This window comes from Muscardinus avellanarius (genome assembly GCF_963383645.1).
Source record: "Muscardinus avellanarius genome assembly, chromosome: 3".
Taxonomy (NCBI): domain Eukaryota; kingdom Metazoa; phylum Chordata; class Mammalia; order Rodentia; family Gliridae; genus Muscardinus; species Muscardinus avellanarius.
In genome coordinates this window covers 33475638-33540550 of record NC_137788.1, presented here as the reverse complement: position 1 = coordinate 33540550, position 64913 = coordinate 33475638, and the positions used below count along the sequence as shown (strand labels likewise).

General features: G+C 44.3%; 2 protein-coding genes across 2 annotated transcripts; one reads left to right on the top strand and one right to left on the bottom strand.

Moving 5' to 3' along the window:
• Nucleotides 1-10454: 10454 nt before the first annotated feature.
• PPT1 (palmitoyl-protein thioesterase 1) lies at nt 10455-36750 on the top strand (the record flags this gene model as incomplete). Its single annotated transcript, XM_080692825.1, has 9 exons — nt 10455-10578; nt 17536-17645; nt 17849-17976; nt 18727-18797; nt 20186-20288; nt 27229-27319; nt 31366-31464; nt 34347-34418; nt 36628-36750. 9 exons carry the CDS (start codon nt 10455-10457, stop codon nt 36748-36750), a joined length of 921 nt encoding a protein of 306 aa, XP_080548951.1.
• Nucleotides 36751-39230: 2480 nt separating this feature from the next.
• Nucleotides 39231-54719, bottom strand: CAP1 (cyclase associated actin cytoskeleton regulatory protein 1; the record flags this gene model as incomplete). Its single annotated transcript, XM_080692297.1, has 12 exons — nt 39231-39314; nt 40006-40149; nt 40437-40519; nt 40631-40754; nt 40921-41102; nt 43012-43189; nt 44720-44825; nt 47925-48010; nt 48108-48251; nt 51327-51404; nt 53283-53383; nt 54608-54719. The coding sequence occupies 12 exons, from the start codon at nt 54717-54719 to the stop codon at nt 39231-39233; spliced, it is 1422 nt and encodes a 473-aa protein (XP_080548423.1).
• Between the last annotated feature and the right edge of the window lie 10194 nt (nt 54720-64913).

The window sequence follows — 64913 nt, the reverse complement described above, 5'->3', positions numbered from 1 at the left end:
GGGTTCAATCTCCAGTAACACACACACACACACACACACACACACACACACACACACACACGGGAGCCCAGCATGATGGTCTACATCTATAATCCTAGTACTTAGGAGGCTGAGACAGAAGAATCGCAGGTTTTTAGCCAACTTCAGCAACTTAGCAAGGCCCTCCACAACTTAGTGAGACCCTGTTTCAAAATAAATACTAAAATAGGGCTGGGAGCCAGGCATGGTGGCACACACCTGCAACCCTAGTACTTGGGAGGCTGAGGCAGGAGGATCACAGGTTTGAGGACAGCCTCAGCAAGTAGTGAGACTCTCAACAACCTAGTAAGACCCTCTTTTCAAAACAAAAAATAAAATAGAACTGGGTGTGTAGCTGGGAAGTAGAATGCTCCTTCGCTTAATGCCAATAACACAAAATTAATAATAGGTAAATAAAACATTCCTGCTTGAACTTTCTAGAAGGGTTTCTGTTTTCCTGATTTATTTCCATCTGACACAATGACAAATATATTGGAAGTAGGGATGATAAACCTATTTTGAGACAAAATGCCTCTGAGTTCAAAATCTAGTATAAGAAAAAAAAGGAAGCAAAGAAGGAAGGAAATCTGCCTTTCAGATTTTACCCACTTGTAGATGACTTTTCGCTCTTTCGCCAGCACAGAGGACCCCATCAGAAGCTTTACCTTGTCAGACATGGTGCTGCACACCTCTCATCCCAGCACTTGGGAGGCCGAGACAGGAGGATCGCAGGTTCAAGATCGGCCTCAGCAACATAGTGAGACTCTCAGTAACCTAGTGAGATCCTGTTTCTAAAACAAAAATGTCAAAAAGGACAGTGGTAGAGTGCTGGCCTAGCATGTACAAGGCCTTGGGTTCAATCTCCAGTACCATATAACAAAGCAAAAATTTTTCCTTAGGGAACATCCCCGAGGTTCAGTTCTCAGGTGGATGGAGCCTGACTGTGGCTCGGCCAGTAAAGAGGAGACGGCCAAGCTCGCCCTCAGTACTGTGGGACTCAGGCACCAGAAGCTTAGGAGTTGTAGAGCAGACCAGTCATCCATTCTGCTGGTCCACACATACAATCCCAGCTTCTCAGGAAGCTGAGGCAGCAGGATTGCAAAGTTGCAGCTGGCCTGTGCAGTTTATCAAGAACATGTCTCAAGCCGGGCATGGTGGTGCACGCTTTGTAATCCCCGCACTTGGGAGGCGGAGACAGGAGGGTCATGCAGGTTCGAAGCCAGCTGTGCTGGCTTAAGATATCCTGTTTCCAAATAAAAAAGTATAAAAATAGGTCTGGGAGTGTAGCCCAGAGGTAGAAGGGCTTCCAGGAACCCCAGTACCACCAAAAAAAAAAAAAAAAGAACATGTGTCAAAAAATAAAAAGAGCTGCGGGTATGGCTTAGCAGTAGAACACTTGCCTAGCATGTGTGAAGTCCTGAAATCAATTCCTAGCATGACAAACAAAAGAAGAAAGAAGGAAGGAAAGAAAAAGGGAAAGAAGAAAGGAAGAAAAAAAGAAAGGAAGGAAGGGAGAAAGGAGAGAGAGAGAGAGAGAGAGAGAGAGAGAGAGAGAGTGTGTGTGTGTGTGTTACTAGGGATGGAATCCAGGGCCTTCTACCTCTGGGCTATACTCCTAAACCTATTTTATTTTTTATTTGAAACAGAGTCTCACTAGGCTGATGAAGATCTCATTAAATTGCTGAAGCTGGCTTCAAACCTGCAATTCTCCTGTCTCAGCCTCTCAAATACTGAGATTACAGGTGTGAGTCACCATGCCCGGCTAAGTGTCTAGATCTTGATAATCAAGAAATATGTTTTTAATAGCAAGCAATGCTAAAATTTTAACCTATAAGAAGTTTCACTTTTAATACTTTTATTGGTGTATTATAGTCTTATAGTCTAACATTATCATGCAGTAATACTGATAGTGATATACATGCACACAGCAATTGGTGAGTTTTTTCCTCTGGATCCCTTCCCACTCACTCCCCAAAAGTTTTTGGTTTTTTGTGTGTGCAAAAAAGAAATCTGAGCTGTGCATCATGGCGCATGCTTGTAATCCCAGCATTTGGGAGGCTGAGACAGGAGGATCACAGGTTCGCGCCCAGCCTCAGTTACTCAGTGAAGCCCTCTGCAACTCAGTGAGACCCTGTTTCAAAATAAAGAATAAAAAATAGGGTTGGGGGCATAGCACGGAGGTAGAATGCCTCTAGGTTCAATCCTCAGTACTGAAAAGAAAAAAAGAAAGAGCCAGGTGTGGTGGCGCACACTTGTAATCCCCACGCTTGGGAGGCTGAGACAGGAGGATCACACAGGTTCAAAGCCAGCCTCAGCAACTTAGTGAGACCTTGTTTCCAAATATAAAATATAAAATATAAAATATAAAATAGGATTGGGAGTATAGCCCAGAGGTAGAAAGCCTCTGGGTTCCATCCCAAGTACTACAAAAAAAAAAAAAAAAAAAAAGAAAGAAAGAAAGGAAGGAAGGAAGGAAGGAAGGAAGGAAGGAACCTGAGAGTTGGGTGTGGTGGCGCACGCTTGTAATCCCAGCATTTGGGAGGCTGAGACAGGAGGATCATGGTTTGTGGACAGCCTCAGCTACTTAGGCCCTTTGCAACTCAGTGAGACCCTGTTTCAAAATAAAGAATAAAAAATAGGGTTGGGAGTGTAGCTCAAAGGTAGAATGCCTCTAGGTTCCATCCCCAGCACCACACACACACACACACACACACACACACACAAAGAAAGAAATCTGAAACTTGTGTGTACATTAAGATACTTCTCTATTATCCCCATTGTTCCTTGAATTACATAATCTATTAAGGGAACTGATAGGCACCTTATTCACTTTCAGTACAGGTTTTGTAAATTCTTACTTCCTGAACTATTTTAACAAGTGTCGGAGGTACTTAACAATAACAACCAGGTATTGACTTAAATTGAGAGATTTTTGCTTGACTCTCACTGAATGGTTCCTCTTTAAACCAAATCCAGAAGAAGTAAGAACTTACTTCTCTACATGAACACATTTTTTTCTACATGGATTTTTTGGGGGATGGGTGGGTACTCAGGAAGTAGGAAGATAATAGGCAGATAGAATCAGAGTGGCCCAAAGTGAGAAGACCTAATTTCCTTAGAGGAGACAGGTGCTAACTAAATTCACATTTCTTGAGAGGACCAACCCTCCTGAGTGTCAAATGCTAAGGCAATCCCAACATCCTGAGAGTCAACAGGACCCAACTGTCGGGGCCCACTCGGCTAGACCGGGATGGGGCGGTGGCTCAAGATGGCGCCTAGGCATGTTGCCAAGTCACGAGGCTCACGAGGCTGGCGGTGCCCTGAGCCTGCGCAGTGAGCCCTATCAGGCGCCCTACGGATGATCAGTGACGCAGCGAAATGTATGGACAAAGAAATTGACACATGTACCTCATCAAAATAATAACTATATCTATGTGAAAGCCCATATTAAAAAATGAAAAACAAACTACAGAATGTAGAAAATATTTGCAAACTACATATGTAATAAATGACTAGTACTTAGACTATCTAAATAACTGTTCAAATTCAATAGGACATAGCAATCAGTTCAATTAGAAAATGGGTAAATAATCAGGTTTCAAAGTGCATGCATATAATCTCAGCTACTCAGGAAGCTGAGGCAGGAGGATTGCAAGTTAGGGACGTGACACCCAACCCCCTGAGTGCTAACAAGATTACTGAGCTCCTGAGAGTGACCAGATGCTTACAGGACTCCACTTGTTCTTTGTTCCTGGAGACAAGCAGATGCTATCTAAGTCTCAAGAAACAACATCTGAGACCCCAACAGAGAGAAAGCGAGAAAGAGGGAGAGACTCTCTCTCTCTTAAAAGACACTATCTACATCCCAGGAGACAGCCTCTGGAGCACCAATCAAGAAAGGAAACTCAAAGAAGCATATAAACTCATAGAGCAGCCACCCTAAAGGGTTATCCCCTGGGAACCTGTCCCTCTGGGAGCTTCTTTACCACTTTAATTGATGATTTGGCCCAGTCTACTCCTGAGTAGCAATCAGAAGACACCCAAAGGACATCAAGGTTTCTGAAACCTCAGGGTGACCTGCATCTCTCTTTGGTAGATCAAGTGATTTGGGGAGAAGCCAGAGGACGCTTGGCTTGGTCTACCCCCAAGTAGCATTTAGAAGGCAGCTGCTGGACACCAGAGTCCTTACTGCCCGCAAGGATTATCTGCCTCTTTTACCCTTCTGTTCTCTCTCTCTCTCTCTCTCTCTCTCTCTCTCTCTCTCTCTCTCTCTCTCTCTCTCTCTCGTACCAAGGATGGAACCCAGGAGCATTCTACCTCCGAGCTACACCCCCAGCCCTATTTCTAATCTCTTTTATATTTTTTGAAATAAAAAAACAGGGTCTGACTGAATTGTGAAGAGTTTCGCTAAGTAGCTGATGCTGTCCGCAAACCACAATCCTACTGTTTCCACCTCCTGAATGCTGGGATTACAAGCGTGAGCCACCATGCCCAGATTCCTTTCTGTTCTCCTGACAATAAACTCCCTGCTCACCTTTTTGGCCTTTCTCTTGTCTGCAAGTTTTATTTTTCATCCTTTGCAAACACAAACCCAATAAGGAAAACATTCATTTCAGTATTGAAGTTTGAACCTAGGTGAAAGGATGAAAATAGAGTTAGGGAGTTTAGGAGGGAGGTAAAAACACCGACCGGGTTATCGGAGACCACTGCTTTATTCTGGCATCCTCCAGGGAGTCAGCCAGCCATGGGGGAAGGGACCGATGGGCCGCGTGTCTGGAGAGTTGCGCATAGTCCTGATCGGCCAGCTGAGCCACGTGGAGGATAAGAGGCACCAGTGTTTTATAGGCATGCCGATTCTCATGCGACATCTATAGTTTTGCGATCTCAAGTATGTCTCACAGCACCTGAAGTCATGCGATATCTCTGCTTCTGGCTTCCAGGATTCTTCCTCCTGTTCGTACTATGAGATCACGTGGGGGAAGGGAGGAACCCGACTTATCATCCCAGCCTTTTGGTGATAATGAGTGGAGACCGAGTCTTAAGCTACTTCCTGCTGTCAGGGTGTGTCATAGGGGGCCCCCTTGGCCAGAAGAGGTTGGGTCCTCCGGAAGTGGGCAGGTGGGAGTATGGCTGCAGTGGGAGTCGGAGGTTACCCTGGACGGCTTGATAATATGCATTCGAGGAGACTTTTACAGACGAGGAGCTATTAAAAGAAAAGGCAAATAGTGAGAGTGGGTCCTGAGAAAGGCAGGAGCCCATCAGCTGCTGGCCCTTGCCTGGAAGGGAAGGAGACCAGCAGTTGCTGGCCCTTGGAGCCCTCGAGATATGAGGTAGATTGTCACTGGATTTACTAATATATAGTAGCATTTTCCTGAGAAAGACACATGCCACTCTTTTCAACAGTGAGTGGGTATGGGTCAGTCTGGTCAAATGGAAAACATGCTATTGGGTCAGGAGCATCAGTAATTGATTTTAGGGAATTTAATACTTATGATTTTCTGGCATTCGGAGAGGGAGAGTACCGTACTATGTAAACAAGTAGACCTGCTAAAATAAAAGCAATAGAGCTGGGCGTGGTGGCGCACGCTTGTAATCCCAGCATTCGGGAGGCTGAGACCTGGAGGATCACGGTTCGCAGACAGCCTCAGCTACTTAGTGAGGCCCTCTGCAACTCAGTGAGACCCGGTTTCAAAATAAAGAATAAAAAATAGGGCAGGGGGTGTAGCTCAGAGGTCAAATGCCCCTGGTTTCCATCCCCAGACCCACAAAAAAATAAAAAATAAAAAATAAATAAAATAAAATAAAAGCAATAGAGAATTATGCCAAGAAAATCAAAACTTAGTGGGCCCCAACACCGTACAAGAGAATTTGTCATGAGGCTGTTGTAGCGGAGCGCTTTGTAGATTCTGCCTGAGCTTCAGGCAGAGCAATTTTGTCCTGTAAAAGAGGGCCTGTAGTTTGTGAGCAGGAGAGCTTGCTGTCAATCCACTGTACTGAGATCAGAAAAGGAAAACTAGGACCTGAAAGGATGAAAAGACTGAGCAGGCAACCAAAAAGAAGATTGGCTTACCCGCTGCCTGGAGAGTTACCCTGGGCTGGCAAGGAGGATGGAGGTTGAAGGATCCAGGAGCCGTCACTCTTCGGCCAGGCCGAGTAGGGCCAGCAGTGGGGCCTAGTCTGGCAAGTTGAGGCACCTGGGGTTCACCGCTTTTCCAAGGGCACTGTTCCAGTGGCCCTCCTGGCCACACGCCGGGCATGGTCTGATTGGTGGGCTTGGCCTTGCTGCACTTGAGGCAGGTTCTAGGAGGTAGTTGTCGTTGCAGTCCTCCACCCGTAGGTGGTGGTCCATAGGGCTGAGCCGCCACGGCCAGCCGCAGGCCAGCTACCAGGGATCTGCCTTTTGGTGAAGTTGGAGCATACACTCCATCTCCGCCTGTTCCTCTCTGGAATTAAAAATTTTAAATGCCATGTTCACTAAATTTCAGATAGGGGTTTGAAGACCATCCTCAGCCTTTTTTTATTTTTTCAAAAAGCCTCCTGAGTCGGTTCCTTAAGGGAGGAAGGCAGGGGAAACAAAGCAGGTTAGAGTGGGAGGCTGTCCTGGGATAGGATGGTGGCTGAGGTGGTGAGGAGATCCCCAGAAAGTGGTGCCTGTAACCCAGCCGGGTCAGATGCTGGCACCCACGTGTCGCCACGAAATGGCGACTGTGCCTGTGCCTCAGCAAAACTGCAGGCTGGCGCAGGCCAAGATGGTGACTGCATAACGTCACAAGGTCGTGACTGTGCGATGTAACAATACGGCGACCAAGATGGCGACTGTGACATCACCAGGTAGCGACTAGTGCCATCACAAAATGGCAGCTGACAGGAAAATGGCAGCTGATAGGAGAGGGCATTTGGAGGGACGGGAATACAGGGGGAAAAAAAAGCCTAGACATAAAGACTTCCGACCATTTACCAGACTGCTTACAAAAGTTGTTAACCATTCTTGGGCCACCACAACCCATTACCCAACTCGTATCAAGGCCAGACAGGTGCTCAGGGCATAAGTCCTCCACTAGTTTGGAGGTTCGACTCCCCATAATTGGTTTGCGGATGAAAGTGAAGAACAGGAAACAGGCATCCCCATTTTCCTGATCGATCGTTCGGAAATGGGGTTTAAGAGATTGGGAAAGACGTCTCAATCCCTTCTCAAAACTGGAGGATGACCTGGTCATTTGGAGGGTGGTACCACTGGACCAGGGGACAGTGGGTCACCAAGCACTTGGATTTTGGTGTCCCAATGGACTGAAAGACCCAAGTCCGGAACCCACTAAACAAGGGAAGGGGAGGGAGCTTACCGGAGTGAAGTGTTACTGACCAGTGCCGGCTGCAGCAGAAGGGCTGAGAAGCTGCTGGGGGTGCGGTGGAGCCAGGGTGCATGGTGCCTGTGCCTGGTGTGGTCGGCACTGGTGGCTGGCATGGGTGGAATAAAATGGTGGCGCAAGGGCGGCGTGGTTTGCTGGGCTGTGGCATGGAGACAAAATGGCTGCCAGGCGCATGGCAGACACTGAGGCCAGGCCATGGGATGCACCAACAATTCCTGGATACAGAGTATTTTATAACCAGTCTTCTGACCCAACTAGATTAACCCTTTCTCCGAGGCAGGGGGGCAGGTCTTTTGATAGACCAGCTCTGTCTCTGGCACAGATCCCCACGCCTTCTGTTACACTCCAAAATGTGTTAAGTTGCTTATTGGGAATCTGGGATTCCCCCCCCCCCACCCATACTTGAGGAAGTTTGCTTCTCTTAGAAATGTAAAAAGACCCTAGGATTTGGGGCTTCTTCTTTGGAAATCTGCAGCCCTTTCCTTGAAGCTCCTGGCTTTTTACTACCAAAGATATATTTTAAAAATTGGAAATATTTCCCAATACTGGTACATTAATGCATTTTGACACTTCTTCCCAATACTGGTACACATTTCTTAAGTAAAACCTATTTGTCTCCAAAAAAATTTTTTTTTAATTTTATGTGTGTGTGTGTGTGTGTGTGTGTGTGTGTGTTTTGTTGGGGATTGAACCCAGGGGCATTCTACCTCCAAGTTAAACCCCGAGCCCTATTTTATTTTTTATTTGGAAACAAGATCTTGCTAAGTTGCTGAAGCTGACTTTGAACTGCAATCTGCCTAAGTCCTGTTGTGTAGTCAAAACACCCTAATTTACTTAACAATTAACCTATTTTTTATTTTTTCTGAAACAAACAAACAAAAATGAACAGGGAACTGAGACGATGAAAGTCGACTGGCAAAAGGGAGAGAGAGAAAGAGAGAGAGGAATTTGTCAATAGAACCTACAATGGATTAAAGAGGGGAAAGGGGAAAATGAGCACCTCTTGCAATATTCCCGCTCTAATCTCAGACCAGGAAGTGGTAGTGGATTTCCCCATCAGTCTTCAACAGTCAACACATGCTCTTGTTAGTCTGGTAGCCCTGATATTTCTAGGGAAAAAACCCGCCTACTCCTCCTTGAGTGACCTAGGACTTATGCCAGTCCTTCAGAATTTCATCTTTGCCTGTTGAAATCCTAGCTCTCCTTCAAGATCCAGAACAAATACCATTGCCTGCCATGATGTCCTTGGTTGGAAATTATTTCTCCCTCTCTTTCTTTCTTTCTTTCTTTCTTCCTTTCTTTCTTTGTCATATGGGGATTGACCCCAGGGATGTTCTACCTCTGAGCCATGCCCCCAGGTCTATTTTATTTTTTAATTTGAAACACAGTTTCCCAGGCCTGGTGGCACACATTTAGAATTCCAGTACTCGAGAGACTGAGACAAGAGGACTTCAGGTTTGAGGCCAGCCTCAGCAAAGAAGTGAGGCCCTCCACAACTCTATTTCAAAGTAAAAGTCTAAAAGTAGACCTGGGAGCTGGGCGCAGTGGTGCACGCTTGTAATCCCAGCATTTGGTAGGCTGAGACTGGAGGATAGCAGTTTGCGGACAGCCTCAGTTATTCAGTGAGGCCCTTTGCAACTCATTGAGACCCTGTTTAAAAATAAAAAATAGGGCTGGCGGTGTAGCTCGGTGGTAGAATGCCCCTGGGTTCCATACCTAGTGCCTAAAAAAAAAAAAAAAAAAAAAAGTAAAAAGTAGACCCAGGGGTGTAGCTCAGAGGTAGAATGCTTCTGGGTTCAATCTCCAGTACCACAAAAGAAAAACAAAAATAAAGAACAAAGAAAGAAGAAGAAAAAGGAAAAGAAAAAGAAAAGATAGAGGGTCTAGTTGCCGAGGGCCTCTTGCTAGGTTGCTGAGGCTGGCCTCAAACCTGTGATCTTCCTGTCTCAACTTTCCAAATGATACTGAATTTCTTACCAGGTCCTCCTAGTCTTGAGAGTGCAAGAATGAAGTCCACAGACACCTAGGGAAGTGAAAGTAGGACGTTTATTATGAAGGAGCAAGCAATCAGAGAGGCAGATCCCGGCCTTGGCCGGCTCCAGAGTCCAGCAGGGCCTTCGGTACTGCACAGCCATGCCTGTCACCCCACCCCCAAAGTGCACTGAATCCATCAGAGAGGGTAGCAGGGGAAGGGTCCTGAGAGGATCGCTGATATTGATACTGAGCTCAGGGCTTCATATATATTTGAAGGCCCTCTGTATAGACATTAACCCGCTTTTCATCTTGTTTTTCTTGACTTAGTTCCTGTCATCTACGGCCATTAATTCCCCAAAGCCATGAGGCTGTTTGTTCTGCCTAGTTGTTTCCTGGTCTGTAGGTAGCCACAGTCCACGAGTCTAAGGTTGGTGTACATAGATCCTTGGTTCCTGACGCCTTGGCTCTATTTCTCTACATTTAGTTGTTCGTGTTCAGGTCCAATCAACATGAACCACTTTCCATCTGGGGGGTGGATGTCTGGATTTGGGTTTTATGTCCTGGGAGTCCCGTTCTTTCACTCCCTACCCACTACCCTAACTCCTTTCAAGTACTGGAATTATAGGTGGTTTGCCACCATGCCGGGCTGCCCTTTTCATTTTAACACAAGGCTGAATCCTTGTGCAGTTTTTTTTTTTTTTTTTCTTTCCAAAGAGGCGCAGTGGTGAAGATCAACCATTTTGGACCCACGAATTTGCTCTGCGAACTTGGCATCTTAGCCAACTTCTCAGGGCCTCAGAGTCCTTATCTGAAAAATGGGGAGAAATGGACGCCTTGTTCCGAGCATGAAATCAGGTAAAGGATGTGAGAACCTCGGCATAGTGTCTGGGACGCCCAAAGCGCGGCGCAGCGTCTGGGCTCCTTGGGCTGCAGGACCTGCTCCGGCGCCCGCGGGACCACCTGCCGGCGGGGGCGTGGCCGCGGCCGGGGGCGTGGCCTCCCGGCTCCTCGGGCCGACGCCCCCGCGCGCAGCCCCGCCCCCGCGCCCCAGTGCGGTTCCCCCGCCGCGCGCCGCGGTCATGTGACCCAGCCAAGATGGCGGCGCCCGGCTGGCTGTGGCTCCTGGCTGTCGCTCTGCTGCCCGGGTCCTGCGCTGCCCGGGCGCTGGGACATCGCGACCCGCCGGCGCCGCTGCCTCTGGTGATCTGGCATGGGATGGGTGAGTGAGTGAGCGAGACGGTCAGTGGGTCTGGCGACTCTCTCTGCCAGCTCGGGTTCGGGTCTGCAGAATGAGGGTGTGAAGCGGACCGTGATGCCAGGGTACCCGCCTGGCCCGAGGTTCCAGGATTTGGGGAGCTGCTCTGCTTTGGGAGGGGGGAAGGCGCTGTCTTGCGGTGAGCGCTCCTACCCGTGCACTGCGTCGGCGTTTTACGCTGTCCTCTCTGAATCCTCCGCGCAGCGTCTGTGCCTGCGAGGCGCATCCATCCTTTTATTCATTCGCTCATTGAACGGAGATTGGTTAGGCACCTACATCTCGCTTATACATTTAACGCATAGTGAGAACCTACTAGGAGTAGAGGATGCGGCAGTGAACGAAATGGACTTTTGGAACTTAACTTTTCAACGGGAGAGACAGACTAGGAAAAAGGAAACAGAAATAAGAGATGTCAAATGGTGTTGAGTGTAATGGAGAAAAAAGAAAGTGAGGAGAGGGATAGAGATCGAGGGTGGGACTGATGCTTTTATAAGAGCAAGGTCAGAAAATGATACACGGAAAAAGTGACATCTAAGCAAAGATCAGAAGTAGATGAGAAGCCGGGCGTGGTGGCGGACGCTTGTAATACTAGTATTTGGGAGGCTGAGACAGGCAGATCGCGCAGGTTCAAAGCCAGCCTTAGCTAAGGCCGGGCGTGGTGGAGCACGCTTTGTTAATCCCCCGCGCTTGGGAGGCGGAGACAGGAGGATCGCGCAGGTTTGAAGCCAGCCGCGCTGGCTTAAGATACCCTGTTTCCAAATTTTAAAAAAGTATAAAAATAGGTCTGGGAGCGTAGCCCGGAGGTAGAAGGGCTTCCAGGAACCCCAGTAACACACACACAAAAAAAAAAAAAAAAAAAAAAAAGCCATCCTTAGCTATTTAGTGAGGCTCTCAGCAACTTATTCAGACCCTCTTTCCAAATAAAATATAAAATGGGGCTGGAAGTGTGGTTTGGGAATGTAGCCTGAGGTAGAAAGGCCCTGGGTTCCATGCCCAGTAAAACACACACACACACACACACACACACAGCAAATGCCATTTGGATATCTGATAGAAGGAACAGGAAGTGCAAGGGCCTGGAGGCAGAGGTATGCCCTGTACTTTCAAAGAACAGCATTTAGACATTTAGATGAGTGTGGCTGGAACTGAGTGAGCAAGGAAGGTTTAAATTAGAGGTGTGGGTACAGGTGTTGTTGGGCCTACTGAGACTAATGTAGGAGCCCAGTGGGATGGCACACACCTGTCATTTCAGCACTTGAGGGGCTGAGACAAGATCACAGGTTCAGGGACAGCCTCAGCAAATAGTGAGACCGTATCAATCTAGCAAGACCCTGTTTCTAAATTTAAAAAAATAAAAAATAAGCCAGGCGTAGTAGTGTACACTTGTAATCCCAGCATTTGGGAGGCTGAGACAGGAGGATCATGGTTCTCAAACAGCCGAAGGTACTTAGTGAGGCCCTTTGGAACTCAGTGAGACCCTGTTTCAAAATGAAGAATAAAAATTATGGCTGGGGGTGTAGCTTGGATGTAGAATGCCATTGGGTTCCATCCCCAGTACACACACACACACACACACACACACACACACACACACACACACACACGGCTGGAGGAGTAGCTTGAAGGTAGAATGTCCCTGGTTCCATCCCCAGTATGGGGGAAAAAATAGGACTGGGGGTGTAGCTCAAAGGTAGAATGCCCCTGGGCTCAATCCCCAGTACTGTAAAAATAATAAAATAGGGCTGGGGTGTAGCTCAGAGGTAAAATGTCCCTGGATTCAATCCCCAGTATCACAAAGGGGGAGGGGGAATGAGGGATATGGCTGGGAGGTAGAATGCCCCTGGGTTCAGCCTCCAGTACAGAAAAGAAAAGAAAAACTAATGTAGAAACTGACTAGAGTGAAATAGAAACATTTTGGGTACATGGGTGACATGGTCAACTTACATTTTAAAAGGATAACTCGAGTTCTATTCAGATATGTTGTAGGGGTCACAGATACTTGCAAGGAGACAAGTTAGAAAACTACTGAAATAACTTAAGAGATGATGAGTCGGTTGTGCTGGTGGTGGTGCATGCCTGTGATCCTGGTACTTGGGAGGCTGAGACAGGAGGATCACAGGTTTAAGGACAGCCTCAGCTAAGTAGCGAGACTCAGAACCTAGCCAGACCTTGTTTCATTTATTTATTTTTTGTGGTACTGGAGATTGAACCCAGGGGCCTTTTACCTTCCACTCCCAGACCTATTTTTATATTTTATTCTGAAACAGGGTATCACTAAGTTGCTGAGAGCCTCACTAAGTAGCTGAAGCTGGCTTCCGACCTGCTTGATCTTCCTATCTCAGCCTTCCAAGTACTGGGATTACAAGCATGCACCACCATGCCTGGCTCGAGACCTTATTTCAGAAGCAAAAAAAAAAAAAAAAAAAAAAAAAATAGGGCTGGTGGTATAGCTCAAAGGAAGAATAGCCAGCCAGGCATGGTGGTGCACACTTGTAATCTCAGCACTTGAGAGGCTGAGACAGGAGGATTGCAGTTTGTGGACAGCCTCAGTTCCTACTTAGGCCCTTTCCAACTCAGTGAGATGCTGTTTTAAAATAAGGAATAGAAAAAAGGGCTAAGGTTGTAGTTCAGAGGTTGACTGTCCCTGGGTTCCATCCCCAGTACCGAAAAAAAAAAAAAAAGATAGTTGTCCCCAATACCACAATAAGTAAATAAATGAATGAATAAATTAAATAAGTAAGGGATGCTGGGGGCATAGCTTTGAGGTAGAAAGCACTTGGGTTCAATTCTCAGTAACACACACATACCCACCCATGTGCACACATCGATAGCTTGGAGCTATATAGTAATTATAGAGGTATTGGGAAGAGGTCAAAGTTTGGGTCTGTTTTGAAGGTAGAACTTACAGGAGTTAGATGTGGCATGAGGGAGAAAGGCGTCAGAGATGATGCCACAGATTTTCGCCTGGACAAATGGAAGGGTGAAATTGTCATTTTTACCTGAGTGAGTGAGCAAACTGAGGGTGAAGGAACAATCATGAATTTGGTTTTGGACTTATTTAAAGGTGCAATCCTGGCTCAGCGTGGTGGAGCATGCTTGTAATCCCAGTACTTGGGAGGCCGAGACAGGAAAATCGCAGGTTCGTGACCAGCCTCAGCTACTTAGTGAGGCCTTCTGCAACTTAGTGAATCCCTGTCTCAAAATAAAGAATAAAAAACATGGCTGGAGGTGTAGAACGCCCCTGGGTTCAATCCTCAGCACCTTAAAAAAAAAAAAAAAGTACAATCCTTGCTGTACAGCCAAGAGATGTTACAGGGGCATTTGAGTGTTGACTTAAGACAGATACAGGCTGCAGACTTAAGTTGAGAGCAGTCAGCATCTAACAGCATTTAAAGCCTTGAGACTGAGCAAGACCAACCAGGAGGTGAATGCACACCGGCCGCTGCACCCGTAGACGCTTGAGCATTTGGAGGTGGAGATGTGGACGACCGGGCTTGTTAACTTGCGGGGTGGAGGGAAGTCAGCACAGTGCAGTGTCCCAGAAGCCAAGTGAGGAAAATGTTTCCAAGAAGGGAATGATGGGCTGTATCACATGATTAGTCAAGGGAGAACAGGGCTCAGAACTGATTGTTAGATTTAGCCCACTGAAGATGGTTGATTTGTTCATGATCTTTCTTCATTTCTAATGGTACTGGGGGTTGGACCCAGGGGCATTCTGCCTCCGAGCCACCCCCCCCCCAGTCCCTTTTGTTTTACCTTGAAACAGGGTCTCACTAGGTTTATGAGAGTCTACTTGCTGAGGCTGTCCTCAAACCTGTGATCCTCCTGTCTCGGCCTCCCTAGTACTGGGATTAAAAGCGTGCGCCACCACGCCTGGCTACTTTTCCTTCCTTAAACTGGTTTTTAAGCTTCCTTTCAGGTGGAAAATGGGATGACTAAATACAAAATGGGAAATGATTTCAGTTTCCTTCTCCATTCTGTAGCCAGTCAGCTTGCTTCTGGTTCTTAGTTCTGGCTCCTTGACAGCAAAAGAAAGAAGTCTGGGACTCAGATTAGCCAAGAAGACACTTTTCAGGTTTGCCCTACTTCAGGGTCAGCACTTGCACAAACTAGCAAATCGTGTGCTGTGGGCGCTTTATGCTTCCGGCTAGTCCTGCTCTGCAGCGTGCTCGTTGAGCCTCTTACCCCTTATGTCCCTGCGGTGAGGGAGGCAGCGGAATGCGCACCTCTGCTCCTTTATCTTCATTGTACATTGGTGTCTCCATCATATCAAGTTTTGAAACTTGTAACGGGAGCTAAACAAAAAGCGTTCTTTTTATTTATTTATTTTTTTGTACTAGGGATTGAACCAGGGACATTCTTCTTCTGAGTTGCACCCCCCAGCCCTGTTTAATTTTGAAACGGGGTTTCTCTGGGTTGATGAGAGTCTCACTACTTGTTGAGTCTGTCTTTGAATCTGTGATCCTCCTGTCTCAGCCTCCCAAATACTGGGAATACAGGCTTGCACCACCACTCCTGGCTACTGTGTGTGTGTGTGTGTGTGTGTGTGTTACTGGGGATTGGACTCAGGGGCATTCTACCTACCTCTGAGCTACACCTCCTGCCCTATTTTTTATTCTTTATTTTGAAATAGGGTCTCACTAACTTGTGGAGGCTATTACTAAGTAGCTGAGACTGGCCACGAATCTGTGGTCCTCCTGTCTCAGCCTCCTAAGTACTGAGATTACAAGTGTGTGACACCAAGTCCAGCTTCTGGCTACTCTTTCTATCTCTTCTATTGAGGTGAAATTCATACAACATGAAGTCAGCCATTTTACAGTGTGCAGTTCTGTGGCACTGAATGTACTCACAATGTTTTGCAATCTCTACATCTCCCTAGATTCAAAACTTTGACACCCTAGCTGTTAAATCATTTTATTTTCCCTTCTTCCACTCTCCCTGGTAACTTCCAGCCTGCCTTCTGCATATTCTGGACGTATTATGTAAAAAGAATCATACAGGCTGTGCGTGGTGATGCATGCCTCTAATCCTAGTACTTGGGAGGCTGAAGCAGGAGGGTCACAGGTAGAGGTTAGCCTCAGCAATCCCCAGTATCATTAACTAACTAACTAAATAAATAAATGGGATCATATAATATGTGACCTTTTGTAGGCTTATTTTACTTAACATAATGGTTTTGAAGTTCATTCAAGTTGGTGTTATTCATAGTACTTTATTCCTTTTGTGTGTGTGTGCTACTGGAGATGGAACCTGGGGGCCTTCTACCTCCAGGCTATACCTCCAGACCTAATTTATATTTGATTTGGAAACAGGGTCTCACCATGTTGATGAGAGCCTCACTAAACTGCTGAGGCTGGCTTCGAACCTACAATCCTCCTGTCTCAGCCTCCCAAGTACTGGGATTATAAGTATGCGCCACTACACCTGGCAATTTTATTACTTTTTATGGTTGAATAATACTCCATTGAGTGAATATACCACAGTTTATTCATTCATTGATGGATATTTGGCTTGTTTTCTCCTCTTAACTATTACTAATAGTACAACTGTGAACATTTGTATACAAATTTATATATCTGTGTTTTCATTTTTCTTGGGCATATACATGGGAGTGGAATTGCTGGGTTATCTGGCAATTGTATGTTTAATATTTTGAGGAGTTGCCAGCCTCTTTCACAGTGGCTCCATTATTACATTTCCACCAGCAGTGTATAAGTGGTCCTATCTCTCTCTGTTCTTGCCAACATTTATTTTCAGTTTGTTTAAAAAAGGTATTACTAAGAAAATTTAAGTGAATATGAAGTGATATTTCATTGTTGTTTTGATTAGCATTTCCTTAATGGCCAGCAATGCTTGTTACTGCCCATTTTAGTATCTTATTTGGAGAATGTCTGATTTTTTTTCTTCTTTCTGCTGTATTGGAGATTAAAACCGGGGGTGCTCTACCACTGAGCTACATACCCAGCTCTCTTTTATTTTATTTTAATTTATTTTTATTTTTTATCTTTTCGTGGCACTGGGGTTCTTTTCCCTTCTACCTCTGGGCTACACTCCCAGACCTATTTTATATTTTATTTGGAAACAGGGTCTCTTAAGCCAGCACGGCTGGCTTTGAACCTGCGCGATCCTCCTGTCTCCGCCTCCCAAGCGCAGGGATTACAAGCGTGCGCCACCACGCCCAGTGCTTTAATTTTGAGACAAAGTTTTGCCAAGTTGCTGAGGCTGGCCTTCAACTTATGATCATCTTGTCTCAGCCTCCTTGAGTCACTTGGATTATAGGTGTGCACCAACACACCTCGCTGTTCTGTGTGTTATGGTACTGGGAAACCAGGGACATTCTACCTGTGAGTTTAACCTCTGAGCTATACCCCCAGCCCTATTTTATTATCTTATTTTGAAACAGGGTCTCACTAAGTTGCAGAGGCTGACCTCGAATCTGTATTCCTTCTGAGTCCTGGGATTACAAATGGGATTACCATACCTGGCGCCTTTTTCTACTTTTAAAATTACATTATTTGCCTCGTTGAGTTGTAAGAATTCTTCATATATTCTGGACATTAAACTCAAATGTATGTTCTGCAAATATTTCTCTTCTATATGTTGCCTTTTATATTCTTGATAATGCCCTTGAGACATAGAAGTTTTAAAAAGTAAGTCCTAGCCGGGCGTGGTGGTGCAAGTTTGTAATCCCAGCTCTTGGAAGGCTGAGACAGGAGGATCGCACAGGTTCGAAGCCAGCCTCAGCTACTTAGTGAGGCTTTCAGCAACTTAGTGAGACCCTGTTTCCAAATAAAATAGAAAATAGGTCTGGGAGTGTAGCCCGAAGGTAAAAAGCCTCTGGGTTCCATTCCCAGCACCACACACACAAAAAAGTAAGTCCTTGTTTGATTCATGAATTTTTTTATTGCTTTTGTTCGCTAGGAGATAGCTGTTGTAATCCCATGAGCATGGGCGCTATTAAAAAAATGGTTGAGAAGAAAATACCTGGAATTAACGTCTTGTCTCTAGAAATTGGGAAGAACATGTTGGAGGTAAGGCCCTTTGCAGCTCTGTCCCCCTGAAGGTTCTGTGGCTGTTTTCATAGAATGTCATGTTGGAGTGCTTCCCCTTGCATTCTTAGCAGCAAATCATACACTCATACCTTCACTCTCAAGTGGCTCGTGTGAGGGTGTTGACCTAAGTGAGTCATACTATTGGCTGTTTTCAGTCCCATCCCTTTATCTTCACTTTTTAGGATGTGGAGAACAGCTTCTTCCTGAATGTCAACTGCCAAGTAAGGATGGTGTGTCAGATCCTTGCCGAGGATCCTAAATTGCAGAAGGGCTACAATGCTATGGGATTCTCCCAGGGAGGACAGTTTCTGTAAGTTCCTTTCTTTTATATATTGCTGTTTGCATGGAATTGAGGTTTTTATTTTTTATTTTTTTGGTGGTACTGGTGTTGGAACCCAGGGGCATTCTACCTCTGAGCTATACCCCCAGCCCTATTTTTTTTATTGTTTATTTTGAAACAGGGTCTCACTGAGTTGCAAAGGGCCTCATTAAGTAGCTGAGTGGAATTGAGGGTGGTTTAGTTTGTTTGTTTTCTTTTACTCAGATACATCACCTCCTCTAATTCTTTAGGGCTCCACTTCTGTTTTGGAAAGGAAATTATTCTAAAATGTCCCCATGTAAGAAACTTTATTGAACTTTCTTATTTATTTATTTATTTACTTATTTATTTATTTTTTGGTGGTACTGGGGGTGGAACCCAGAGGCTTTCTACCTCCGGGCTATACTCCCAGACCATTTTTATATTTTATTTGGAAACAGGGTCTCACTAAGTTGCTGAGAGCCTCACTAGGTAGCTGAGGCTGGCTTCAAACCCGTGCAATCCTCCTGTCTCAGCCTCCCAAGCGCGGGGATTACAAGCGTGCGCCACCATGCCCGGCTTGAACTTTCTTTATTTACCATGAAAAAAGAAGATCTATGTAGGCCGTAGTAGGGGACAGTCTTGGAACTCTGTGTCTTTGGTGAACTTCAGGGTATTAAGTAGCTTCATCATTAAAGCTGACTGTTTATGATATATTTTATATGATAAGCTGATAACCCTTGCCCCTTTTTTTACCCCTAGGAGGGCAGTGGCTCAGAGATGCCCATCACCTCCCATGTACAATCTGATCTCTGTTGGGGGACAACACCAAGGTAACTTTGACCTTTGCCACTTTCTTGCTCTGTTCTTACCCACAGGACCACTTGATTTTAAAATATCAAGTGGCTATTTTATTTTTTGTTTGAAACGGGGACTCTAGGTGGCTTAGAGTTTCATTAGATTGCTGAGACTAGTCTTGAACCTGAGATCCTCCTGCCCCAGCCTCCCAGGTACTGGGATTATAGGAATGTACCGGTACTGGGATTAGGAATGTACCGCCATGCTTGGCTGGGAAAATACTTTTTAAAGTAGAAGAATTAAGCTGGGCATGGTGGCGCACACTTGTAATCATAGTACTTGGGAGGCAGAGACAGGAGGATCATGTTTGCAGACAGCCTTAGCTACTTAGTGAGGCCGTCTGCAAATTAGTTGAGACCTTGTTTCAAAAATAAAGAATAAAAAATAGGGCTGGACGTTTGGCTCAAAAGTAAAATGTCCCCGGGTTCCATCTCCAGTACCAATAAATAAATAAATAAATGAATAAATAAATAAATAAATAAAAATAAAATAGGGCTGGAGTATAGCTCGGAGGTAGGATGCCCGTGGGTTCAGTCCCAGTAAAACACACACAAAAAACAATGTTTATGAGCATGCAAGTATAACTGGGAGAGGGGAAAGGAGCGGGGACACTTGAGATAGTGTGGCCATCTGCGACTTCCTACGCTGAGAAGCAGGTGGGCCACCCAGGTGCTATGGTGTAGAAGCAGCTGCCCTGCAGGGAGCAGCAGACGCAGAGGGCCTCAGGCGGCGGGTGTGGGGGCACCAGGAAGAAGCCGGTTAGACTGCAGCTCTCCACACTACACTCTGTGTTTTTTGAGGTTCTGGGAATTGAACCCAGGGACATTCTACCTCTCAGCTACACTCTCAGCCCTATTTTTTTATTCTCTATTTTTGAAATAAAGTCTCACTAAGTTGTAGATAGCCTGACTAAGTAGCTGAGGTTGGCTGTGAACCTGCAATCCTCCTGTCTCAGCCTCTGAAGTATCTGAATTACAAGTGTGCGCTACCACACCCAGCTCATGCTGCTATTTGTGTGTGTGTGTGTGTGTGTGTGTGTGTGTGTGTGTGTGTGTGGTGCTGAGGATGGAACCCAGGGACTTTCTACCTCTGGGCTTCACCCCCAGCCCTATTTATAATTTGGAAACAGGGTCTCACTAAGTTGCTGAGAGCCTCACTAAGTAGCTGAGGCTGGCTTCAAACCTGTGCAACCCTCCTGTCTCAGCCTCCCGAGTGCCGGGATTACAAGGTGTGCCACCACGCCCGGCTGCATGCTGCACTTTTTTGAGGCTTGTGTCTGTTTTGTTTCTCATGGTGCCGTGGACATTTCAGGCATCTGGTACATGCTTATTGAAGGACTGGTTGTTTTTCTTTGCCATTGTAGGTGTTTTTGGACTCCCCCGATGCCCCGGAGAGAGTTCTCACATCTGTGACTTGATCAGAAAAACACTGAACGCTGGGGCTTACTCCAAAGCTGTTCAAGAGCGGTACGTACCGCTAGCGTCAAAGGTACAGGCCTGTCACTATGTGAAGACAGCATGCTGACTTCACACTAACAGGGATTCCAGGAGTAGTTGCTAGTGATATTCAAATGAAAGTTTGGTTTTTTTGTTTTGTTTTTTGTTTTTTTTCCCCTTGCTGGTAATATAGCCCAGGGAACTGCTTGTTTGTTTATATTTTTGATATTAGGGATTGAGCTCTGGCATTCTTCCTCTGAGCCTTTCTCCATCCCATGTATGTATGTATTTATGTATGTATGTATGTATGTATGTATAAGTGCTGAGGATTAAACTAGGGCTATTCTACCTCTAAGCTCTACCCCAGCCCTATTTTTTATTTTTTAATTTTTGGTGGTACTGGGGTTCCTGGAAGCCCTTCTACTCCGGGCTACACTTCCAGACCTATTTTATATTTTTATTTGGAAACAGGGTCTCTTAAGCCAGCGAGACTGGCTTTGAACCTGTGTGATCCTCTTGTCTCTGCCTCCCAAGTGCAGGGATTATAAGCGTGCACCACCACACTCAGCTATTTTTTATTCTTTTTTTGAAACGGGTTCACTAAGTTGTGGAGGGCCTCACTAAGTAGCTGAGGTTGGCGTTGAACCTGTGATCTTCCTGTCTCAGCCTCCCAGGTATTGGGATTACAAATTTATGCCACCATGCCCAGCTTATTATTATTATTATTATTATTATTATTATTATTATTATTATTATTATTATTTGTGTGTGTGTGTGTGTGTGGTACTGGGATGTGGGATGGAACCTGTAGGCATTCTATTTCCCAGCGACACCCTCAGCCCTATTTTTTACTTTTTCTTTTTTTCTTTTTCTTTTTCCAGGTCTGGAAATGAATCCTAGAGGCATTTGACCTCTGAGCTATACCCCCTGCCTAATTTTTTATTCTTTATTTTGAAACAAGGTCTCACTGAGTTGCAGAGAGTCTCACTAAGTAGCTGAGGCTATCTGCGAACCACGATCCTCTGGTCTCAGCCTCCCAAATGCTGGTATTACAAGCATGCGTCACCACGCCCAGCTTCTTTCTCTCTTTTTTTATACAGGGTCTCACTGAGTTGTAAAGGGCCTCACTAAGTAGCTGAGGCTGGCTTCGAACCTGCGTGATGTTCCTGTCTCATCCTCCCAAATGCTGGGATTACAAGTGTGTACCACCATGCCCGGCTTATTTATTATTCTGAAACAGGATCTCCCTAGTTTGCTGAGAGCCTTGCTCAGTTGCTGAGGCACAACCTGGGTTTCAGACCTTGGGTCTTCTTATGTCAGCCTCTCAGGGTACTAGGACTATAGGCACGTGCTACTTTGCCCAGCTTGAACATATTAATCAGGTACTTTACCACTGAACTCAGAGGAATGAGATTTTTTTTTTATAGCTGTCTTTGTGCTATCTGCTCAATTTTATTGTAAAATAAAACCCAATCAAATAATAGTTAATTTTTAAATAAAATGGCATTTTTCTATGTAGAAAGAATATAATTATAACAATCTATATTTTAAAAAAAATTTAGAGAATAGTAAGCCTGGCCATGTGTGGTGGTGCACACCAGTAATCCCAGTGCTTGGGAGGGTGAGACTGGAGGATCACTGGTTGGATGCCAGCTTAGTTTAGTGAGGCTCTCTGCAACTTAGCCAGACACTGTTTCAAAACAAAAAAGATAGCTAGGCGTTGGTGGTGCACATTTATAATCCCAGTACTTGGGAGGCTGAGACAAGAGGATCGCAGGTTCCTGGCCAGCCTCAGTTTAGTGAGGCCCTCTGCAACTTAGTAAGACCCTATTTCAAAATAAAGAATAAAAAATAGGGCTTGGGGTGTTGCTCAAAGGTAGAATGCCCTGGGTTCAATTCTCTGTCTGTCTGTCTGTCTGTCTGTCTGTCTGTCTCTCTCTCTCTCTCTCTCTCTCTCTCTCTCACACACACACACACACACACACACACACACACACACACACACACGAAGATAAAAAGGGCTAGGGGTGTAGATAGATACTTTTGAGTTTAATCCCCAGTATCTGCACACACACAAAACACACACACTTTTCCTTCTTTATTTTTTTTCTTAGCTTATTTATTTTTTCTTTTTTGTCTTTTTGGAACTGGAGATTGAACTCCTAGTGCTGCACCTGCAAGGCAGGTGCTTTGACACTGAGCTACATTCCCGCCCCCCAAACACATTTTCTCATACACAGAATTGCTGAGCATGGTGCATGTGGGTAATCCCAGTACTTGGGAGGCTGAGACAGGAGGGTTGCAGATTCAAGTCCAGTGTGCAGTAACTTAGTGACACCTTGTTTCAGGATGGTAGTATGTAGGTGTAGGTCAGAGGTAGGATGACCCTGGATTGACTCCTCAGTACATAACAAACCAAAAAAACCCCACATAGAATCACTTTTGGAGAATAATCTTATTCTATAGCTCCAAACTTAATTATACATTCAAATCATTGGGCAATTCACTAAATGCAGACTCCAGGGCGCTCATCCCTAGAAATTCTGATTGCGGAGGTCTGGAGAATTCTGGTGGTAGCTGGGTTTTGGGATCAGCTGATGCAGTTAGTATGTTTCTCCTATGAGTGCACTGTTCTTGTCAAATAACTCTTCAGTGCAGCACATCCGGGGAGCCGTGTCCCAGGGTAGAGCGTGTGAGTGGCTCACAGAAACGCCTGCAGCTTCCTTTTCCTTCCTACCTGGCGGCTGCATGCCAGACACAAAGCTGTCTTGGGCCAATAGTTCCACCTCATGGTCAGTGCAGGAAACTGCAGCTCCACCTTTTTTTTTTCTTCTCCTTTTGGTCACTTAAACTGCCCTTAGCTTTTACCTGCTACCTGGTTTGACTAGTCAGAGTGTGGTTGTTTATGTTCTCATGGATACATATGGCCTCTTTATTCTTTTTTTTTTTTTTTTTTTTTTTTTTTTTTTTTGCGGTACTGGAGATGGAACCCAGGGGTATTTTACCTCCTAGATACACCCCCAGCCCTATTTTTTATTCTTTATTTTTATTTTTTTTTATTTATTTTTTTTTTTGCGGGTCTGGGGATGGAACCCAGGGGCATTCGACCTCCGAGCTCCACCCCCTGCCCTATATTTTATTCTTTATTTTGAAACCGGGTCTCACTGAGTTGCGGAGGGCCTCACTAAGTAGCTGAGGCTGTCCGCGAACCGCGATCCTCCGGGTCTCAGCCTCCCGAATGCTGGGATTACAAGCGTGCGCCACCATGCCCGGCTTTATTCTTTATTTATTTATTTATTTATTTTTGGTGGTACTGGGGTTCCTGGAAGCCCTTCTACCTCCGGGCTACACTCCCAGACCTCTTTTTACATTTTATATTTGGAAACAGGGTCTCCTAAGCCAGCGCGCGCGGCTGGCTTCGAACCTGCACGATCCTCCTGTCTCTGCCTCCCAAGCGCGGGGATTACAAGCGTGCGCCACCACGCCCGGCTTTATTCTTTATTTTTAAACAGGGTCTCACTGAGTTGTGAAGGGCCTCACTAAGTAGCTGAGGCTGTCCGTGAACCGCAGTCCTGTCTCAGCCTCCCAAATGCTGGGGTTACAAGTGTGCACCACCTATGCCTGGCTTCATCTTCACTCTTTCTTTTTGTGCATGTGGTACTGAGGATGGAACCCAGGGGCATTCCACCTCTGAGCTACACCCCCCACCCTATTTTTATTTTTTATTTGGAAACAGGGTCTCACTCAATTGCTGAGGCTGTACCCACGCTCCTCCCATCTCAGTCTCCCAGGTGCTGGGTCGCAGGTGTGCGCTCCTGCGCTCTCTTTTACTCTTCCTTCCTCTTAACTCTTGCCCCATGCTTCAGAAGAAACCACCTATTCTTTGTATTTTTTTTCTTTTTTTTATTTTTTTTTGCAGTACTGGGGGGTTGAATCTAGGTGCATTTTCCTTCTGAGCTACAACTCTAGCTCTATTTTTTTTATTTTTTAACTTTGAAACAGGGCCTCACTAAGTTGCAAAGGCTTCACAAGCCTGTGCCACCACGCCTGGCTCATTCTTTGTCTTCCTTTGTTTTGTGAACTAAAACATAACCCTCAGCAACCAAAATTATGTTAGTGATAATCAGCGGTGGGTGAGAAGTGACGCCGAGTAAAAGTGTTAGACCGATGCTCTGTCTTCCCTTCTCCCTAACCTTTAGTAAAGTAGTAGCAACAGAATAAAAGATGAACCCAGCGTGGTACCGTGGTGCACTCAGAATCCCAGTACTTGGGAGGCTGGGACAAAAAGATCACAGGTCGGTGCCCAGCCTCAGCTACTTAGTGAGACCTTCAGCAACTAGTGAGACCCTGTTTCAAAATAAAAAATAAAGGACTGGAGGTGTAGCTCAGAGGTAGAATGCCCCTGGGTTCAATCCCCCATACTACAAAAGAAAGAGAAAGAAGAAAGAAGAAAAGGAGGAAAAGAAAGAAAGAAAGAAAGAAAGAAAGAAAGAAAGAAAGAAAGGAAGGAAGGAAATTGAAAAAGAACTTTATTTGAATTTTAACATTTATTTGTCAGATTCCATCAAAAATCTTAAGGAGGCTGGAGGTACAGTTCAGTGGTGGAGCACTTGCTTGGCATGCCCTGGGTTCCATTCCAAGAACCACAAGTTTAAAGAAAACAAAATGACCTTAGGATTTCAGTTGGAATTCCTCAGAGCATGGATGTCATTTCTGCACAACCTCCTCTGAGCTTTTGCTCTTCAACTGGCCCCTGAGCAGCCAGGTCAACCGTCTCCACCCATAGGTGGGCTCCGCCTGCGGGAGAGGAGGAGCAGTAGCATGACGGCGGATGACACTGCTCTTGTCTTGAGTGTGTCTCAGTGGACACAGCACTGGAGCTTTACGTAGCTTGTTTAATTTTTCTAGCCTCAGGGAAGTAAAATACCTGTAATTCCACTGCGGGGCTGAGGGATGCGCGCTCCTGCCATCTCCGTCTCACATATGACAGGGACAGTGCAGCCTGGAGGTGAAGCGCAGGGCTGCGGAGACTGCTGGCTCCCAGTTCCGGCTCTGTGTTTATGAGCAGTAAGAGCCTGGGTCTATAATTGCTCTGAGTGTTGTTGCCCCTCATTTGTAAGCCTGATAGAATCTGCCTAGTGGAATTCTTAGGAGAATTAAATAGGTTCGTGCTGGTAAAGTGCCTGGAGTAGGCGTGGTTTATGGGAAGTGCTGTGTAAGCGTTCTGTTGTCTCAGAGGTGGTTCTGTTGCCTCAGAGGTGGAATCTTCTCCCCCGCAGTGGCCTTCCAGGCAGTCCCGCCTGGGCAGCGGTCCTTTCCCCACATCAGCTGGTACCTTGGCGAGTGTGGACTCAGTGGCCCTTGCTCTTAACTCTCACTGCAACTACACAGCTTATTACTGAGCCCCCCTGAATGTCTCTTCAGTGGCACAAACCTGTGCTGCTTCTCTCTCTGCCTGCCCAGCACCTCCAGTTCCAGCTCATCCTCAGGCCCTCCCCTTGCTGTGTTACAAAGCAAAATGTCCTTCATTTCTTCCTGTTGCTCCTTCTTAGCTTTCTGTTTTCATTTCATGCCAAAAGGTGACCTTTTTGTTTCATCTGCAGCGATTAGGCCTCCCTACTGTAATTCTGGGTCATCAGGAGCCTGGCTTGACAAGGTCCAAAGTCGTCTTTTTTGGTGCTGAGAATTGGACTCAGGGGCATCCTATCTCTGAGCTGCACCCCCCAGCCTTTTTTATTTGAAAAAGGTTCTAGTTAAATTGCTGGGGTTGACCTTGAACCTGCAAACCTCCCCATCTCAACTTCCCAAGTACTGAGATTACAGGTGTGAGTGATCACACCCACCTCCCAAAGACCTTTGTATTCATTGGCTTACATTGTTGGAGTAAGCTTCATTAGCCATATCTGTGAAAGGTGTAGGTGCTCAGAGTACCTGGCTTCACATCTGGCACGGCCTACCCACTCTCAGAGCTGCCTCTCTCCTTGATTTTCTAACTTTGCTGGCCTCCTTCCTTCCACCCCTAAACCCTACCCTTCCTCCAGTGCCAGCTTCGTTCAGAGCTTGTCTAACGTCCCCACGTCAGTCTGTTTCATCTAATAAGGCCTTCCTCCTGAGCATCTGCTGGATGCCAAGGAGCGTACAGTCCTGCAGCAGAGAGGCAGGAACCCCCAGCCGCCTGTGGCCGCGATACGAAAGCAGCGTGACAGTACTAACCCAAATTACTAATAGCAGTACTTTATAAGTGGCCAGAGTTCCTTGAGTTGTTGTATTTTTGTGGTACTGGGGATGGAACCCAGGGGCATTCTACCTCCAAGCTACACCCCCAGCCCTATTGTTTTTTCTTTTTCTTTTTGAAACAGGGTCTCACAAAGTTGCGGAGGGCCTCACTAAGCAGCTGAAGCTGGCTGGGATTACGAGCGTGCGCCACCACGCCCGGCTTCATTGAGTTTTTAAAGTGAAGCTAAGCATGTAAAAGATTTGAGATACATTTGTAGAGAGATTATAGAATCCCATTCGGAGTCTCCCTGGGACAGGTGAGACCTCTGTCTCAGTCTGAGCAAGGTGCAGTGGGTGATGGGTAGAGAGGAGGAGGCAGAGGTGATGGTGTTTGAGCTGCAGCAAAGGAGCGGGACGGAGGTGGAGTTGGGGGAAGGGACAGCATGTGCCACCGAACCCGGAAGGCTCACGTGGTAAAGCTCAATGTCACAGAGGAACCCAATACCGAGGAATCCTTTTCCTAAATCTTTTGGACTTGCTGCGCTGTGCTGAACAGCCCTTCCTTGTCTCGGCAAGCTGTCTTGTTGATGAACTGTCTCACAGGTCTTGTCTCCCCTCTTAGAGGGTGAGTCCTGGGACCTGGGGGCTTTGGCCTTTTGTCCTTCTGCACTCTCCGTGGCCTCTACATGGGGCCTGTCCCAGGCATGCTGACTGACGGGCAGCTTGCCATCTTCATTCCTGTTTCTCCCTGCAGCCTGGTGCAAGCAGAGTATTGGCATGACCCCATAAAGGAGGACATGTACCGCAACCACAGCATCTTCTTGGCAGATATAAATCAGGAGAGGGTAAGCGTCCAGCTGGGCCCCACAGTTACATGCGTTTTCCTCTGCAGCGTGTCAGAGACAATGAGCACTGTTTACTCACACCAGCCTGGGCAGAACCCGGGAACCAGAAGTTCTTTTCTGAGGGGAGGCAGTGCCTAGGAGATTGCGTTCCTTGGGGAGGCTGGAACTCACTTTCCCTTCCCTAGGGTGGAAGCAGAGGAGGTGGGTAGATCACTGGCTGGGCTAACCCTGCTGCCTCCATGAGGGACAACTTCCTGGAGGCAGAAGTAATTAATTTTTGGAGGTGGTACTGGGGATTGAACTCAGGGGCATTCTACCTCCAAGCCACAATCCCAGCCTTTTTTTGTGTGTGTGGGTCTGGAGATGGAACCCAGGGGCATTCGACCTCCAAGCTACACCCCTTGCCCTATTTTTTATTTTTATTTTGAAACAGGGTCTCACTAAGTTGCGGAGGGCCTCACTAAGTAGCTGAGGCTGTCCAAGAACTGCGATCCTCCAGTCTCAGCCTCCTAAATGCTGGGATTACAAGCGTGCGCCATCACACCCAGTTTCAATCTCAGCCTTTTGAATTTTTTTCTTATTTTGAATCAAGGTCTCACTAAGTTGCTGAGGCTGGTCTTGAACCTGCCGTCCTCCTTTCTCAGCCTCCCAAGTACTGGGGTTACAGGTGTGCACCATGATGCCTGGTCCTGGTGGCAGATTTTCTCAGAGATTTACCTAGAAAAATACTGCAGAAGCACTGAGTGTGTCCCAACACATGAGCATGGTTTGGGAGGTTGATATATACTGGATGATTCTGTTATATTAGAACTTGCTGGAGGGTTTTTGTTTTTTTAACCTTTGTTTTTTGGTTTTACTTAATAATAATCAGACACAATAAAATTAACATAAAACACAAGAAGTTGTTCTGATGAGATACAGAATCTTTGCTATCCAGGAAGATTACACAGAAGGTAAAGAATGTTCTCTCATACTGCATGCGAAGACATTGGTCATTAAACCAAGGCTGTTGGCCCTTGAAAACTGAGAGGACTTTTCCAAAATATTAACATATGTCATGCTTTCTTCAGATTCAGGTCTGTTTATTTATTTATTTATGGTGCTGGGGATTGAACCCAGGAGCTTTCTGTCTCTGAGCTATACCCCAGCTCTATTTTATTTTTATTTATTTATTTTTTGCAGTACCAGGGATTAAAACCAGGGGCATTCTACCTCTGAGCTTCACCCCCAGCTGTTTTTCATTCTTTATTTTGAAATAGGGTCTCACTAAGTTGCAGTGGGCCTCACTAAGTAGTTGAAGCGGGCTACGAACCAGTGATCCTCCTGTCTCAGCCTCCCAGGTACTGGGATTACAAGTGTGTTTAGCCGGGCGTGGTGGCGCACGCTTGTAATCCCAGCATTTGGGAGGCTGAGACCAGAGGATCGTGGTTCGCGGACAGCCTCAGCTACTTAGTGAGGCCCTCTGCAACTCAGTGAGACCTGGTTTCAAAATAAAGAATAAAAAATAGGGCAGGGGTGTAGCTCAGAGGTCGAATACTCCTGGGTTCCATCCCCGTACCCGCAAAAAAAAAAAAAAAAAAAAAACAAGTGTGTGCCACCATGCCCAGCCCCAGCTGTATTTTTAATTAATTAAATAAATGTTTTTCAGGTACATACACAGGCATTTAAATTTTTTTTTTTTTTTTTTGTGGTAGTAGGGGTGGAACCCAGAGGCTTTCTACTTCCGGGCTATACTCTCAGACCCATTTTATATTTTAAGTTGCTGAGAGCCTCACTAAGTAGCTAAGGCTGGCTTCGAACCCGTGCGATCCTCCTGTCTCAGCCTCCCAAGCGCGGGGATTACAAACGTGCGCCACCACGCCCGGCTCATACACAGGCATTTAAAATCAGATATTGATTGGCAAGTGACCTAAAGCAGTCAATCAGATTTTCTCTAAAGCCAGTGGGGTCCCTGTACTCTGTACTTTCAAGTTCTTTGAATCATTCCTGTAGTCCAACAGAATACCCAAGACTGGGTAATTTTATTTTATATGCTACAACTATCTTTATTTTATTTTATATACTTTTCTTGGTGCATTATAGTCTCACATCACAATGTAAACCACAGTGATAGTGACATACATGCACACAGCACTTGGTGGGCTTTCCCCAGCCCCTCCCATCCCCCCCCAATTGGCATTGAGATTGACGTTGGTATTCTCACATTTGTACATAATGTCAACGGAAGTAATTCCTTTATTTTTTGTTTAATTAATTTTTTGTTTTTTGCGGGTCTGGGGATGGAGCCCAGGGTTGTTCAACCTCTGAGCGACACCCCCTGCCCTATTTTTGATTCTTTATTTGAAACCGGGTCTCACTGGGTTGCAGAGGGCCTCACTAAGTAGCTGAGGCTGTCCGCAAACCGCGACCCTTCAGTCTCAGCCTCCCAAATGCTGGGATTACAAGCGTGTGCCACCACGCCTGGCTAATTTATTTATTTATTTATTTTTGCAGTACTGGGGATAGAACCCAGAGGCATTCTACCCACAAGCTATATCCCTAGTCCTATTTTTTATTCTTTATTTTGAAAAAGGGTCTCACTGGTTGCAGAGGGCCTCACTAGCTGAGGCTGGCTGCGAACTGCGATCCTCCTGTCTCAGCCTCCCAAATGCTGGGACTGGAAGTGTGCACCACCACGCTCGGCTAGTAATTCCTTTATTGATCCTCCCTCTTCTCCCTCCCCTTCCCTGAGACCTTCCTGGCTCCAGTGAAGTTTCTCTCCCATCATCTGGAGTCCTCTGGTATCCCAATTACTTCCTAGCTTCCACATATTAGAGAAAACATATGACCTTTGCTCTCTGCGACTGGCTAATCTCAATATAATGTTCTCCAGGTCCCTCCATTTTTCTGCAAATGACATTATTTTGTTCTTTTTTATTGCTGAGTTGAATTCCATTGTGTGAATGCAATCCATTCATCTGTTGATGGACACCTAGGTTGGTTTTATAATTTGGCCTGGAGGTAGAAGGACTTCCAGGAACCCCAGTACCACCATAAATAAATAAATAAATAAATAAATAAATAAATAAATAAATAAATAAATAAATAAATAAATAAAATAAAAACAAAAAACAGAATTTGAAGGGGAAAACAAACAAACACCAGAAAACAACATAGGATAGTATAACAACCCAGCGTAACAACCCAGAATTTTCTGTTTATTTTGCCTTGCTGTGTCTGGCTTTGCCTTGCTGTCTCTGGCTAGAAGCCTTATGTTACTGATGCCTGTAGAATGTGGACAGATTCATGGTAACATGGCTGGTGCCCATGTCAGTCAGTTGGGATGGTAAGTATAGGGTGTACTAGTTGGGTGTGGTAGGACTCACCTCTCATCTAGCACTGTGGTGGCTGAGACAGGAGGATCACAAGTTTGAGACCAGCCTCAGCTACTTAGTGAGGCCCTGTTTCAAAATAAAAAATAAAGCTGGGCATGGTGTCACAGGCTTGTGATTCCAGTACTTGGGAGGCTGAGACAGGAGGATTGTAGGTTCATGAGCAGCCTCAGCTACTTAGGCCCTCTGCAGCTTAGTGAGAACTTGTTTCAAAATAAGCCGGACGTGGTGGCGCATGCTTGTAATCCCCGCGCTTGGGAGGCGGAGACAGGAGGATTGTGCAGGTTCGAAGCCAGCCGCGCTGGCTTAAGAGACCCTGTTTCCAAATAAAAAGTATAAAAATAGGTCTGGGAGTATAACTCGGAGGTAGAAGGGTTTCCAGGAACCCCAGTACCACCCTCCCCCCCAAAAAAATGAAAAATAGGGTTGGGGGTATAGCTCAGAGGTAGAATGCCCCTGGGTTCAGTCCCCAGTATAAAAGAGAGATAGGGAGAAGAGGAGAGAAGAGAGAAATGGAAAGAAAAAGGAAAAGGTTACACAGAGTACGTTCTGGTCAGGAGCTGGAAAAGCATCCATGCTCATGGGAAGAAACTTGGTTGCCCAGGGTCAGGGAGACCAGAGCACTGAGAGCTTTCATCCCCTGCTGGAACCTAATGGGAATGGCCTTTCTTCTAGAGCATCAACGAGTCCTACAAGAAAAATCTGATGGCCTTGAAGAAGTTCGTGATGGTGAAATTCCTCAACGACTCCATCGTGGACCCTGTGGACTCCGAGGTAAGGCGCTGCTCCAGCCCCAGCCTGGGGAGCTTCAGGAGCTGGCGGCACTGAGGCCCTCCGCCACCTGGCCAAACCCCGTCCTCTCCTCCTGCCCTCGAGCGCAGGTTCTGAGACCATAAATGGGACATGGAATTGGTGGTAATCCCCCAGTTCTACCCCAAAATGTAAGAGTATGTGATGCCCTTGGGGAAAGTGTCTAAAATTTTAATCAAATTTTTAAAGATATGTGACCCCAAAAAAGTTGATAATCATTATGCTAAAGGCCGTAAGTTCCGAAGCTTGGCATTCCAGGATCCCAGGTCTGTCTTACGGCTTTGATCTTTTTTTATTTTTGGTACTAGGAGTTGAACCCAGGGGCATTCTTCCTCTGAGCTGCACCCTCAGCCCTGTTTTTTTATTTGGAAATAGGGTCTCATAAGTTGCTGAGCTGGCTTCAGACCTTCAATCCTCCCGTCTCGGCCTCTAGGCACTGGGATCGCGGGTGTGCCCACCATGGCCCGCTGCGATCTATCTCACCAGCTTCATCTCCCTTCACTACCACTGTTTTGCAGTACTGGGGATTGAACCCAGGCATTCTACCTTCCAAAATATACTTCCAGTCCTATTTTTTATTCTTTATTTTGAAACAGGGCCTCCCTATGTTGCAAAGGGCCTCACTAAGTAGCTGAGGCTGGCCGCAAACCTGCAGTCCTCCTGTCTCAGCCTCCCAAGTACTGGGATCACAAGTGTGCGCCACCACACCTGGCTTCACTACCACTTTTGATCGAGCCATTTTATTTATTTAGTTAGTTAGTTAGTTACTGGGGACTGAACCCAGGGTCATTCTACCCCTGAGCTATGCCCTCAGTCTTACTTTATTTAACTATTTTGAAGCAGGGTCTCAGTTGCTGGGGCTGACCTTAAACCTGGAATCCTCCCGTCTTGGCCTCTCAAGTGCTGGAATCACAGGCATACACCACTTTTGATCCAAGCCATATATATATTTTTTTTTTTTTTTTGGTGGTACTGGGGGTGGAACCCAGAGGCTTTCTACCTCCGGGCTATACTCCCAGACCCATTTTATATTTTATTTGGAAACAGGGTCTCACTAAATTGCTGAGAGCCTCACTAAGTAGCTCAGGCTGGCTTCGAACCTGCGCGATCCTCCTGTCTCAGCCTCCCAAGCGCGGGGATTACAAGCGTGTGCCACCACGCCCGGCTCAAGCCATATTTTAATACTTGAAATGCCCCAAACTCGACATGTGCTTTCTTTCTTACAAGCCTTTTTTAATGCCTTTTCATCACTAGAATGCCTTCCCCTGGCTTCTACCTGACAGACTCCTCTTCATCTGTAAAGGCTGAACACAAATGATTCTTCCTCTAGGAAGCTATTCCTATTCCAAATAATGTTTAAGATGTTGGGAGAGCCAGGCGAGGTGGCGCACACCTGTAATCCCAGTACTTGGGAAGGTTCGAGGCCAGCCTCAGCAATTTAGTGAGACCCTATTTCCAAATAAAAAATAAGAAGTAAGATTCAGGGTATTAGCTCTGAATCAGAGGTAGAATGCCCCTGGATTCAGCCTCAGGTACAAAAAAACAATAACAACAACAACAACAAAAAAGATTGGGAGGGAAAAAAAGAACATTTTATATGAAAATCACAACACATTTTCATGTCCATATATAGAGTTTCATCAGAACGCAATTGTGCTCATTTTCTGTGTAGTGAGTGTCTGGCCGAAGCCAGGTGACGAGGCACACGCCTGTAATCCCAGCACTGGAGAGGCCGAGACAGAAGGATCACGGATTTGAGGCCAGAGTAATAATTTAGCAAGACCCTGCTTCAAAATAAAAACATCTGGGGATATAGCTCAGAGATATACCTCTCCTCCCCCTCGTTCAATCACCAGTAAAACACACACACACACACACACACACACACACACAGCAGTGAGTAGTTCTAACCATGTGGCTCTTAAATCCTAAAACATATTATATCTGGTCTTTGTAGAAAAATTTGCTGACCCTGTGCTAACCAATGATTTGTATCTGTTCCTCACTAGACAGAGCTTCCTGGAAAAAAAAGGCTCATATATTCACCCTTGAATGGCTAGAGTTTAGCACACGGATTTTTTTTGTGTGTGTGTGTGTGGTACTGGGGGTGGAACCCAGGGGCCCTCTACCTCCAGGCTATACTCCCAGACCTATTTTTATATTTTATTTGGAAACAGGGTCTAAGTTGCTGAGAGCCTCACTAAATAGCTGAGGCTGGCTTCGAACCTGTGCGATCCTCCTGTCTTCAGCCTCCCATGCGCTGGGATTACAAGCGTGCACCACCACGCCTGGCCAGTACAGTGATTTTTATGGTTAGTACACAATAAAGGAAGGAAGCAGAAATCCCAGGGAAATCTTTGGAAAGATTTAACTCATCCCTCAAGATAGATTTTATTTTATTTTTTTGTACTGGGGATTGAACCCAGGGGCATTTTATGTATGAGCTACACACCCAGCCCTTTTTTCATTTTGAAACAGGGTCTCATTAAGTTTCTGAGAGCCTCACTAAGTTGCCAAGACTGGCTTCAAACCTGTGATCCTCCTGTCTCGGCCTCCCAAGAACTGGTTATAGGTGTGCGCCATCACACTTGGCAGGACTGACCTTTAAAATGAAGTGACTCAAGACATACTCTTACCCACTTTTCCTTCTTGCTTGCAATGTATAGCTTTATGACAGTTTGTTAGTAGTCTTACTCTACATAATCAGAAAAACTTCTTTAGTAAGAAGCTATAGAAATGATCCCTGAAAGTGTAGGCTGTGTTGGTAGTCTTAGATACTAGACAGTGTTAATGAGTCTGGCGGTGTGCACTGGGTGTCTGATTTGACCTTGTTTTTCCTTGTGCAGTGGTTTGGATTTTACAGAAGTGGCCAAGCCAAAGAGACCATTCCCCTGCAGGAGACTACTCTGTACACAGAGGTAAGGAAGAGGAAGGTGTCTTAGAGGTTGGTGTCTCTTTCAGCTTCTGGGTTCTCTGGTGCTAGAGCCCTTTCTTGCCTTGCCCACCTGAGTACGGGGTACTAATGAGCCATCTGCCTCCTGTCTGGTGTGGGCAAAGCTTGGTAGGCTTGGTTGTTGAATTAGATTGTCAGGTGCTAGTTTATAGAAAGCCATTAAATCCTAAGGTAAGATCTGTGTCTCATGATTTTCTTTTTTCCTTTTTTCCAATACTGAGGATGGAACCCAGAGGCATTCTACCTCTGAGCTACATCCCTAGCCCTATGTTTTTATTCTTTACTTTGAAACAGGGCCTTAGTAGTAGCTGAGGCTGGCCGTGAACCGTGATCCTCCTATCTCAGCCTCCCAAATACTGGGATTACAAGTGAGCACCACCATGCCCAGCTTCTCTTGTGGTTTTCAAGCAAAAAACAGAAGCATTGTTAAGGCTTCCTTTTCAGAGGTACGGTTTGCTAAAAATCCAAGAAGCCTCCATGCAAATAAATACATAGAAGATTATTACTTTACAGCAGTCTTAGATCGAGAACATCTGTTTTTAAATTAGGCATTGGTGGGCTGGGCATGGGTCACTGGTAGCGCATGTTAGCTTAGCATTTGCAAGGCCCTAGGTTTGATCTCCAGCACCAGAAAGACATCAATAAATTTGGCACTGACCACGGGAGCTCCTCCTGTATTGAAGGGTCTAGAGTGTGATTATTTAGCAGTTCACCACATCATGGCCTGCCCCACACTGAGGGATATGTTCCTATTGGAGGGAGACTGACAAATGCACAAGTGCTGCGTCAGAACCAGCCACCGTCTACAGGCTATGACCTGAGGCCGCTCCTCTAGGCTTTTCTCTTGCACATGGCGCCCTAGCTCTGGCGAGGTAAGAAGCAAGTGAGGCCCTGACAGTAAAACCCAGGCTGATGGGAGGCACAGCAGAAGCACCGCTTCGGCCCTGCCGCAGATGTTTCTTCCTAACCAGAGGTGGCTATGAGGGATGACATTTGCAACTGTAGGTTATCAAAGTGTCCCAGGCTTATTATCTAAAGATTTGCTATTCAACCTGAGAACTTTTTTTGTGGTGCTGAAGAATTGAACCCAGGGCCTCGAGAACCTAAAGCCTCTCCTATGCTTCTGAGCTACACCCCTAGCCCAGTTTTATTTTTATTTTAAATCAGGGCCAGTCTCCCTAGGTTGATGAGAGTTTCTCTACTTTCTGAGGCTACTCTTGAACCTGTAGTCCTGTCTCAGCTGCCCAAGTACTAGGATTACAGGCAAGCACCCCCACGCCTGGCTACCTGAGAACTGTGCCTGGTAATTTTCTCCTATAACTGGCCCAGTCTCACTTCATCTAACATTTCAAGGCGGTCTTGTCCACCTGTAGGTGGGCAACCCATGAACAGAAATTTTCTGAAAAGCTGAATATAGTGGGTAAGGGTGTAGCTCAGAAGCATAGGACACGCCTTGGGTTCTCTAGCACCACAGGGGCGAGGGACGAGATGTAACATTTGTAATGCTTAGGAACTGGAAGGTTCTTGTGTGTGTGTGTGTGTGTGTGTGTGTGTGCGTGCGCGCGCTACGTGCTACTGGGGATTGAATCCAGGGGCAGTCTACCTCTGAACTATACCCCCAGCCCTATTTTATTTTTTATTTGGAAATAGGGTCTCGCTAAGTTGCCGAGGCTGACTTCAAACCTATGATCCTCCCGTCTCAGCCTCCCAAGTACTTGGGTCACAAGGGCCCACCAACGCGGATCAGAGGTTATTATTTTTGTGGTACTGGGGATGGATCCCAGGGGCAGTCTACCTCCAAGCTACACCTACAACCCTACTTTTTATTCTTTATTTACTTTTTTCCGTACTAGGAATTGAATACAGGGACATTCTACCTCCTAACTACATTCCTACCCCTATTTTTTATCCTTTATTTTGAAACACAGTCTCATTAAGTTATGGAGGGCCTCACTGTCTCAGACTCCTCTCAGCCTCCCAAGTGCTGGGATTACAAGTGTGCACCACCGTGCCCAACAGAGGTTATCTTTTCTGGTTATTTTTCAACAGTAGACTTATCTTGATGCTAAGGAGGAAGTTGCATTTTGAGACTGTATCTTAAGTTTCTGTTACTGTTTCGTTCTAAAACTTTTTTTTATTAAACATCTAGATTAATTGGGCCTTTCTCTTTGTAGGACCGCTTGGGACTAAAGGAAATGGACAAAGCTGGACAGCTGGTGTTCCTGGCTGCAGAAGGGGACCATCTTCAACTATCTCAAGAATGGTTTTATGCCCACATCATACCCTTCCTTGAATGAAACCCTTGCAGTTTACCAGAGTTCAGGGAGCTCCAGCTCCTCTAGCTCTCCCATGTGCAGAGGAGTTTTCTTCATGCCCAACCCCCGTTTAGATTCAGCTTGCAACTAATCCTCTCCTGTTATCACCTAACATGCCCTACTTGGAAAGATCTACGATCAGAATCCTATCCTTTGCCGCCTCCTATCACCATATGGTGTTGCATTCAAGTTTAATTAGTTAATAACCATGGAGATTGTTTTACAACTTTGTAGTGTGGTCAAGCGGTCTTAGGAAAGGGAGTCGCTACCGATCTACCAGAATCGTGGCCAGGCCCAGAGAAAGCTGAACTAAAGCACCGGGATGGATTCCAAAGGCAACATCTAGCCACAGTTCAAGCAAATAGAAGGCCGTTGTTATCCAGACCCAAGGTGCTCACATAACTGTTTTCTCAGTGTTGCTGGTGGAGATTTAACTAGTGTTTGGAAAAGTATCGCTTAGACTTCTGCGATAATTTCTTAAGGCTGCTTTCCTGTGAGTCTGTGGTATTTAGCAATCACTAGGCAGATCCCACGGCCTTCTATCTTGCTTCTGCAGAGCCATTTGTCTCCTCAGGAAGCAGTGAGTTAGCTGCTCTGTCACAAAAGGAGGGAAGTAGCACCCAACTGGTTGCTTAAGAGAGGAAATGTCCATCTTGTAAGACCGTGAGGGAGGGGTGTTCATGAAGAAACCGTGAGTGTGGAAGTGAAAATGCGGCAGCGAGGTCCTCCCGCTCCATCCCTGACTGACTCGTCCTTTCTCAGTATGACTAGCGGCCTGGATGCCATTCTGTTGCTGAATTCAGAAGAGAACGGAGGGACAAAGATCGAGCTTTCTAACCTCTATCCCCCAAATCATATTTACCAGCACACTCCAAACTTCTGCTATGTTTTGTGAGAAAAGGATTATTTTTGCCCCAAAAGCCTGAATATTGCATACTCCCTTTCTCCTCTTGGAGATCAACCCACATTAGACTAAGGGCTGAGGGTTCCTAATGAACGGTGAAGAAAACAACCATTAGTCTACAATTCCCTACACTTTGTGAGCACAGAAGTCCTAGCCCTCACTCTGAAAACCTAGCAACACTTTGCCACTTCTCGAGTGCCAGGTTGGAGAAATGATCAGCTGTGTTTTCAGTAAAGCACCTCCTTATTCTGCAGTTTGCCCTTTATGATTTTCCCCTTTTACCCTTTTCCTCTCTCAAGCCTCATCTGTAGCTATGAGGATTGAGGCAAAAAGTGAGGGGGGATGGGGAATGTGGGAATTTTTTTTTTTGAGGTTGTCTATAATAAAGAGTAGTTTCTTATCCTTGGTGTCGTTTTTCTTTTTGGTATTTTTGTATCTGTGCAACAAACATGCAAATAAGCAATTTTGGTATTAACTTTATTCTATTTTCTGTATAATTTTAAGTACATAAAGGTCTATTTCCACAGGCCTCAGGAAATGGGTAGAAGTCACAGGACAATCTCTCCTCCCACCAAAAATAGTTGCATATTTTGGTAAGTGTGTCCTAGAGTGAAAACTGAAATGTACACTAGCAACGCTGTGCAAGATTCTTCTGTAAATCAAGACCTAAAACCAGCCCGCAGTGGAGGTTTTAGTCCTCTGTTCAGGTGCCTGGACAGGAGCCCTAAGCTGTTGAGCAGGACAGGCAAACGGAGGCGGTGATGATGGAGGACAGGCACCTCGTGGGCGGAGGAGCCGTGCCCGGTTCCTTGGAATGACGTGTTGTTTTTCCTTTTTTTTTTTTCTTTTAAAGTCATCTCTGTAGGAAGGTGCTGGGCAGGGATCCCAGAGAAAGAGAGGATCCAAGACTCCTTTAACTGGCCTGGACAAAGGGCACTGCTACTGCAGCTGGACTGGACTATTATCTCACGGTGAGGCAGACCCAGATGGAATGCAAAATATAGGAATGCTTACAGGAAATAAGTTTGCTTAGGATGCTAGATGGCCCAGCCTCAGCCTGTGGTCCAGGGCAACCCTTGCCTCGCTCGTCAACAGTGAAACATTAGTTTGGTTAGAAGAACCGTCTAGAATCATACCAGCTTCTGCTACCTTCATGGCCACCATCAGAAAAAGACTACTGTGCAACATTATGATCTGTTGATTAATTCCTGGGACTGTTTCATTCTTCCCAAAGGACTGTATGCTGATAAAAATAACCCCCAAAAGCTGAAAGCTAAAACACACTGGTCCCGGGCTGCAGTTCCTTAAGAACAGCTGGGCACCACGGCTGCACTGATGTGAAAAAGCTGCACCTTCCTACAGAAGGTCACCTGACCTGTGGTCCCGCCCCAAATCTCAGCCTGAGGTATATTTCAGTGAAGGCAGGTAGCTGGGCTTCTCAGAGCAGAGAAGCAGTTTAAGAGCAGAAAGGTAGAGGAAATCTAGAAAAGAATCGTCTTGATAACAGATTTATCCCGTGGTGTGAAGGGAGAGGGCAGAGAACCCACTGGCACTTTGCTTATCCAGCGATTTCTGTCACTGTGGTGACCAACTTCTGCCCATTCCATAGGGTCTTGAACTGCTCGGGGACTGGGAACTCATTCTGTAGATAAAGAGATAAGTAGGTTGAAATCTGGGCTACAGAATGAGCTGGAACTAAATCTCACATTACTCCCAATGCTTCCTCCACTTTACCCTGAGAGCAGGGTAGGGTGGAGGGAGAAACTGAAGCCACTGATGCCCACTGTTTGTGATCTGCGACCTTGGACAGCCTGCTAAAAGAGAATACGCATGGCTTCACATCACCTCACAAGGTGCTGGGACTCTCATTCATTTTTGCTATACTGAGCTCAACTTAAAAGCAAAGCTGGGCGTGGTGTAATCACTTGTGTAAGCACTTGTAATCCCAGTGCTTGGGAGGCTGAGACAGGAGGATTGCACAAGTTCGAAGCCAGCCTCAGCTACTTAGTGAGACCTTGTTTCCAAATAAACTATAAAATAGGTCTGGGAGTAAAGCCCGGAGGTAGAAAAGCCCCTGGGTTCCACCCCAGTAACACACACACATACACACACACAAAAAAAGGCAAGCAAAAACTACCCTCCTTTGAAGCCCTACTACCTGGACTACCTTGAAGCCCTACTACCTGGACTACCTTGCTTCTGTGTAATCCTGCTTTTGGTGTACATTGTGGGGTTTTTACCTACTCAGTGCTAAATTACCATCAAATAGCTCTCTCTAATGCAGAAGTCCCTTCTGTTTTTAGTACCATACATTAAGAAATCAAGAAACTCACAAAGTCGCCGCTTTCTGTAGGAATGAGAACGTTCATCTCAGAAGATTTGGCACTGACTATCTCACAATCCAGGGAATTCTTGCTCAGGTAAGCATGGCAGCCATCTGTTTTGTTAATGGAAATGGTTGGCACTTTACCCATTACCTGCAAAGAAAACCAAGAAAACTGAACGTGCAGAAGACGTTCACTGTTGGTGATTCAGCAAAAACATGAAAAGCTCCCAGGCACACAACAGATACTAGATACTGAGAGTGGGTTGGGATGGGTGCTAGAAAAGACTCCCTCTACCAGCCAACTCTTCTTCTGCCGCATCCAAGGCAGCTCAGCTTACAGACTTTGTAGAATCAGATTCCTACCAAAGCAACATCTGTGGGTCTGTTGTGTCTCAATTAATTCCTCATGGACCAAAAGAAGCCAAGATATCAAGTTACCTGAACTTTGACATCCCTGCTGTTGATTATCTCCACAATGCCCACCACGTCATCAAATACCAGACCGAGTTTCTTACAGTTATCTAGTAGAAGGAAGCAGGCCAACAGTGTTAATGTAAAAAGAAAGTATTAGGAGGAGGGGGAGTAAAATGGTTCTGTCCATCTCGGGCTGTGTGGCAGCGACAAGAACTCACCTACTGTAATGGAGTTAATTTTGCCCTTGATTTGCAAAGTTGTATTGACACACTTGTATATGTAAGCCACCTGTTTCAGTTCTGTGTCTTCAATCACCAGATTGGAAACATTCTCCTGATTTTCCTGTTAAAGAGATGCTCCAAGATTCTTATCATGAAGCAAACACCAAACAAAAAATAACATTGTCCCAAACTTTGGTTCTTGCACTGTAAGCCAGAACCCAGCGCCTCACTGGGCTGAGCTGTTTACCCCCTGCCCTCCTTCTCCCAGACTAGGTGTTTTAACTCACCACTCTCCATTTCTTGCCCTCGAGTTCAAGCAGAGCTGGCTCCTTTGTGGCTGGTTTAGGGGATGAGTTGGTTTGGGGTTTAGGTGCAGAGAATGGTTTTGGGCCGCTGCGAACTGGACCACTCTGAGCCTTCAGGGCAGGGTTCTTGTGAGTCTTCATATCATCAGATACGTGTTTCAGGGCTGTAAGAACAACAGTTGCCTTGTTCCTGTATTTCCTACCAGAGCTTTGAGCTGAAGCAATAGCCAACTTCTGCTATCTTATGTTAAACTGATCCTTAGCAGAAAATTCAAAGCAGAAATAAGCTCTTGTGATGTTCTTTTGCAAGCAGTTTTGGAGAAGTACCTTTATAATTTCTCTTCCCCCTCTAGATTAAATTACATCGTTTCATATAATTTCTCTTCTCCCCTTGGGAGACTGAGACAGGAGGATCACAGGTTTGAGGACAGCCTCAGCAAGTAATGAGACAATCAGCTACCTAGTGAGATCTGTTTCAAAAATAAAAAATGGGAGTGTAGCTCAGAAGTAGAAACCACTGGGTTCAATCTCTAGTAATAAAAAAAATATGGATTAAGGGAGGAAAGAATATATGTATAAACGCATAGAAAAAGATTTAGAAAGATATGCATCAAATATATGAGCACAAAATATAGTTTTAAAGCAAAAAAAGCATATATATACACACACACATCTATATATATATCTATCTATCCATCGATCTATCTATATATATAGTTTTTAAGGGAAAAAATCCCATAGTCTCCTTTAGTGTACTGACCCACACCTGACTCCTGAACATGGCAGTCTATGCTGACATATACCAATGTATACCAGTTACTGAATGAATTTTTTTAGCTCTACTAATGCTTGGGCTTATAGTTTTTTTTGTTGTTATTTTTTGCATGGAGGGGCACGTTAGGGAGGGGCTTATAGTTGGTGGGAAGGACACTAAGATCCAACTTCTTCAGCTGGGCTGGATCTACCCAGCCTCATAGTTGCTAAAAGTCATTATAATTTAAATACTAGATTTCTCCCTATAAATATTATATCTCTTTGTAGAAAAAGTGTAATGGCTGCATAATATCATTTCAAAAGGATATAGCAGCCCGGTACAGTGGTGGATGCCTATAATCTCAGTACTTGGGAGGTTGAGGTAGGATCATAGGTTCAAGGACAGCCTCAGCAATGTAGAAGAGACGCTCAGCAACCTCGCAGACTTTCAAAACAAAAATAAAATGGGGGTTGGAGGTGTAGCTTGGAGACTGAGTGCCCTGGGTTCAATCTCCAGTATCAAAAAGAAAAAAATGTTATTTGTATGAGTAGATGTTTAGAAAAGAGCTATATAAGTAAGGCTGCCACTAGCTGTGTGTAAGGGCGACTGTCTACTTTCTAACATTAGGACAGACTCATGCACATTCCCCATGTTACAAGCATGTGTCCTCGAAGTTATGAGCCTCATGACCAGTGACTTCCCAGAGAGACCATGAGATATCATGGAGAAAGCTCTGGGGAAAACTGCTAGTTGTGCCTTTAAATAAGAAGGTAGGTCAGGCAGGGCACACACCTGTAAGCCAAGTACTTAGGAGGCTGAGACAGGAGGATCTAGGTTCAAGGCCAGGCTCAGCTACTTAGCGAGGCCCTCCACAACTTAATGAGACCGTGTTTCAAAATAAAGAATAAAAAGTAGGCCTGGGGGTGTAGCTCAGAGGTAGAATGCCCCTGGGTTCAATCCTCAGTACTGCAAAAAAAAAAAAAAAAAAAAAAGCCTGGAAGTAGAATGTCCTTGGAGTTCAATGCCCAGTACCAAAGTAAATAAATAAATAATGATAGAAGGTACTCCACATATGCCACTTAATATTAAGTCACTTTCCCATGGCACAAAAGGCTTTCTTTCCCCAAGTATAATCCCCTATTTTCAATTTCTACTTGTATCAGGTTTGCTGTTCCTTTGGGAAATTTAAAGGAGTGACCCAACGACTCCTGTGCGCAGGTCAGGCTTCAGGCTTACAGAAGCTTACTAGCTGCTGAGTTTAGTGATGTGGCGAAGCAGAGACAATGTACCTCACCAGCAGTTTGCGCCAAGGTACTCACCATGTGTGATACTCTCCCCCTGGTTGATCTGTGCAAACAGCGCAGAACGGGAAGCAGCGTCATCGGAGCCTGAACTGGTGGGGACTGGGGGAGGAGGGGGGCCTGGGGGAGGGGGAGGGGGGCCCGATCCAGCAGAGGGTCCAGATGGCAATCCACTCAGTTCCTTTGCCATAGGCCCCTGGAACAATAAGTGCAGGCAACACAGTCAGTCCTCTTTCTCTTTGTACTGTTCCCAGCAGGGCCCTATGTGTGCCCAGCGTGTGTGGGGCCCCGCTATAGCCCTTGAGGCGATGATTAATGAATGCTCCTCTCCCCCAGCTCAGCTTTAATCCTTCTCATCTCTTCCCAAGGACCCAACTCTTGGCTGTTTCTCAACCCAATTCCAACTCTAATCGTTATTTCCAAAAATCTACTTGGCATCTTCCTTAGCATGTTACCAGTATTTCAGATTTAACACGTTCAAAATGATTTCATCCCCTCCTGCTTGCTCCCACCTGTACAATCATCCTCTGGTCTCAACTTCAGTGAGACATCCAAGTTCGATAATTCAGTCGTCTTTGAGGCTTCTAACTCCCTTAACCTTACTAAACTTTTCTATGATCTAAAGATGATCCCTTGCCCATAACCTATATACCAAAACAAACCTGATAAGCATCACTCTCAGCCCAATACCAAGTCCAAAAGTTTTAGCCTACCTTCCTTCCAGCCTTTTCTCCTAAAAATTGGCCTATTTCCCCGTATGGAAGCCAGAGATAACCATTTTCTACATTGAATCTGTGTTTACTTTGTTGTGCTGTGCCTTTTGCTAGTATTTCTCTCACTGCCCTATACTGCTTTAAGTCTCAGATCAAAGCATATCCCATCAAAGTACAGCCTCTCCCAGTGAGAATCCCTCTTCTCTTCCTTTCCCTGTGGTAAGGAAATAAGACTCTGTGTTTGTATTATAGCATTTGACTTGGTGAATTCTATTAGGGTTTATATCTGGGTTTTTTTTTTTTTTTTTTTTGTACTGCGAATTGAACCCAGAGCATTCTACCTCTGGGGTACACCCTCAGCCTATTTTATTTTATTATTATTATTATTTTTTTTTTTTTTTGGTGGTACTGGGGTTCCTGGAAGCCCTTCTACCTCCAGGCTACACTCCCAGACCTATTTTTACATTTTTTTAAATTTGGAAACAGGGTCTCCTAAGCCAGCGCGCGCGGCTGTCTTCGAACCTGCGTGATCCTCCTGTCTCTGCCTCCCGAGCGCGGGGATTACAAGCGTGCGCCACCACGCCCGGCTAGCCTATTTTATTTTTAAGCAGGGTCTCACTAAATTGCAGAGGGCCTCACTACATCACTGAAGCTGGCCTTAAACCTGTGATTTTCCTGTCTCAGCCTCCCAAGTACTAGGATTACAATCATGCACCACCACGCCTCACTTATGTCTGTATTTTTTAACTCTTGACAGCTGAGATAGCATGATTTATTCATCTGTCTCCTCCCTTCTAGTAGCAATATCTGTACTGACCTGTTTTTTAAAACTGAATAGAACTCATATTTCTTCTCTGACCCTTGCTTTCTTTATTCTCTTTTCTCTTTTCCTTTCTATCCTCTACCAAAAACAACAAGAACAAAAACAAAACCTAGCACTACTTCTAGGCCTCTGTGGTTTGAAGTCCTGGAGAGAGAAAGAAAGGAAAGAAGGGAGGAAGGGACTCACTAACCGTCTTGCTCCAGGCCAATCCAGTGGTATGGAACTCCTTGATGTAAGCCTGCAGCTCTGCCCATATACTCAGGTAAGCCTTGACCCAGTTCACGTGCTTCTTATCCCTGGGAGGAGTAAAGAGAACATGTCGCAGGCAGCCAGGGTACGTCATGTAATAGTGACTCCAGAGCCCTTCCTCTCTGGGTCACACCCTGCCTGCCTGCGGTGTTTCTTAGGCTCTAAGTGGCAGCTTTCCTATTGTCACTTCCTGTTGTCACTGAGCTTTTAAAAAAAAAAAAAAAGATGCATTATAATTTGATATCAGAGTGATACTCTAAGTGATACATTCATATATGTATAAAACTGAACTTATGTATAAAACTTAAGAAAAATTAAAAGATTAAAACACCCTAGTCTATTATCGTAATTAGGTCAAACTCCACTAGAATAGGGACACTGAATTAAATTCTTCCTCTCTTGTATGGGGGGGTAAAGGGAAGAGGTATACTGGAGATTGAACCCAGGAGCATTCTAACTCTGAGCTATATCCCCAGCCCTATTTTATTAGTAGTATTTATTATTGTTGTTGTTGTTGTTATATATTTTTTGTGGTACTGGGGATTGAACCCAGGGGCATTCTACCTCTGAGCTACATCTCCAGCCCTATTTTTTATTCTTTATTTTGAAACAAGGTCTCACTAAACTGTGGAGGGCCTCACAAAGTAGCTGAGGCTGGCTGTGAACCTGTGATCCTATCTTAGCCTCCCAAGTACTGGGATTACAAGCATGCGCCGCCACACCTGGCTCCCCAGCCCTATTTTATTTTGAAAAAGTGTCTTGCTAGGTTGATGAGAGTCTCACTACTTACTTACTGAGCTGTCCTCAAACCTGCAGTCCTATCTCAGCCTCCCAAATGCTGGGATCATAGGCATGTGCCATCACCCTTGGCAAGCTCATTTTAATTTTGAAATGGACTTGCTAAGTTGTTTAGGCTGACCTGTGATCCTCCTGTCTCAGCCTCCCAAGCACTGCAATTATAGGTATATGCTTATGCCACCATGCCCAGCTTATTGTGTGTGTGTGTGTGTGTGTGTGTGTGTGTGTGTGTGTGTGTTACTGAGGATTGAAACCAGGAACATTCTACCTTTGAGCTGCACCCCCAGCCCTATTTTATATTTCATTTTGAAATATAAAAGTTATTTATATAACTTTTATATAAGTAAGTTGCAGAGGACCTCACTAATTGCTGAGGCCAGCTTCAAACCTGTGATCCTCCTGTCTCAGGCTCCCAAATATTGGAATTACAAGTGTGCACCAGCACAGCTGGCATCTCCTATCCTTTTTTTTTTTTTTTTTGGTGGTACTGGGGTTCCTGGAAGCCCTTCTACCTCCGGGCTACACTCCCAGACCTATTTTTACATTTTTTTATTTGGAAACAGGGGGTCTCCTAAGCCAGCTCGCGCGGCCGGCTTCGAACCTGTGCGATCCTCCTGTCTCTGCCTCCCAAGCGCGGGGATTACAAGCGTGCGCCACCACGCCCAGCCGTCTCCTATCTTTTATAGTGGTATTTCTCAAAACTTTTTCTAAGAAAAAAAATTAAAGTAGACTTTAAGTAGAACATAATACATAAAACATAAAAATAGATATTCAGTCAAATGTTGTTGTAGATGCATATAATCCCTATGCTTGGGAGGCTGAGACAGGAGAATTGCAGGTTTGAAGCCAGCCTCAAAAACTTAGTGAGACCCTATTTCACAGAAAATACAAAATAAAAAGGACTGGGGGTATAGCTCAGAGGTAGAATGTCCCTAGTTTCAATTCCCTAGTACTCCCACCTCAAATAAACCCCAGACATTTTTTGCATCAAATCATGGTAGAGCCAAGATTTCTCAGGCATGAACTCAAGGACTCTAAGAACTTCCAATGCCTCTGGGGAATGGCTTATTTTAAAATATGCCCTATCCCCTCACACACAAAAATAAAAATACCAACACTTTCCCTTAGGAGAAAATAATCAGCATTAAATTACAAAAATAGCACTGAATTGTGGCTAAAGTCCCCTTTCTTTTTACATACTAGCTGGAAGACTTTAAGGTTACTTAGCCTAAGACCTAGTGTCCTCAACTGTAAAATAATGGGGTAAATTGAAAACATTGTGAATCTTAATTTCAGGTTGTTGGAAGGATCAAAGATGTGCATTTCACACAAACGAAGGCCTATTTCTTGTGGAGTAGTATTTCAGCAACTATTGTTAGACCAATAATGGTCAGAGGGGTTTATAGATAGCTGTACAACTAAGTAATTGCTGCCTATGATCACTCCAGCTCAAAATCGGCAAAAGAGAAGTGAGTTGGGACTAGTAGGCACAAGTGGAGAGACAAACAGTAACTCTCCTTATTGAACACCTGCACTGGCTAGGCAGCCTAACTCACGTTACCTGACTGCATGAATAAGGAAATTTTCTTTGCCACATCACCAGTGAGGAATTCTCAATAGAGGAACAAAATTTCATATAAACAAATCAATGGGTATTAGCCCACATTACCTCTAGCAAAACCTCCCCAGAAAGGTCAGAATTAGAAAAGCAAAAGGGCAGCCAGGCACCACCAGGTTTGTGATCCCAGCATTCGGGAGGCTGAGACAGGAGGATTGTGGTTTGCGGGCAGCCTCAGCTACTTAGGCCCTTTCCAACTCAGTGAGACCCTGTTTCTAAATAAAGAATAAAAAATAGGGCTGAGGGTATAGCTCAGAGGTAGAATGCCCCTGGGTTCCCTCCCTAGTACTGCAATAAATAAATAAATAAATATTAAAGATTAAAAAAAAAAAGTAAAAGGACCTCTCCAAACCATGGAGGAAAAAGAAATGGAAGCAGAAAACTCTCCTGCTAGAATCATAGGTTCATGGCCAGCCACAGTACTTAGTGAGGCCCTGTTTCAAAATTAAAAAAAAAAACCAAAAAACTAAAATAGGGCTGAGGGTGTAGCTTAGAGCTAGAATGCTCCTGGGTTCAACCTCCAGCAGCAAAAAAAAAAAAAGAAAAAAAGAAAAAGAAAAACTTCCTGGTTGCAAATGCAACTTCTCTAAGCCAGTATCTACCAAGCTCTCTAGAAGGAGCCTGAGAGAAGAGAACATGGAAGCCAAGAACAGCCTTAGTTAACCCCAAAGTGCCACTATGAAGCCACCATCTGGTCTGTCCTCTCCCCTTGAAGAAAGGCTACACTTACACATCTTTGTATTCCTTGAGGACTCGGTTTGTGTAAAACGTGGCAGCATCATTCATCTCTTTCACAAAGGGGCCAGGTTTGGGGGCCTAGAAAGAAGCAGTCAGTGACTCAGAGCCTCTCCAACCACATTTCCTCCATCCTTTGAGCCTGCCCCTTCCCTCCAATGGAAGCTGTGCTGCTCACCATAGCCACCCACGCCAGCGCCTGGATGCTCTCACTGACAGCTGACAGGTGATTGAACAACTTGCTCCCTCGGTTCTTCTCCCGAAAAGTTATCACTTCTTGGATCTGCTCTGAGATGGGTGCCAACAGATCAGAAAGCTTATTCTAGGAAAAGAAACAAGAAAATATTCAGGTTAAGGTCTGTCCATAGAAGCTGTATTTATGTTGTTTAACTCTGATCCTAAAGGCAGAAATCTTTTATGGACTAAAATGAGCACAGAGACAGGCATGGTGGCGCACACTTGTAATCTCAGTACTTGGAAGGCCGAGACAGAAGGATCACAGGTTCGCGGCCAGCCTCAGCTATTAGTGAGGCCCTCTGCAACTTAGTGAAACCCTATTTCAAAATAAAGAATAAAAAAAAAATAGAATGCCCCTGAGTTCAACCCCAGGCCCAAAGTAGTAGTAGTAGTAGTAGTAGTAGTAGTAGTAGTAGTAGTAGTAGTAGTAATAATAATGGCACAGAAATAAACTTTGTACTCATCCTGACCTTATTCATATGGCTAAAATGCTGCTCATCATTCACCTCTGCATAAAATCTCAACTCCTCAGGCTGGATTTTGTGCTTGCTCATGCTCAAGACCCGCACTCTATTTATACCACAAAACCCACCATTTCAGCCACTTGTCTCTGAAGTCCAACTAATAGAGACACTCGTTTATGCCTTTTTTTTTCTTTTTCTTTTGTGGTACTGGGAATGGAACCCAAGGGCATTCTATCTCCGAGCTACACCCCCAGCTCTACCTTTTTTTCTTTTTCTTTTTTTTTTTGGTGGTACTGGGTTTCCTGGAAGCCCTTATACCTCCGGGCTACACTCCCAGACCTATTTTTTATACCTTTTTATTTGGAAACAAGGTCTCTTAAGCCAGTGCCTGCGCGATCCTCCTGCCTCCGCCTCCCAAGTGTGGGGATTACAAGCATGCACCACCACGCCTGGCTGCTGTTGTTATTAAAGGCATCTTTAATTAAAACTGGCACCTTCAAGCAAGGTCTGCCAACCGTGGGGCAAAGGACCGATGACCAAGCAGCAGATTCACGCGATCAGCAGAGTCACAGTCGGCAGAGTCCTTATTCTTTTATTTTTGAAATAGGTCTCACTGAGTTGCAGAGTCCTCACTAAGTAGCTGGGGCTGTCCACAAACCACAATCCTCCTGTCTCAGTCTCCCAAATTCTGGGATTACAAGTGTGCGCCACATGCCTGGCTCCTTTTTTTATTTTTTCATCTATCCAAAAGTTTCACAAGGAACAGCCCTCCAACCCCCACCACATCAGCTTCCTACAACATTTATTGTCAGCATAACCTCTTCTAGCACCTTTACCACTCACAAAAACAAACTATTAATGGACCCGTGTGAATACATTTTTCTTTCTCATTAATTCTTCAAAGGCCAGGGCTTTATCTTAGCTCTCCTCTGTCATCATAATAGCCCTCAATGCACTGTTAGCCATATAGCAGCTGCTGAATAGAGATCTGATGAACCAAATGCAATTAGGGGGCTTGGCATTCAAACAGGCAGCTCAGAGAAAAGGACCAATCTTGTATTTCTGTGCTATTTTATCCTTCCTCAAAGCCTAGTTTCTAGAACATCTCAATTCTTAGGTGTTAGCATGAAAACTATCTAAATAGGAGTCTGGAAACTCTTTCTTGAAAGGGCCAGACAGTAAACATTTATTTCCCAAAATTTCACTTACAAAAATAGGTAGCAGACCAGATTTGGATTGCAGGCTGTGGTTTGCCAACCCTTGGTCAAAAGTGAAAAAAATCTAGAAAGTTTAACAGCGTGTCAGCTGCTTGACTTCTTGTGGCAAGCGTGTGTTTGGAGAAAATATTCAGATAAATGCTTTAACTACCCAGGATAGATTAAAGGCTAACTATAATATATCTATGCTATCTTGTGCTATTAATAATTATTTAATTATTTAGGCATGCCAAGAACCAAGGATTTTTTTTTTTTTTTTTTTTTTTTTGGTGGTACTGGGGTTCCTGGAAGCCCTTCTACCGCCGGTATACACTCCCACGGGCTACACTCCCAGACCTATTTTTCAACATTTTTATGTGGAAACAGAGTCTCTTAAGCCAGCGAGGCTGGCTCCCAACCAGCGCGATCCTCCTGTCTCCGCCTCCCAAGCGCGGGGATTACAAGCATGCGCCACCACACCCGGCTGGGACCAAGGATTTTAATACAACATTAGCAAGAAAACTTGCTTTATTAACCCTCTATTCTTAGGAAAAGCAAAAGCAAAAGAAACAAGCTTCAAATCTTTCATCCTGAAAAATATTTAAATTTTCTTTATTTTAAAACTTTTTACACCTTACAGCAAAAAATTCTATGTTAGAAGTAAAGTTGTTGGGCATGGTAATGCATTCTTATTATCCTAGTACTTGAAAAGCTGAAATAGAATAATGCAGGTTCAAAACCAACCGCAGCAACTTACTGAGGCCTTCCGCAAGTTAATGAAACCCTATTTCAAAATAAAAAAATAAAACAGGCCAGGTGCAGTAACATACACTTGTAATCCCAGTACTTGGGAAGCTGAGACAGGAAAATTACAAGTTCAAGGACAGCCTCATCAAGTAGTGAGACTCTCATCAACCTTGCCAGACCCTGTTTCCAAACAAAAACAAAACAGGGGTGGGGTGTAGCCCAAAGGTAGAATGTCTCTGGGTTCCATCTCCAGTACCACAAAAAAGAAAAAAAAATTAGGGCTGGGGATATAGTTCAGAGGTAAAATGCCCCTGAGTTCAAGCCCAAGTACCATTAAAAAAAAAAAAAAAAAAAAAAAAAAGGAAACTTGAAGATTTCCCCACCAAGGAAAGATGAGGGGAAAGGCAGTACTTCAGGATCTTCACAGCAGCTTTACCAAATCCTACCTGTGGTAAAAGAGAACCATTTCTATATAAGAGGTTCCTGATTAAGAGAAGTGGCACACAGTCCCAAGTTAAAGTCCCAAGCAAAATGACAAGAAGGAAAGAAAAAAAAAGCCAGTAGAGACCAGTAAATACATGGCACATTCCTGTGATGGCCCTTTAGGTCTGACTCTACCTCTGGGATTTGGTGTGAATGTACATTAGCAAGAACCTGGTAGGTCTACTTTAGCATGTTGTGATAACTTCTCAGAAATCTTTCAACTTGTCCTGAGCATAAAACCCAAACTAAGTCAACTACTACTGAACTTACACCGGCTGGCTGCTGGCACTGAGAAGCTGTAACCAGGAGAGCTCGCTCCAACTTCAGGCCTGTGTGGACCATCTCTGCCTGCAGGACAGGAGAAGAATCAGCTGTCAATGACACATTATACCTGGAGAGGTCTTGATAAGAATAACCTGAAACCTCCACTTCCATGTGCTCTGGTAGCACTCAGACACTTATATTGTTTTCCTCCTGTATTCCAGATTCCGAGGCTGATAAGAGAATCACATATACTACTGTTCCCACTAGAACAAATCAGGGATACAAAGCCAGAATTCAGCATGAAGATAATCAGGGCCAGTCTTAGGTGAAGTCAGGATAGCAACTTCATATGATGTTTCTGACATGCATGGGAAGATCTCTCCTATCTGATATCACCAACCTCCACCTCCACTTTCCTTAAAAACTGAACGGAGGCGTAAAGTGAAAGGCCTAATTTATGCCAAAAATTATCAAGGCATTTACTCCTTCAGGTTAAAGCTATCTTTCAAATACTGGATAAATGTAGATTAATAAAGCCAATCTAAGTGAGCTAGAACCAGCACTTTATCAGGTGAAAAAGAATAGAAGTATTAGTGCAGTGTACCAGCTTAAGGTTATTTCCAAATAAAAAAATAAAAAAGTAAGAGTGTAGTAAAACTACTATAAGTACTGTTTTGTCAAACTTTTTTTCTTTTTCCAGGTTTGGGGATGGAATCCAGGGGCATTTGACCTCTGAGCTACATCCCCTGCCCTATTTTTATTCTTTATTTTGAAACAGGGTCTCAATAAGTTGTGGAGGGCCTCACTAAGTAGCTGAGGCTGTCCACAAATCACAATCCTCTGGTTTCAGCCTCCCGAGTGCTGGGATTAGAAGCATGCACCACCACGCCCGGCTTATTGTCAAATTTTGATCTTAGTCATAAATGTTTTTCTTACCTAGGGTCATAGTCAAAAGAATTTAAGAAACATGAAGCTACAAGCACTATTAAGATAATATGCAAAATGAAAGAACATATTTTATTTTTTCTGGATTTGCATTTTTCAAAAGAAAAAAGTTATACACATTTTGAAATTTTAACATTACAGAACTGTACAAATAAAAAATGCAAGCTCCACAACCCTATCAAAGTCCCAGCCCCACTCTCAAAGTAAAGACTACTGCCAGTAGCTGGGATATGAGAGGCTCGGGGATTAGATGAGGAAGACGCTAAACATGGTTATTTAGAAAGGATCATTCGGTGGACCAGGAAGAAGGTTTTGGGTCCCAAAGAGAGAGGCAGGATGTACTTATAAGCGTGTGGGGTGGTGGCGGTGGCACCACGTAGGAGGTACATCAAGGGAGGTGGGTGGAGAGGTACCTGTCACTACCTACTTCATATTCTTGCAGTGGACTAAGTGTGGAAATTAGCATAACTAGTAACTATTAATCAGTTTTAAAAACGCTAAGTCATGATAATGACTCTTTTGAATAAACCACCCTAGGCTTGGTTACATAACATAATGAGATCAGACTAGTAGCATATTCTTCACCACAAAGATGAACAGAGCCATATTTTATACACCAAGAAAACTCAGAATATGTAATAAAATTAAGGAGCTGCCAGGCATGGTGACGCACACTTGTAATCCCAGTACTTGAGAGGCTGAGACAGGAGTATCACAGATTCATGGCCAGCCTCTGCTAATGAGGCCCTTTGCAGCTTAGTGAGACCCTGTTTCAACAAAGAAAAAATAGGGCTAAGGGTAAAATGCTCCTGGGTTCAATCCCCAGTACCGCAGAAAAAATAAAAGCAGGGGGCCTAGAAAAATGAAGAAACCTATATGTACCTAGACTGAGCTCTTTAGTACAGGAAGAGGAAAAGGAGTCAGGAGCCTCTCAGAGAAGCTCTTACACAAGGGATGAGCTAGAGCTGAGGAAAGCCACTAGTCCTTATAAGAGAGAAAAAGGCACAACATCCTTACATGTTTCTGCACATCTCCTCCAATCTCTTTACTTATCTTCAAGTACTCTGCCACAGGACCAGCAAGCAGTGAGTCAAATGCTTGCACATATGGAGCTGTTCCTGGTGAAAACAGATACACCAAGAAGAATCAGTTGCGCAACAAAAGGAGGTTTCTTTAAAGTGCACTTCCATGTGAAAATGGGGGCCAAAATAGTCCATAGAATACTAAAGTGGGAGTCATGAAACCAGGTCCTAGTTCCAGTATCAACACTACCTGGTTGTGTGACCCTTTTCCTTTCTGAGTTTAAATTTTCTTTTACTTATAAAATGAAAATGAGTCAGGTATGGCAGCACATGCCTGTAATCCCAGTATTTAGGAAGCTGAGACAGGAGGATCTCAGGTTTGAGAACAGCTTCATAACACAGTGAAACTCTCAGCAATCTATCCAGACCCTATTTCAAAACAAAAAATAGTCAGGTGTGGTGGCACATGTTTGTAATCCTAGTACTTGAGAGGCTGAGCCAGGAGGATTGCAGGTTTGCAGCCAGCCTCAACTACTTAGTGAGGCCCTCCACAACTTAGTGAGACCCTGTTTCAAAATAAAGAATAAAAAAATTGGGGTGGGGTTATAGGTCAGAGGTAGAATGCCCCTGGATTCAATCCACAGTACTGCAAAAAAAAAAAAAAGGGGGGTCTGGGGGTATAGTTTGGAGAGAGAATGCCCCTGGATATAATCTCTACTACCACAAAATAAATTAATTAGCCGGGCGTGGTGGCACACGCTTGTAATCCCCGCGCTTGGGAGGCGGAGACAGGAGGATCATGCATGTTTGTTCGAAGCCAGCAGCGCTGTCTTAAGAGACCCTGTTTCCAAAAATAAAATAGGTCTGGGAGTGTAGCCTGGAAGTAGAAGGGCTTCCAGGAACCACCAAAAAAATAAAATAATTAATTAACCAAGTAATAAAAAATAAACAAAATGATCCTCCACAAAGACTCTTTTTCAATTAGTGCATGTGCAAAATGGTTGATCTGCCAATCATTTAGAGAGAGGAAATTTTAATATCACTTGTCTTCTGACTTAAACTGGAGTCATTCTTCTGAAAAAAGAACAGGAAACATCACACAAGCAGGAAGTTCTTGTGTTAAAATAACTTAACCACAGGTCTCCCTGTACAAGTCACTTCCTCCCTTAACTGTACAGTACAGCAGTATGACTTATAGGAGATGAACTGCCTAGATTAAGTGTTTTGGGAAGTCAGCTCCAAAAGAGAAAATTCATTAGGATGGAAGAATTAAGGCCAAGACACAACACAAGGCCTTCTGCTGGGCTGTGGAGTGCTTACCTTTTGAAGGACTGTCTCCATACCCGCAGTGCATGTCAGAGGTATTGGATACTGCCTCTAGGCGGCCCACTGCTCGCTCTAATCTTTCTACCAGATTTTGCATATCAGCCATAATGTACCACCTGCTGAAACAGATCAAATGTCATTCATTTTAATATTACACAGCACCTACATGGGGTGTAGAGGATGTCAATTCTGTAGAACAGAATAATAAAATAAGATGGAAAAGTAGTTTAGCAAATTTGCAAAATCATACAGATCTCATTAAGCAAGAAAACTCAGGAAAAAGTGTTCACTAAGTCAAATCTTATTCAAATGCTTACTGAATAGTATTATTACTAACAAGTATTTGTGCAGAAATTTAGAATTTACAAAGTTTGGTTATATATATTATTTCAACATTCAGGAATGGAAGGAAGGTTAATTACTATACCCTCGAAAACAGAAAATGTCCCTCCCCTCCAACATCCTGCTTTCCACATGTGGAATGCCCCAAACCAAGATGAACAGGATATTTATCCTGCCCTCAATAGCTTAGAGTCTAGTGAAAGAAATTCAACATATACAATAACAACTAGAGAATTTTATTTTATTTATTTATTTTTTTTGGTGGTACTGGGGTTTCTGGAAGCCCTTGTACCTCCGGGCTACACTCCCAGACCTATTTTTATATTTTTATTTGGAAACAGGGTCTCCTAAGCCAGCACAGATGGCTTCGAACCTTCACAATCCTCCTGTCTCCGCCCCCCAAGTGTGGTGATTACAAGCGTGTGCCACCACGCCCGGCGAACAAAATTTTTTAAAGTTTAAGGTGATATAACAAAGTTACAGATAAAGTGGCATGGAGTTTCAGAGGGGACAAGTCTATCAGTTGGGAGGATAAGATAAGGATATAATGGAGAAACTGCCACCTGAGCCAGGCTTCAAATGAGGCTGGGTAGAATCTGGACATGCAGTAGGAAAGGAGACCACACACTGGAAAGAGTTTGCTATAGGTATTTCATAAGTATTAACTTACCGGAACTAGTCTCATTCAATGTCTAAAATCCTCAAGTAAGTAAAGTTCCAAAAAAGAAAGGCCCCCAGCTCTACTTTGTTCCTAATACTCTACCATCCGGACCACTACCTAGCAGATAGTAGGTGTTCAATAAATACTTATGAAGTTAGCCAGGCATAGTGGCCCATGCCTTTAATTCCAGATATTCAGAAGGCTAGGGCAGGAGTAGGGCAAGTTCAAGGCCAGCTGAGTGAAAGCCTATCTGAAAATAAAAGGTGCTGTGGATGTAGCACAGTGGTAGAGAGCTCCTTGGGTTCAATCTCAGAACTTACCCTCCCTCCCCCAAAATTAAGTTAATGAACCTGAAGGACAGTGTTCCAAAACTCTAGAGACACAAGGGTTCTGAATGTCACCCATACTGTACTCCTAAGTGCAAATAAAATGTTAACAATACACATCTATATAAAGTATTTAAGACCATGAGTGATCTTATAAGAATCAGTGAGTAGAATTTCAATTAAAGCCTTTACTTAGGAAGATTCTATTTCATCAAAGCATTAATTAGTTCAGGTAACTGAAGCTGAACGAACTCAACTCCTTTGGAAGATGCCTATAGTAATTATGAGTCCTCTACAAAATGACATGCCATAACCCATTGTCTTCCCTGTAAAAGAAATGAGGAAGCCAGGCATGGTGGCACATGCTTGTAATCCCAGTACTTGGGAGGCTGAGACAGGAGGATCGCACACAGGCTTGAAGCCAGCCTCAGCTACTTACCTACTAAGACTCTCAGCAACTTAGTAAGACCCTGTTTTCAAATAAAATATAAAATAGATCCGGGAGTGTGGCCTGGAGGTAGAAAGCCCCTAGGTTCCATCCCCAGTACCCCCGCCACACACAAAAGAAATGAACAGCTCACAAAATACTATAATCTCTGTCGTGTGTGTGTGTGTGTGTGTGTGTGTGTGTGTGTGTGTGTGTTGCTGAGGATGGAACCCAAGGACATGCTACCTTTGAGCTATACTCCCAGCCCTATTTTTTATTTAGAAACAGAATCTCAAAAAGTTGCTGAGAGCCGGGCGTGGTGGCGCAGGCTTGTAATCCCCGCCCGCGCTTGGGAGGCAGAGACAGGAGGATCGCGCAGGTTCGAAGCCAGCCGCGCAGGCTGGCTTAGGAGACCCTGTTTCCATAGAAAATGTAAAAATAGGTCTGGGAGTATAGCCTGGAGGTAGAAGGGCTTCCAGGAACCCCAGTACCACAAAAAAAAAAAAAAAAAAAAAAAAAAAAAAAGTTGCTGAGAACCTCACTAAATTCCCAAAGCTGGTTCTGAATCTGCAATCTGCCTTTCTACATGCCTGTAATCTCAGCTACTCAAGAGACTAAGCCACGACTGCAAGTCTGAGGCAGCCTGAGCAACTTATTGAGACTCTGATCAAAATAAAAAATAAAAAGGACTGGGGCTGTAGCTCAGTGGTACCTCGATCAATAAATAAAAAGTATCAAAGGGAGTAGTGGTGCACACTTGTAATCCCAGTACTTGGGAAGCTGAGATAGGAGGATCTGGGTTTGCAGACAGCCTCAGCTACTTAGGGTTGTGAACACTCACCAGTCTTTTTTGGGGGGGCGGGGGTACTGGGGATGGAACCCAGGGGCATCCTACCTTCGAGCTATACTCCCAGCCCTATTTCTTATTCTTTATTTTGAAACAGGGTCTTGCTGAGTTGCAAAGTGCCTCCCTAAGTAGCTGAGGCTGTCCGCAAACCACGATCCTGCCTCTGCCTCCCAAATGCTGGGATTATAAGCTGCGCCACCACACCTGGCCCACTCACCAGTCTTAAAAGCTTAATAATACAGCTCCAGAGTTCTTTTTTCTCACATTTCACTTGTACTTATAAACTTTCACTACTAAATTAGCTGTATCTGCTGAATTAAGCAGAATAAAAAGAGAAATACGGATACCATTAAAACTAATTTGATCTTACAACTAACCAAATATAGAAGAACAATATCTGGGTTTCTTTTTGTTCTTTGTGGGGTTAGGGTGAGATTTGATATGTCATGGGAAAGAATGTCCAGAAAAAAACTGAAGGAACCAAAAGACACACCTTCTCCACATACACTCACATTCTTCAGGTGTTCATGCTGTACCCCTCCCAAGCCTTCAACAGCACTCTTGCAGCCTAATAGACACCCAGTATGGGTGGTACTCCCATACCCACCTGAAATATCCAACCATGGCCATTCTTCTGGGATGTAGAATCTCCACTACCTTTACTTGGATGTCCCAAAAGTACCTCAAACCAAAATATCCAAAGCAGAACTCACCTTCCCCAACACTGTTCCCCCAGCCCCAGACTGGTCTCTGTAATCCAATACTACCAGCAGTCACTTGACTGACCAAGCTATAACCTGCTGTTAGGCAGCAGAGTAATGAACAAGAGTAGTTTTCAGAGAACTCAGATAGACTGGGGGTTTAAACAATAGCACTCACTTGCTCTGTGACTATGAACAGTTACTCAATCTGAGTATCAGTATCCTTATCTACATAAAATGGACAAGAAAGCACAAAATCCAGAGGGCTACATAGAGAAAACGAAAATCAATGTGGAAGTGTTTGGCACAGTTCTGGAAAACAGTAAAGATTCCATAAACATTAGCTAAGTTTTCTTCCTTATTCCTCACAGCTCATCAGACATCGGAACCCACTCTATCTTTCATCTCTCATGAATAGATGCCCCTTGCCTCCACTCTGATTAATTAGAAATGCTAGGTCTTCAAGACTTTGCCTAGATTGTTACAGTTACTTCCTAGCTATTCATTAGCCAGACATGGTGGCACACACTTGTAATCCCAGTATGTGAGAGGCTGAGACAGGAGGATCACAGGTTCAAAGCCTACCTCAGGCCGGGCGTGGTGGCGCAAGCTTGTAATCCCCGCGCTTGGGAGGCAGAGACAGGAGGATCGCACAGGTTCGAAGCCAGCCGCGCGCACTAGCTTAGGAGACCCTGTTTCCAAATAAAAGTGTAAAAATAGGTCTGGAAGTGTAGCCCAGAGGTAGAAGGGCTTCCAGAAACCCCAGTACCACCAAAAAAAAAAAAAAAAAAAAAAAAAAAAAGCCTACCTCAGCAACTTAGGGAAACTTGCAGCAACCTACTGACACCTTTTTTTCCAAATAAAATTAAAAAATAATGGGCTGGGAGTGTGGCTTGAAGGTAGAATGTCTCTGGGTTCAATCCATAGTACCCCTCCAAAAAAAGTTAAAAAAATCCTTTAATACCCCCGAGAGTACAAAGGATAAAGTTCAAACAAGGGTTTCCATGATCTGGAAACCAAGAGTTTCCCAGCCTTATCTCCTACAACTACCCAGTTTTACTTCATCACATCATTCCTCTGCACACTACAGCAATCTGGGACCTACTTACATTTTCCAGAGAGCCATGCTTTCTCTCACCTCTGAGCCTTTATAATGCTATCCATTCTCCATGTTGCTTTCCCTCCGCAAGCTGCCCCCTCTCTGAAACTCCTATTGTCCTTTAAGCCTCAGATAAGGTAGCACGTCCTCCTCTGCCTCTCATTTCTACAACACCACTTAATAATCAAAAGCAACAGCCATCCGAGGGTAGTGGTCATGTTTTGCCCCTGTAATTCCAGTACAAATGTAGTAGGTAGCACTAAATATACAGTAAGTTTGTAAGTCTTGGGGCAGATAGATGGATAAATGAAGGGATGAATAAACAAATAAGGGCCCCTACCTACTGTCTCCTCAACATGAGTCAGGCTATCTATTCTTTCTGTCATATCTAAAATGCCCCCCTTCTTATTTTTTTTTTTTGAAGATTTAAAGAAGTTTATTAAAAGATAGAAATACAGAGGACAGGTACAGCTCCATACCAGACTGGCATGGAGGGGTGACTCGAATGAATACACCAGTTTTTTTTTTTTTTTTTACCTACTTACTTTGGCAGGATCTTACTAACACTCTCACCTTTCAAATACATGCTTCTTTCTCAGGCACAAATCAGTGACAGAGGTCTTCCAACTAAGGCCCATAAGGAAAATAACATTATTTATTAGAATACATAACACTAATTAAATCAATGATCCCACACAGTTGTAAGTGGATCATCAATCTTGTGCTTCTTCTGAGACTCTTTTCTTTCTTCCTTTCTTTCTTTTTTTTTCTTTTTTTTTTTTTTCTTTTGCAGTACTGGAGATGGAACCCAGGAGCATTTTATCTCTGAGCTACACACCCCAGCCCTATTTTACTATTTATTTATTTATTTATTTATTTATTTATTTATTTATTTATTTAATTTATTGTGGTACTGGGGATTGAACCCAGGGGCATTCTACATCCTCAGCCTCTTTTTTTATTCTTTATTTTGAAGCAGGATCTTATTAAGTTGCAGAAGGCCTCACTAAGTAGCTGAGGCTGGCTCTGAACCTATGATCCTCCCATCTCAGCCTCCAAAGTACTGGGGTCACAAACACACCACCATGCCTGGCTTTATTTTTTATTTTTGAAACACGGTCTAACTGGGTTGATAAGAGCCTCACTATTTGCTGAGGCTGTTCTCAAATCTTGATCCCTCCTGCCTCAGCATCCCAACCAAGTACTAGGATTACAAACATGTGCCACCACAACCAGCTAGACTTAAAAGAATTCTGTAAGATATGTTATACATTGTTCCCCATTTTTAGAATGAAGAAACTGACATTCAAAGAAGTTTTGTTTTGTTTTTTGCAGACCTGGGGATGGAACCCAGGGGCATTCTACCTCCGAGGTACACCCCCAGCCCTATTTTTTTATTCTTTATTTTGAAACTGGGTCTCACTAAGTTGCAAAGGGCCTCACTAAGTAGCTGAGGCTGACCTCGAACCGAGATCCTCCAGTCTCAGCCTCCCAAATGCTGGGATTACAAGAGTTCGCCACTTTGCCCAGCACTACATTCAAAGATGTTTAAAAAGCCAGGTGTGGTGGCATGTACTTGGGAGGCTAAGATAGGAGGACTGCAGGTTTAAGGACAGCCTCAGCAAATACTAAGACTCTAATCAACCCAGTGAGACCATTTCCAAATAAAAATAAAATAGGGCTGGGGTATAAGTTAGATGTAGAATGCCCCTGGGCTTGATCCCCAGTATAAACACACACACACACACACACACACACACACACACACACACACTCCCCCCTCCCCCCTCTCTCTTAAAAGCTTGCCAGAGATCAAACAACCAAGGGGTACACAGAAAACCTAGGCCTTGAGCATAAATATTCTGAAGTCTAAGGCGCTTCCAACCAATCCACAATGGCTTTTAGTCAATTAAGGGCCATCATCTCTTAATGTGCCACTGTGTGTTGAGCACATCACTGTGGGTTCAAAGTCTCCTTATGATGGGTGTCTTTAGTTCATTATTAGTAGCTATAAATTTCTCTGCTTTCAGTTTCTCTATAATGGTCCCCCCCCTCAATTGCTTTCATGATAAATGACATATATTTGGAAAGCAAATGTTTAAACTAAAACACGCTGGGCATGGTGACACACGCTTGTAAATCCCTGCACTTGGGAGGCGGAAACAGGAGGATCGCTCAGATTTGAAGCCAGCCTCGCTGGCTTAAGAGACCCTGTTTCCAAATAAAAATATAAAAATGGGTCTGGGAGTGTAGCCCGGCGGTAGAAGGGTTTCCAGGAACCCCAGTACCACACACACACACAAAAAAAACCTAAGACACCTCCCAAAGAATACAGAATTATCAGAGCAGAAAGGTAGCTTCTGCCTAATCTAACAAGGAACATCTTGCCATTTCTAAATAATATTTGAGAACCATATGCAAATGCATACAAATCTAAGTAAAACTAGAATTCAGGAAACCAAACTCTGAGTCTCAATCTGTACTTCTGTTGTTTGTGGTACTGAGGATTGAAGCCAGGGTACTCTACCACTGAACTACATCCCCCAGCCCTGTTTTACTTTTTATTTTTAACAGTCTCTCTAGGTCACTAAGGTTGGCCTTGAGCCTGTGATCCTCCTATCTCAGCCCCCTAAGTACCGTGATTACTGGCGTGTACCATGATGCCCAGCCTGCCTGCCACTTTTTAACTGTGTAACTTGGGAATAGTCTTTTCATGGATTGTAATCCTTACCTAGCACAGAGAAGGGTGCTAAGATCAAAGGAATTGATTTTGTAGATAAGAGCTACCACTCTGGAAACTTTAAAATGCAATTCAAATGTAAAATGTTATCCCTGCATATTATATACTAGAATATAAATTCCAGGAAGATGGGAATTTATCCATTCTCCTGACTGAACCCTCTACCTCTGTCCTACCACCTAGAACAACCAGCCATATAGAAGACATTCATAAAATGAAAGTGCTTAGCACTGCAGCAGCTATGTAAGAAATGAAAGACACAAGGTCTCTATGTTTCAGAAGCGTTCATTCTTATTAAAAGGCCAACAAAATGTAATGCAAATGGCATAAATACTAAATACTCTATTTTTAAGTTATGATGGGGATTATATAACTTCAGATAGATTATGGAAAGTTAGTGTATTGAAGATTTTTCTTTGCAGAATACTGTTACTCTGGTTTTGAATTATAAAGTATATATGACTATGTTGAGAATTCTAAAGAAATAAATGAGGACTGGAAGTGGTTCAGTTTCTCTCTCTCTCTCTCTCTCTCTCTCACACACACACACACACACACACACACACACACATACACACACACACACGTGGTGTATCTTGATGAAAAGGCAAGAGACAAAGAGGAAGAGGCTGGGGGGTGGGGGGGGGTGGCTCAGTGGTAGAACGCTTGCCTAGCATACATACAACCTGGGTTTCAATCCCCAGTACTGCAAAAAAAAGAGGAAGATATTCTAGAGCAAATCAAAAGCAAAAAGGAGAACAAGCAAGCTAGGTATGAAAGCAGACTATGTACAGAAAGGTTAGTCTGCACATAGCATGAAGTATCATGGGAAATGAGGCTAGATAAGGAAGCTGAGTCAAATTATAAAGGGCACTAAAAGTCAGGTAGTAAATGGATTTGATGTTGTGATAAATGTGAAGCCATCTGAGGGTTTTGTGTGCAGGATAATAATCAAAGAAAAGTGTTTACAAGTACTGTTTGAGCCAAGTCCAATGGCACAGGCCTGTAATCAATCCCAGTGACTCCAGAGGCTGCAAGTTTGAGGCTTCAGCAACTTAGTACAAAACCTATCTCAAAATAAAAAGGGCTGAGGGTATAGCTCAGAGGTAAAGTGTCCCTGGGTTCAATCTTCAATCTGTGTCTGTCTCTGTCTCTCTCTCTCTATCACACACACACACACACACACACACACACACACACACACACACACCAGTCTTGCAAACAAACAAACAAACAAATAAAATAAAAACCAAGTAATATTTGATAAGCAGGATGGAATGTGGAGAAAAGTGAAAAATATTAAGGGGTCTGGGAGGTTAGGCTGAAAGCTGTTATTCATCTAGCTGGAAAAGACAGGCTACTGGAAAATATTTGGTGTCTAACTAGACATTGAAATTAAAAGAATCAGTTGACCTTTCGGCAGCTAAACGACCAGCACCCAAATAAATGCCACGTGGAATATTTTTAAAAGTTTACTCTTTTTTGTCCTGTCCTAAGTTTTCCTGTCCTAAGTAAGTCTAGCAGTAGAGACAAAACTACCTTCAATTGGTTTCTCAAGATTAGGAGCAATTCTAGAAGTCATTTTATAAAAACACGATCTGATGCTAAAACAGTCCTTTCAACATTCTTAGCAGTTAGCCTCAGCTCAAACACCTTCAGTGATGGAGAACCTCAGACCTCTGAGACAGCCCATTCCATTCAGGAGCTCACAATATCACAGAGTTCTTCCTTGTATGGAGGCGAAACTGCCGCCCTGCTACTTCCACCCACAGATCTCGTTTGGCCTTTGGAGGCCACACAAAACAAGTGTGAATTAAACGGGGAACAAGTATAACTGTGTGGTACTGACAGAAAGCATAGTAGCATTCAGAGAAGGTAAAGATAACTCGAGTTACAAATATGGGGGCTGTATGAGAATGATGACATAGGCAGAAACTGATTCTAGCATGTTCTAGTTAGGACATGAAGATGGTGTCAGTTTTAGATATGCTGAGTTTGAAGAGAAGACGAAGCTTCTAAGTAAAAAGGTCCATTAAATATTTAGAAATGAAGCTTGGGAAAAGATCAAGACTGGAAATAATGTTTGCAAGTCACTGGCAAAGAAATGTCAAGAGGTCATGAGAATAGATATGAGGCAGAGTAAAAAGAAATTGAGCTTGTTGCTCCAGCAATTTCTTTTGTGGTTTGAAACCGAAAAAAAAAACACCCAGAAATGTCCAGAGATTCGTGCCAAAGTTGCTTCACCCTCATCATTCTAACAATCCAACACAATTCCTTCTGCCTATTCAAGGAAGTCATTCGGAAGTTAATGGAACTCCTTTCTTCTGCAGTTCTGACACATCCAATAGAGTAGGAAGCTATTGGGTTAAAATATTTCCTATATTGTTCCATAGAAGTTCCTCTAGGTTATTGCTCAAGTAAAATTAAAAAGAAAGTGACCATACAAGTTAGCCTGTGTATTACGAGAGTCCACCTGATCTGCTTCAAAATGCTTCTCCTGGCCGGGCGTGGTGGCACACGCTTGTAATCCCCGTGCTTGGGAGGCAGAAACAGGAGGATCGCGCAGGTTCGAAGCCAGCCGCGTGCGCTGGCTTAGGAGACCCTGTTTCCAAATAAAAATGTAAAAATAGGTCTGGGAGTGTAGCCCGGAGGTAGAAGGGCTTCCAGGAACCCCAGTACCACCAAAAAAAAAAAAAAAAAAAAAAAAAAAATGCTTCTCCTGGTCTTGACTTTGTAATCCTATTTCTGAGACTTTACCCTAAATAAGTAAACCCTAATGCACAGGCATGAAGATGTTCACTGCAATGTTAGACATCTATCTACCTAAAGCTGTATGTATCTTAGACTTCTAATTATGGGAGAATAGCTAGATGCATTATTAGATTGATTTATTGATTAGAATATAAAATTTACAATATTTGACATTATTAGGGTGATAGGGTTTTCAATAATTTCCCCGTGTTTTCCAAACTTTAACAGAAATATAATTTTATATTGGAGGGGGGGAAAATCCTCTAGCTGAGTGGAATGGTGCATACTTGTAATCACAGTACTTGGGAGACTGAGACAGGAGAATTGCAGGTTCACAGCCAGCCTCAGCTACTTAGTGAGGTGCTCTGCAACTTAGTGAGACCCAATTTCAAAAATAAAGAATAAA